Source organism: Camelus ferus, chromosome 29, assembly GCF_009834535.1.
Source record: "Camelus ferus isolate YT-003-E chromosome 29, BCGSAC_Cfer_1.0, whole genome shotgun sequence".
NCBI lineage: Eukaryota > Metazoa > Chordata > Mammalia > Artiodactyla > Camelidae > Camelus > Camelus ferus.
Window position 1 is genome coordinate 4,038,941 of NC_045724.1, and position 72,089 is coordinate 4,111,029.

The 72,089-nt window shown below is 40.2% G+C and overlaps 2 long non-coding RNA genes, 1 other non-coding gene and 2 pseudogenes across 3 annotated transcripts; 1 reads left to right on the forward strand and 4 right to left on the reverse strand.

The window, feature by feature from the left end:
- The first annotated feature begins 7,314 nt into the window (after positions 1-7,314).
- LOC116660453 lies at positions 7,315-8,045 on the forward strand (annotated as a pseudogene).
- A 170-nt stretch (positions 8,046-8,215) lies between these two features.
- Positions 8,216-10,753, reverse strand: LOC102512588 (annotated as a pseudogene).
- Positions 10,754-14,746: 3,993 nt separating this feature from the next.
- On the reverse strand, positions 14,747-33,415 carry LOC116660444. The gene is made up of 3 exons (XR_004315966.1): positions 33,299-33,415; positions 31,094-31,100; positions 14,747-14,756 (listed from the first exon to the last, which is right to left on the reverse strand). It is a non-coding gene; the product is annotated as an uncharacterized LOC116660444 (long non-coding RNA).
- On the reverse strand, positions 25,755-25,861 carry LOC116660549. Its single transcript, XR_004316146.1, has one exon. It is a non-coding gene; the product is annotated as a U6 spliceosomal RNA (small nuclear RNA).
- Positions 33,416-45,527: 12,112 nt separating the features above from the next.
- On the reverse strand, positions 45,528-52,487 carry LOC116660469. Its single transcript, XR_004316007.1, has 4 exons — positions 52,266-52,487; positions 51,334-51,418; positions 49,707-49,920; positions 45,528-45,735 (listed from the first exon to the last, which is right to left on the reverse strand). It is a non-coding gene; the product is annotated as an uncharacterized LOC116660469 (long non-coding RNA).
- Positions 52,488-72,089: the final 19,602 nt, after the last annotated feature.

Genomic DNA, 72,089 nt, shown 5'->3' on the forward strand with positions numbered 1-72,089 from the left:
ATAACTCAAGATATTTTGTATATATGAAAAAAAAACTTTGCTAAAACTTTCAGGAAGTTTGGATTGATTCTCAGGCTTTAATATTTGTGTCAAAATGCTTCTGGAGATCTTACATGAATATTCAGAGTGCTAAGAAGTTGTTCAACATCTCAAGAGTTATTTTGAAAAAGCACAACACACACAAATAATGAACTGCCCATGAACATCAATAAACCACAGAAGAGAAAGGAGGTCCCAGGACCTCTTAGCCTGGCTCCCTAAGTAGGGGATATAGGTTTTCCCCAAGGGCATGGCACATCTTTGTCAAGTTTTCATGACTCCTCTCTTTGACTTCTCAAAGGGGCCCTTGGTTAAAAGTCCCTGGTCTAGGACCTCCTACTGCTCTAAAAGTGATCAATCTTATTTTTACCATTAGCTTAGCACTTTGAACCACAAGCACTGTGTTGGTCCCTGGAGTGATCCAGGCTTATTTTACATACGGAAAATTGTAACCACAAAGGCAACTCCTTCCTTGTTTGTGTTTTGCTGCAACATCACTCATTAACTCCCAGGCTATGGAATTCCTTTGGTTCTTACATGGTCAGCACAGTGCAGTTGTCTGTGTGAACCAGAAACCCCATGGTCCTGACTCACCACCCCACTTCCTGGGTCAGTCTGGTCCCCTCAGAGTGCTGAGAGACACTCTGCCACATGCACTATGAACCAGAAAGGCTAAAAATTGTTGAGGGAAAAAAATACATTAACTGGCATAGTTTATTCTTGAAATAAGTTATTATTAGTTTGATCCAGTTAAATGTTAAATGAAGCAGGCATCTTTAACTACTAAATTACTTTTATTTTATTTTACTATTTTATTTTATTTTATTTTGTTTTATTTTATTTTATTTTATATCTCACCAGAATAGCATTCCTTGGACAACACTTTGTAAGACGTTACTGAAAGAAGAAACCAAGAATTACAGATTCATCACAATTGTTACATTCAATGACAGGTTGACTTGTATATATACAATAAGATGCCTGTGGACTAGTTTTACTTCTAATCAATGCCTTTACAGCTTTCCTAGAAAACAGGATCTTTTAAAAAGAAGAGTTCAACTAGAATAAAACTTCCCTATGGAAACTAAATTAGATAAACTTTGATTGAACCCTTGCCACATACGAGGTGCTGGAAACCAAGCAAAGATAAAAATCAGATGGTTTTGTTCTTCACAGACCCACATTTTGTGGCGTTCACAGACTTGTGTAATTTACACACATAATATAATTTTCATAAACTACTTTGGTGAACTAAGATGTCTGAGAGAAGGAAACAACTGTGACAGGAGGGGGCTTCATTAAAAAGAGGTGACTTTGGGACAAGTCTTAAGGACTAAGTAGTATGTGTGTGGTGTTTGTCCACCCCCTCCCCACTGGCCTGACCAGAAAAACAGGGGAAAGCAGGAGCAGAGACCAGAGGTGTGACCAGGCATGACGGGTTCAGAGCCCAGTGAGCAATCCCAGGTGACCGGAGTGCAGAGGACTGGAGAGTAGCGGGAAGTGAAGCGAGGAAGGTAAACTGTGACTGTCCTCCAGTGATGCAGGAAGGAATTTAGACTTTTCTCAACAGTGTATCCAAAGTAGAGTTGGAAAGGACAACTAGGGTCCTATTTATAATTTGGTTTTTGTCTCTTTTTAAATGTTTATTTTTAACGTGTTTTTTTCTTTCCAATTTACCTATTAGTGGAATAGTAAATGGATATGTTATATGTTAATGTTATATGTTATATGTTAGTAAATGTTATTTGTTAAATGGATATGGTGAGGTAAGACTCCGGCTTCTTTAAAGGTTGACAGCAAAGATGCTGATAGGAAAGAGGCAATGTTACCAAGCCCAAGTTCTGTTTGTGGTGCAAGAGGCCCATAAATTGGGAGACGAGGTGTTGGGACAAGGAATAATGACTTTATTCAGAGTACCAGCAGACCAAGAAGATGGCAAACTGTCTTGGAGAACCATCTTCCCCAAGTCAGAATTCAGGCACTTTTTATATTAAAAAGAGGAAGGGGTGAGGTTGGTTGTTGCAAACTTCTTGATGTCAGAATGCTTTGTTCTTGGAGCTGTCCACATAGGTCAGATCATGGTGTCCCTGTAAATCTCCAACAAGACAAATGTTATTTTCTCTTCTGCAACTTTTTTTTTATATGAATGGGAAAGTGTTATACTCTTAAAGGTCAGAGACTTGAGAATTGGCTGTCCTGTATATGTCAGACTATAGGCAAATTCTTTTACAAAAGGTGCAGAACCAGCATGACTGAGCCCAGTAAATGGAACACAGGGTAAGAGCTAAAGGGACAGATCTAATAAAGAGTCAGATTTGTTCTTCCCTATTACGGATATCTTATGTCTATTAATATGCATCCGTAATTAACCTTCTCCCTTGCAGATCACAGTCGAAAATCTTGAGGATGACTGATATGAATGACTGCATGTTCTCCAGTCTCAAGTAGGGAATAGGTTGGAACAGATTTAAAAAATGATCATTTTTCAATAAAGCATTTTAGGTTAAAGCTTTTTATCTGGAAAACTGTCACGTGATATAACTCCTTACTGCTAGATAGAACAGTGTCACTGTTCTGTGACACCAGGAAGGAGCCAGGCAGGCAGATAATCTGACTCTCAGGGCCCTAGACCATCCTCAAGTCTTTGACTCTAAGCTGAAATGCTCACACTATTACCTTGTTTTGAAAATTTCCACCTCCAGCCTTTTAAAAAGTAATTTTTAGGAAGAAATGACACCCAGGCATTGCAACATAGAATCTGCCTTGAGGTGGAAGATTCAAAAGTCTTTTATTTTCATTGAGTCCAGTTTCAGTGCAATTAGGTGGCCATTTTATTTATTTGTATGAACTCTTTCCTTAAGTGTTTCAGGTAAATCAATGATATTTTGAATCAGAGGCCATGGACTGGCAGCTCATGGGTAGGTTTTGACTTATAAACTGTTTTGTCTTTGTTTTTCCCCACAGACTTTGTTTTAGAATTTTTAAACTTTGGAAAATAATGTTTAGTTTTGAAAATGTGAACAAAGAACATCTATATATGCTTTACCTAGACTAACCAATTTTTGCACATTTTGCCTCATTTGATTTATCAGTCATTTTTTCCCCTGTGTATCTCTTTCTCTCCACAAACACACACACACCCACCCCATAGTTTTTTTGTCTATTATTTCCCAGTTTGTAAAAATTTTTTGAGAGTAGGTTGCATGTCATTTCTTTTATTCCTTAACGCATCCATGTGTATTTTCTATGAACAAGGATAACTCCTGTGCAATGTTAACTCTATACCCCAGTACAATGATCACATTTGGAAAATTTACCATTGATATATTTCTCTTATCTACTTTCCATATTCCTCTTTCATCCACTTGTTCCCGTGATGTTCCCCAAAGCAGTTTCCTCCAATATGAAAACCAGTCTAGTTTCACATTTTCTATTTAGTTGCCTTGTCTGTCTAGTTTCCTCGATCTGGAACAGTTCCTCAGCCTTTCTTTTGGGTTTGCTTGTTTGTTTGTTATGACACCCACAACATATTTGAAGAATTCAGGTCAGTTAATTTATAGAACGTCTCTCAGTTTTTCAAGTTTCCTCATGATCGGATTTAGGTTATGCATTTTTGGCTAGAATACTGCATAACAGATGTTGTGTCTTTCTCCATGAAATATGTCTGGCAGGTCAAAATGCCCATTCATCCCCATCCCCACACCTTGATTATATTAATTTTAATCACCTGGTCAAGGTTTTCTCTATTTTCTCCACAGTATTGTTATACTGTTTTCCCTTTTGTAATTAAGTAATTTGTGGGAAGATGCTTTGAGACTATGTATGTATCCTGTTCCTTATCCAACTCCCTTTCCCCACCTTGATTTAGCTTACATTAATGATTCTTGCTTAAAATAATTTTTTTCTTACGAGAGTTGTAAAGTGATGACTTTCTAACTCCATCATCTTTTCTGTATATTAGTCAGCATTGTACTGTAAGGAAGAAGTTGACTTTTTCTCTTTTTCTTTCTTTTCATTCCTCCTTTTCTCCTCTTCCCTTTTTATTTCTTATCAGCATGAACTCATGGATTATTTCTTACTCAATTTTGTCTTCATCTATTTTGATTCTGAAATTGTACCAGATCTGTCTCCTTCAAACTGTCTGCTTGTGTCCTTTTGACTTATTTATTTATTAGCACTTCTTTATTTTTCTGGCTCAAAGTGTTCTTGATTCATCTTGTGCTTTCCCTGCCTTAGCCCCAGAATCAGCCATTTCTAAAACAAACAAAAACCATTTTGTTTTGGTGGGAAGTGATGTTTAGAAAAATCTGGACACTGACCTGGGCACTGAGATCATTGCTTCTGAGATGTAGTGTTTTCCTGGTCTTTCAGCAGTTTTCAGCTATCTGTTGCTATATACCAAACCACCCTAAAATGTAGTGACTTGAAACAAAAATTTATTATTGTTTCTCACAGTTGTTGTGTTGCCTGGGCTCAGCCAGGCAGTTGCTTGGCTCTCTCATGCAGTTGCAGTTAAATAGTGCCTGGGACTGGGGTTGTCTGAAGGTTGGACTGGAATGGACATCCAAGGTGGCTCACTCACCAGGCTGGCAGTGACTGTTGGCAAGAGATCAGCTGGGGGTGTCAACTGGAGCACCTCTAACTGGCCTCTCTGTGTGGCTTCAACAGCCTGATGGCTGGGTTCTGAGAAGAGGTGGACAGGGGTGAGGGGAGGAAGCTGAAACTGCCAATCCTCTTTCAGGCAAAGTCTGGAACCAATACAGTGTCCTCTCCCACATTTTATTGGTATAAGTAGACACAGAAAGCCTGGATTTAAGCAGGTGGAGAAATAGATATCGTCTCTCTGTGGCAGTCTGGTGGGCATGTTCAGGGAGGGAAGATGTTGAGAGTAGCCATCTTTGGAGACAAGCTACTATTTATTTTAGAAATGATGAGTTTATACTGATAACCTCCAATTTCATCTCAGCCCCACAATGATCTCCTTGTATCTCTCTTTTCAGTTGTTCAATCTAACAACACTCAAAATAGTTGTGGGGTTGCTGTGTATATATCATGAAAAACAAATCTACCACAAAGAGATCAAGATTTGATTGCAGTTCTTATTTTTGTAGACTGAGGGTTTATAATTGAAATCTTCATACACCTTTACCACTTTCTTATTGCTTGTTCTTAATGATTTTATCTTTTTGTTGCTATCGTAAATAGGGTTTTATCTTCTGTAATATTGTTAAGTTGTATTTATTTGCCTACTCATTTTTAATAGCTTTATTGTGAATGATTTTAGTTAGAAATGCACTATATCAGTCTTCACCACTACCCATTTTCTTATAGTCTATTATTTGGTTAGCCCCTAATGGCATTTGAGATTTTTCAACCACTAAAAATATATTTCACTGTACACCAGAAATTGACACAACATTGTAAACTGACTATACTTCAGTAAATACATATAAAAATATATTTCAAATTATTTTATAAAAACTTCTGTGCAAATAGTTGAGTATGTGAAGAAATTATCCATAATGCGAATCTCATCCCAACAGAGGAATTTTACAAATTTTATTTTAGTATGCATTTTTTTATACAAGCACACTGACCTCATAATTCATTTGTTTTTATCTAAAGCATACATTTGGCTACCTGATATTGCCCCCTCACCCCGAGTTAAGCAATGGGTCTTTGTGTGTAATTTGAAAAGATTCTCTCAGCTAGTGCAATAATAATACATATTACACTTGTATTAGATATGACCTATTACAACAAACTGCATAAAATGTCTTCACATTGAATTGCATTTACAAATTCAATGGCCTTTAAGAGAGAAGGCTACATTGGAAATTTCCACCTGTCCCACTTTTAAGTCATTTAAAAAGTGAGCAAAATTCAGCCCTTGTATACAAAGTGCAAATGTAATAAATAACCCTTGAATAGTTCATTAATAAGCAAGGATCTAATCATCTCAGGCAGTTATCTAATCAGCTGTTGATTTTGAAGCATTTGTAGACTGGTGTTTTTCTAATACCAAACAATTCTTCAATTCTCCAACACCAGCTGGTGTCCAATAATTCAATTCTGTTCTGACATTATCTACTTGGAGTTGGCATCAGACCCCACAGATTAAAGGGTTCAGTCCCACAAAGATGCCCCAACTTTAGATACCAATTGCAAGTCTGGAGTCACTCATACTTCTGACTTGCGATAAATGGGTTTCCACAACCCCTCCTCAGGTTTGAGAATTTGCTGAAATGGCTCACAGAATTCAGGAAAACATTTCAGTTATGTTGACCAATTTATTATAAAGGATATAATTTCAAGAACAGCCAAATGGAAGTAATGTATAGGGTAAGGCGGGGGCAGGACACAGAGTCTCTATGCCCTCCTCAGCTGCCCCACACTCTCATAATCTCGGTCTGTGCACCAACCTGAATGTTATCTAAATCTTGTTTAAGAGTTTTCATAGAGCTCAGCCTCCAGCAGATCCTTCATTCCCAGGAGGTTGGTGGATGGCGATAGAAATTCCAACCTCTCATCTCCTGTTTTGGTGACCAGCCCCATCCTGGAGTTATCAAGGGGCCCCATCCTAAGTCATCTTATTATAAACTTGGGCATGGTTGAAAGGGGCTTGTAATGAATAACAAAAGACACTTCTACCACTCAGGGAATTCCAAGGGTGCCAGAATTGGAGACAAAGAACAAATATATTTTGTATTATACTATATGTAGATATTTTACATGTAAACTATAGCTTTTTTTTTTTTTTTTTTTTTTTTTTTTGGCTTTTCCATAGGGAATGGTGGAGAGAAGAAGAAATGTGAGGGACAAAAATGAGTGAATAGAATACTCCTCAGCCCCAAAATAAGAATGAAATAATACCATCTGCAGCAACGTGGATGGACGTAGAGATTATCATACTAAGTGAAATAAGTCAAAGACACCATATGTGGAATCCAAAAAAAAAAAAAAAAAAAAAAAAAAGACATAAGTGAACTTATTTGCAAAACAGAAACATACTCCCAGACACAGAAAACAAACCTAGTTACCCAAGGAGAAAATGAGAAGAGGAGAGGGACAAATTAAGGGTTTGGGATTAGCAGATACAAACTATTATATATAAAATACATAAACAACAAGGTCGTACTGTATAGCACAGGGAATTACATACAATAGCTTGTGTAATAACCTATAATAAAAAATATGAAAAATAATACATATGTATAAATGAATCAGTATGCTTCAACTTTAAAAAAAAAATGAGTGTATAAACTGAAAAAGAGGCCATGAGAAGTGAAAGGATGTAGAGATACAGGGCAAAAAGAGCGAAGTGGAGACAAGCGTTTCTGTGCTTCAGGCAACTTTGTAAACGTCTTACAACATTAGGGGAGGAGCTGGGGCTGCGGGGCATACTGGGGGCAGGCGCCGCGCGAGGGCTGCTGGGAAAGCAGCGGAGTCCCGCGCAGGCGCGTAGGGGAGAGCGGAAGCTGCCAGCAGGATGGACGTGTTTCTCATGATCCGGCGTAACAAGACCACCATCTTCACTGAGGTTAGGGAGTCCAACACCGTGTTGGAGCTGAAGCGCATCATGGAGGGCATCCTCAAGCAGCCCCGAGCAGCAGAGCCTGTACAAGGACGACCAGGTTCTCAATGACGGCAAGACCTCGGGCGAGTGCGGCTTCTCCAGCAGGACCGCAAGGCCGCACGTCCCCGCCACTGCGGGGCCAGCCTTCGGGGCGGGTGGAGCCTTCGAGGCCCTGCGCATCGAGCCTTTCTCCAGCCCACCTGGGCAGCGGGACGTGGTGGAGCCGCGGGCCTTGGGGGGCAGCGCCAGTGACCACGCTGGGCAGTGAGAGCCCCACCCGCCCAGTGCTTCATCCCTCCCCCCCCAATAAAAGAGATCTGGGTATGAAAAAAAGATCCATTTTCTTATGGATTTTCTTTTCACTTTTGCAATTCAATTTATTGCCTGCTTTACAACTTACAATTCCAAAGGCTTTACAATGCCACATTTTCTTCACTTTTGGGGGTGAGGTATAATGTTTGAATAATTCAATTAAGAGAGATCACGTGACGATGCACTATTTAGCTCTTCGTTGTAGCTGGAACTCAGTAATTTGTTCCCTTTTTCTTCCCCCTCTGGTTCTCCGCTTTTTGTTGGATCGGGAGGGATCCGAGGTCTTCCCTAGGCAGGCTGGTCCACCTCCATCAGGAAGTGCTCCAGTTCCAACATCTTAGAGGCTGTTGGAACTGGACAGGCCGAGGCCAGGGAGGACACTCCTTCGCACTGCAAGCCCTCCGGGTACACCCGGCATAGCCACAGCTCCAGCTTCACCAGGACCAAGTTTTCCTCCTTGGGCCTCCCCACGGATAGGTCCTGCCCAAAGCCTAGGTAGATGGTGGCGTGTGGGGAGACCCGCGCCGGCCAGCCCGGAATTCCCCCAGCTCTTGAAAGAAGGTGCCAAATCCAAGATGGGGGTGTCGCAGTTCCGGGGCATCAAGTGGCCAGGGTGCAGGGGCTGGCAGAGCTCAGGGTCAGGGGCCCACTCGCCTCCCAGTAGACCTTGCACTTGCCCCAGTGCCAGGCCCACAGCCTGTGCCCTGAGAATTCCAGCTCCAGGCTGGGGGCCATGTGCTGCAGCAGCTTATCGGGGTAGTGTAGCTGCTCTAGTTCGGGCAGCTCAATGGGGCTGGGGAAGGTTACACCCTGGGGCTCTGCAGCCTTGCTGGCTAAGCTAGGGGAACCATGCAGGAGCACACAGCTCGGGAGGGCCCCCCGCCCTCCACTGCAGCACCGTTCGGCCCTTGCACATGATGGTCAAGTCCAGGGCCCCAGGCCAGGCTCTGTGTGCAGACTGACTTGTGAACAGCTAGGACCAGCCGGCCCCGCTCACCTGCCATTAGGGTGCAGGCACTGGGGGAGGGTGTGGTGCAGGACTCCACCTCCTGGGGCTGCCACAGATTTTCACAGAATTAATTTGAAGTTAAAATTGGTATTAATTCTTAATATTAGCTATGATAAAAGTTGTCATTTCTAACTATTTTCATTTTAATGATGATAGAGATAAATTGAAAGATTATTGAAAGATAATGTCTTTTAAAGTTTGCTTATTGTTAAAATATATATATCAGACTTACCATAAACTTGGATGATTGAAAATTTTTATAAATATGTATTCATTTTCTTAACTGTGGAAAAAGTCACAGATGGTCTTGGATACTACAGGAAAACGTGATCAAATAAATGCCCTTGAGGCTTAATGACTCAGGAACCACTATAATGCAAGGCAATTATTTCAGTCTAGTTAAGTTATTAAAATTATTCATTAACCAGTTGTAGAATGGTTCAGTGATGTTTTCTGTTGGAAATATGTAGCCACCAGAGTCACATTACTAAGCTACATAAATACGAATAGCAAATTTGCTTAGGACAGGCTTGTCAAGTATTTAGTTCAATAAAGATATAACACCGTAACGAGTCTAAAATAGCTCCCAGAAGTAAATCCAGGGAATTTAGATTTACCAAATCCAAATAATAAAAATAAGAACAGCTCTTCTCGATGAAAGAAAACTTGATTAATTGCTCTTCTCGGCCAAAGTCTTAGAGACTCTGGACAAATGAATTAGGAGCAGTGTCTCTTGGCAGAAGTATCACTGGGAAAATTTCTGTGATTACCATAGTAATAGAAATAAGTTTCGGTCTCATTGACTTTCTAAATAATTTCATTTGTCTCCTTGACTGCCATACACTTCTATGAAGAGATATATAACAATTAATTGAAGTCTGAATGTATATTGATACTTATATTTGTTCTTGGATCAGTAGGAGGGTCAATAACAAGGGTCCAGGAAACAACATTGTGAAGAAAAGACACTACCACAACACCGTCTATTGCGTACTGACTGGTTGGAGGGTGTCAAGCACTGAGTTAAGTCATTAACATAAACTTTATCTTCTCCCTCTTTTGCAAACCTTTTGAGGTAGACAGAACCATACGTATGAGTGCGTATGATTTTCTGCTTATTCTGTTCTATTGAGCTGCAAAGAAATATGTCTCATCTTCTGCATTTATAAACCCAGTGATCTTTACCAAGGTCTCTCGAGTGAATTGTTTTTTTTCTTCAGAGGCCTTTCTTCTTCATAGCAAATCGTCTGATTTTTCTCTTCCTCTCTCTTCTTGATATTAAAATTTGCCAAACACCCTAAAGATGTGCTTCCCTGAAATGTACATAGAAATTCAATGATTTTCCAGTATGTATACAATTGTGGGGAAGAAAGACCTCTTCCTTTGTTCTGGCCTCTATAAAATGTGTGTAGCTTAGACCACATTACTTGTGGGCTCAGTTCCCTTGCATTAGTCACTGTTTTTAAGGTTTGAAGGCAACTGCAACACCAAAGTGACTCTTACACGTGAACTACTTAGCCATGAGCATCTATCCTGAACTTGTGATTACTGATGGGATGATGGATTTTCTATTTACACTTTATGTATTTCTTTTTATGTTACTGTATGAATATATAACATTTATTTAGTATTTACATATTATAGAAGCATATTGAATAAAATGTAGAAATGAGTTTTATTTTATATTTTGCTTACATATTTGTTTATGTATTTAGATACCATAAATATTTATCTACCTCATTAAATTTTGTCTTATTAGATCTGTTTATCATAACCTTAGTCAATTTCTCTAACATTTTCTTTCCTTCTACCTTCATGTCATCTCAGTGATTATTGGTTTAATAAATTTGTTAATTTGTCACACACATCCTCACCAAAGTCACTAACGGAAAAAGTTTATACACACACATAAAACCTGTCTTGGATAGAACACTGGGACTGTACCATTATAAAACATCACTCAAATTTGGATTTATTCATTAATCAGTCTTTTGTTGGTTTTATTGTATTTCTAACAATATACTTAACCAGACACCTTGCTGAAGCCCTCACCAACATGCATGGACCTAGACGGAATTATAAGATATAATTTAGTGATGGCTATCAAAAGAAATAGTTAAAGGAGTTAAAAACTGGTTGTCCCTGAGAGTGGGGAGGGGTTAGAAAGGGAATAGTGGTTTCTCATTATTAAGTACTTTATTATTTTTTTAACCAAGTGCATGTGAATCAGAATAGGCTAGCTTATGCTTCAGTAGTAATTGACCCCAAACCTCTGTGTGGCCATCTTTGGAGTCAAGCCACCATATGTACATATATATGTATCAGAAATGATGAGTTTATACTGACACCTCCAGTTTCATTTCCACCCCACGATGATCTCTCTTGTTTGTATCTCCCTTCTCAATTGCTCAGTCTAATAACACATATAAAGGTTTCAAGATCACTGCATATATGCCACTAGGGAAGAACAAACCTACTGAGAAGAAATCAAGACTTGTTTGCCGTTCTCAATTTCTAGGACTTAAGTTCTAAGCCATAAACTCAGAAAATTAATGAAAGGGTTAAAAAAAAAGGCTCTTCCAAATAGGTTCCACCTACTCTCCTAAAACAAGATTTTTCTGAAGTTCGAGATTAATTTGACATTTAGACTGTGGCAACTAGAAAAATGTACAATGCCCAATGCTTAATAAAAGAAGCACCAGACGTGTTCAGATCATGTCAGTAGGTGAAAGCAGCATGGAACACCTCCCGGGAAAACCACCGCGAGGGCTTACTGGTGCTCTTAAGCACCTCAGCGTTTTGCAACTTCTGAGTCACTCTGCCTGGGCTTTCTTTTCTCAAATGCTTTCTTCTTTATCAGACACTGACTTTTGGTTTCTATTTACCTGTATAAATGATTTTGTTGGCAGGGGCTGTTTAATTCTTTGCTCTATTTCTATCTCCACAATAGGCAAACCTGTAATAAGTAACTGTGTATTACAACAGAAATGAACCAACCATTCTTCTGGCTCCATTCTTGTGGTTGTTCATGGATCAGCTCTCTTTGCACAGAGCTCTTAGTCTGCAACCCTCCTATTGATTTTTGGTGGAGAAATTGCCCTTTGCCCTTTTAAGGAAGAAAGGGTGGAACAAAAGCATCTAGTCATGCTGGTCTTCAGCTTAACTGAAGTGAGAACTGCTTACCCACTGGAGCTAATGAAAATCAATGCTCCAAACAATGAAAGGCCAGGATCACTTGGGAATATGAGAAACTTGCCAAATTGAATACTGTACTGACACTCAGGAGCAAGCCAAACTCATCCTAAAAACATGGGGAAAAAATTCAATCCCCATCAAAATAGCGACTGCACTTTTCACAGAGCTAGAACTAAAATTTGTATGGAAACACGAAAGACTTCAAAAAGCCAAAGTAATCTTGAGAAAGAAGAACAAAGCTGGAGACATCATGCTCCTTGGCTTCAAACTATGCTGCAGAGCTACACTCATGAAAACAGTGTAGTTCTGGCACAAAAACAGACATCTAGATTAATGGAACAGAATAGAGTCCAGAAATAAACCATACTTACATGGGGAAGTAATCTACGACAAAAAAGACAAGAATATAAAATGAAGAAAAGACAGACTCTTCACTAATGGTGCTGGGAATACTGGGCAGCTACATACAAAAGAATCAAGCTGGACCACTCTCTCACACCAGGCACAAAAATAAATTCATAAGGGATTAAAGACTTAAATGTAAGACCTGACACCATAAAACTTGTAGAAGAAAACATAGGCAGTACTCTCTTTGACACTGGTCTTAGTAATCTTTTGTTGGAGGAGGGGTAAGGGAAACAAAAGCAAAAATAAACAAACGGGACTTACGTCAAACTAAAAAGCTTTTGCACAGTGAAGGAAACGATTGACAAAATGAAAAGGTCACCTACTGAATTGGAGAAGATAACTTGCAAACAATACATTCGATAAGGAGTTAATATCCAAAATATAAAAAAGAACTCATACAAATCAGCATCAAAAAACCCCAAACAATCCACTTAAAAAATGAGCAGAGGATCTGAACAGGTAATTTCCCAAAGAAGATATACAGAAGGCCAGCAGACACATGAAAAGTTGCTGAATGTCACTAATCATCAGGGAAATGCAAATCAAAACCATAATTCTACTCTTGGGTATTTGCCCAAAGAAAAGAAAAATACTAATTTGAAAAGATATATGCACCTCTACGATCGGTGCAGCATTATTTACAATAGCCAAGATATGAAAGTAACCCAAATGCCCACCAACAGATACATGGATTAAACAAACATATGGTGTATATACCCAATGGAATATTATGTGTAAAAAAGAATGAAATCTTGCCCTTTGCAGCAACATGGCTGGGCCCACAGTGTTTTATGCTAAGTGAAATAAGTCAAAGAAACACAGATACTGTATAATTTCATGTATATGTGGAATGTAAAAAACAAAACATATACAAACATAACAAAACAGAAATAGCTAGAGACACAGAACAAACAGGTGGTTACTGGAGGAGGGGGGTTGGAAGGAGGAAGGAAATAGGTCAGGGAGATTAAGAGGTACAAACTTCCAGTTGCAAAATAAATGTCACAGGTATGAAGTGTACAGTGGGGGGGATATAGTCAATAACTCAGTAATATCTTTGTGGTGATATATTATAGCTAGACTTATTATGGTGATCATTTTGAAATATATAGGAAAAAAATCACTATGTTGTAAAACAAAAACACAAAAATAGGGGGAAAAAAGTCTTGAATCTAGTGAAATCTGGCAAACTGTTCCTGTAAAATGTATCCCATAAATTCAGTTTTGACTGGAAGGAGAAAATCAGTCTATCTCATCTTTATTCTAATTAGCTGTAACCCATATGCTCAGGTTGAGAAATAGGAAAAGCAATTAAACATCTTGGAAAGTCCCATGAAATCTCAATCTTACCTCATCTATATCACATAGAAGCACACTTAGGAGCTTAGGGTTCAGTAGATTTTGAAAATGAATTTGAGAGTGATTAAACCACCTGTCCCTCACGCAATAAAGCAGTTATTAGGCCAAGAATTCAAATTTTGATTTGCACAGTTTGAACTGTACAGACACTCTAAGCTCCCACCCCTTCCCCAAAAGCATACCATTGTTTACAAGAGAACCTTCAAGCCAAACTGGGTCATCCAATGAGACGAGACCTCACTATCTTGGTCTTCAGTTACTAACTTGGCTGAGGACTCATTCTGATTCTTTTTCAGGTTGTTACCACCTTAAGCCTCTGAAATCAGAAATAAAAACCTTTAGCATTTTCCTGACACAATCCTCATTATTAGAAACAACATTATGAATGAAGTTTCCAGTGTTTTCCAGGATAAATGTCCTTTTCAGTAAATGGTCTCTTGATAATTGCTCTGCAAACATTTAAACATTATGATTACAGTTCTTAAAATGACCAGAAGTCATTACTCCAAAGCTTAATTACTGGGTCATATGCATCTCTTGTGTTTCTGTGCCACCATGATTCAACTTTTGTTTGGGCAAAAGAGACTTTGTGTCGGCAACAACAACAAAAAATCACTCTTTCATGGAAATCTCAAAACCAAAAACTTGCATTATTTTTATGAAATCAAGCACACCAAAATATGCATTAGGGGTATTATATTTCTAGTATCTTATTGAACATTTATTATGTGTCAAGTTTCACATGGTTACTGGGATTATCTCTTATAATTTAATCTGGACATCACCCGTCTGAAATGGATACTCAAATTAACCCAATTTTGAAGGGAAAGAAATTGATTAATAGAAATTCCTGTGTCACTCGACGTCAGTGAAGCTATTAAAGTAATTTTTGGAAAAGATAATGAAAATCCTAGTAGTGGTGGAGAGATTGGTGAGGCTGATCATGAGAGAGAGGTAGACACCAAAGAATCAAAGGAGACTCAAGCCATTTCTAAACTTTTATGAAACTAATCTTTGCTCATCAAAAGTCATGCTCTACCTCAAGGCTTCTGGGTATGGATTTAAACTTCTTTGAGGGGTTCAAAGGCACTGCAAGAGGTTTGGTGCTGATACCTCTGGCAAATCTCTTCTCTCCAAATCTCAACTGGATTCTAAGGTCTTCTGGGATCTGGGTACATAAGGCTCTTGTTTCTCATCTCTTCGGCCAAAGAAAGAACCAAATGAAGAAGGTTACCCTAGGAAAGATCACTAAACTCCCAAAGGGAGGTTACGAAATGGGTGATAGTGAGCATAAATGTGCAGAGGTAGACCAGATGACCAGGCTGGATGTCAGTCACCTCCCTGTAGACTGTTCCAAAGTTAAGACTCTGTCTGACAAAGGGGAATCAAATCAACAATCAACAGAGTTTTGGGGGTTTTGTTTTTCTTTATATCCCAAGTTAAACAAGGACTAGGTTCTTATGAGCTATAATTTTGCACTGTGTTCCCCAAACTAGAAATCACAATAGATATGTTTTCTTTTATTCCTTGTCAGTGTTGTCAGACTGTAGTCTGCACACTGGCATTAATGTTCGTGATCACTAAACTTTCCATATTTGGCTACAGAAGCTCCAGTGTGCATATGTATGAACCAAAGAACATCCAGGCAAGGACAAAAGTTCATTCATGAGACAGTGTCAGAGCTACAACAGAACAGAGAAACTGTTTTTTCCCTTTTAAATGAGGATGAAACACAGCCATAGATTATTCTCATTGTCTATTCTGTTACAGGGGTAGTTAGTGACAATTACGGTTCATAATTCTTTCCTTTCTTCCTGCTGATAAACATCTATTCTGACTATTCAGTGAGGAAGAGGTGGGAAAGATTTTCCTTGAATATAAATATTTATACAGGAGGTCAATTCCTACTTGATTTTGGAAATAGTTCCATTTAAAACATACCCTTTCTGACTTGTCTTTTAATATTTAATATTAATATCAAATTGACATTAACACTATAATATAATCAACACATTAATTAAATTAATATTTATTATTAAAGTTGCCCTTTGAATGTATTAACAACACAATAATGATGTCTTAATGACATTAATAAAAGAGAGATTTTGTATAGAAATTTTAGGCAGGTGAAGAGAGGCCACAAGCCAATTCTGATACAATGGGTAAATGGTTTAAACTCTCATTCTTGTTCTCTTAGAGCCAGCAAGTGGATTCTAGTAAGTTAAGAGTTTATTGTATGAAAAAAAGAATATCTCAGAAAGCTTCAGCACTCTGGTGTAAGGCCAGAGCTGTCTGCCTCAGAATGTGATTGACCTATTTAACCACTTCATTTTACCACCAGTTTTCAAATATATGTCTTACGTAAGTCTTCTCTGCAAACTGAACGATCATCCAAAATTTAGCCTTTCCTAATCCATTCCTTTATTAATCCATGTTCTGAACATCTACTATGTGCCAGGTACCATATTAGAGGCTGGAGATAGAGATGATTCAGTCCGTCTCTCTGACCTCAAGGAACTCACGTATGTTTTGGTAAGCTCGGTAACAGAGATAATCATAGTAGTAGCTAATGTTTATTGAGTGCTTTCCTGTGTTCCAAGTAGTCTTCTAAGAACTTTATAGGTATAAGCTCTTTTAACATATAGCAGTGTCCTTTTAGAAATAGATACTTTATTATTGCTATTTCACAGGTGCAGAGACTGGGGCAAAGAGAGACTTGCCCAAGACTGTTAGGTAGTTACATAAGTGGGGGCACTGGGCAGATAGGTGGGGGAGAGGGAGGTTGGTCTGGAAGATGGTGGTATGTCTGCCTTTGGCATAAAGGGGCTTTACTTCCTCTAAATGAGTGCCAGCAAGAAATCAGTTAGAACCCGGCAGCTGCAACTGTGCAGTAGTGACAAGGACCTAACCAGACGTGACCCAGTGCTAACTGATATAGTGAACATTGTGGTTTAGGCCCCACCATGGGTTTCCCTGTGTGCATCATGGGTAAGGACATGTGCAGAATGGGACGAGCATGACTAAGCACTCCAGGGACAAGAGTTGCCAAACAATCAAGAGACCCCCTCTAAGTGAGGATATAAGAGAAGGGGACAAACAGAGACCATTGCTATCCAGCCTTGAATCAACCTGCCTCCTGCTCTTGGAGGTGTGCTTTCCTTTTACTAGTAAATCCTTTAAAACCTTTCACTACACAACACTTCATCTTCTGTCTGAATTCTTATCTTTCGGCTAAGACCAGAACTGGGGTCTTTTCCCCTTTTGGGGTAACATGACCACACAGGACAATAAGGGGTTCAGACAGGATTCAAACACAGGCAGTTTGATTGTGTTCTCAAACACTGCAGAGAAGGTGCCCCATCTCGGCTGGTGATGGAGGCAGGTCAGGGGCAGACTTTCAGAATGGAACAGAGCTCAGGCTGAGCCTTAAAGACCAAGTAGGAGTTAACAAGCAAAGGGATGAAGAAACAAAAGCGAGGATGTCACAGAGATGGAATGAGTCAAGCCAAGTCTGGAGTGACGTACAGCATCAGGAAAGGCCCCCCGTGCTGCTTCTGCTGCTGGGTGGGGCCCCGGGGAAACTGATCTGAGTAGGGAGGGAGACAGGGGCCGGCAGTGAGGCTGGGCCCAGCGGAGGGCCCCATCAGAACTGGGCCTTGTGGACGTCCTTAGGAAACTTGGATCTCATCTTGTTCCTGATACGCAACTACATTTTGTGTGTTTTTTGTTTGTTTACTGTTAATTTACATTGCTTTGAACAAGAGTTTATAAATTGAGTCAATGTTGAGTCATTTTTCTGGACGGCTTCAGTCTCTTCCTTATAATTTGGGGAGTTTGGTTTAGATGACCGCTTGGATCCCTTCTAGTGTTGAGACTTTTCTCTGTTTATCTCATCTCTTTCGTTTCTTGTTTGTATGATTAACTTCTTTCTCAAGCCAAACTACCTCTGCCTCAGCTCAATATAGAAGCAAAGTCAGGTGAAACCCGGGGTAATTACAGTTTGAAGGAGTAATGCCCCTCTTTACTGACTTCAACACAGAAGATGGTGGTGATGTTAAGGAGTGACATAGCAATAGTAGAATTATAAGTTAGTGTACATGCGGGCAAACCCAAATTATATACTAGTGAGGCACGGTGCTCATAAAACGTTATTACTGCAAGCATGTAGTAATCCTTTGTTCTGTGACTCTCCTGGCTGCAGGGAACTCTGATTTAGAGACACTGCTTAGTCCTGTCACGTCTTTTATCAAATGCCTCATTCCCGTTTCTCCTGCCAATTAGGTCAGCTCTCCCTTCCCCGTCTCCTGGGCTAATCTGTGACCTTACTCTGTTTGGGACCCTTGATGCAGAATCCATCTTTGATCTGCCCTGTTGCAAAACTATCCTTTCCCTCTTATTACAATCAGTGAGCTTTGATTCCCACCTTTCTGTAATCTAATCTCTTTCAGGTTCCTTGGTACACTTGAAACAAATTTCCATTCCCCAGAAGTTTCTTGCAAGCTACCTGTTTGCAAAAACTTCTTCCTCACTTTTACTTTAAGATTGTGGTTACACGTGGGAAAGAGGAACCTGCAGGATTCATGAGGCATGTAACAGGGTAGGTGTCTCCTTCCTTTCCTCTCACTCCTTCCCCTTTGCCCCTTCCCTCCCCACCCAGAAAGGATGTAAACAGCCTAAAAAAAGACATACAACATGACTAAATCAAATCAAAGTAAAATCTTGGGATTGGGGAAATAAATCAGAGAGGAAATAAGAGAGAAGTCAGGAATGAGGTTAAGTTTAAAACAAATCATATGAGGTCCTTCCTGCGCATTTGTAAAAGGCAAGACACAAGTTTGGCTCTAAATAGTGTAGCAGCTAATGCTTAAGGGGAAAGCTGATCCACTGTATGCAGAGAATAAAGACAAGGGGCCCGAGGTCAGCATCTCTCAGGACAGAGAACTAAGAGGAACTTCTCCCACAAATCTTCCTAAAGAAGACTCAACTGTGTACAGTGTTCTCAGAGATACCTTTACAAAAAACAGCCACACGTCTAGGATTTTTTTTAAAGCTCTGTAATTTGGGCCTGCCAAAGCCAATTCAGTAAAAGTGGTTTTACAGGGCTGCCCTGATGTGCTGTGGTCCTGAACTTGGCCAGTTAGTGCAGGGATGGACCATAAAGGCTGGGAAGCAGCAGTGTGCCTTCTGTGGCTCCTTCGTCTGGAGAGATGCTGGGAAAGGGATAAAAGCTTCCATGGCCAAACTCATTTGGATTTACAAACTCTTTGAAGAGTGAAAATGTTCATTAGCATATAAGGGCTCTGAAAATTCTCTCAGTAAGGAAACATTCTCACCTTTGTTTAATCCACTTTTCTCCCAGACATGTTTAAACACAAAACTTGTTTCTGTTGTCATTGTGTTATTCTTGTCTCCTGGTTCATTACTTGGCCCACTTCACTGTTTAAGGAACAGATTAGTGGTTAATCAATTTAATTGGATGAATCAAATACCAATGTTTATCTTATTTTATTAATGTATTTTTTGGGTGCATTACAAATTATTCTAGCTTCTAGATTATTATAAAATCAAGGTGGAAATTAGGTGAAATTGAATTAAATCTTGCTCAGGACTTCAATGACATTTTACTTTGGGTCAAACAAAAGCTTTTCTGTTTGTAATACAAGAGAATGTCCATTTTGATATTTTTAAAATTTCCACCTAAAATGCTACTGACCTCAGTTTAACCATACTCATTTATAACTTTTCAAATATACTAAACATTGGCTTTAAAAAAAAAAACTGCTGGAGGTTGAGGTTTTTTGAGCAACGTTTTTTTCTGTTTTAACTGAACTAGTTAATCATTTTTATATATCATAGGGCTGCACCATGATTAAACTTATAAGGCAAACATTTCTTAGAAATACACCAAACACTCAGCCTTGCCTATTTAACCTCTAAGCAAAAATAAGCAATTAATAAATTACGCCTTAGTTTCCTGTTTCTGTGTAAAGAGACAGGAAATTAAAGAAAGATATTTAAAGAAGTACTGTTGCAAGTCTTTAGGCTCTATTATTAGATGTACAGAAGTCTCCCCAGGACTATTTTTTCCCCTAGGCAAACAAACAAATAAACAAGCATCAATGAACTGTGTATGAGCCAGAAGTTCTCCTCAAAATATTCTCCACGCAGCATGTTTGCCATAGTTCGTTCTTTTCCATTTTCAGTCCATTCTCTTCTCTTTAGTTATAAACAAACATGCTATTTGGGGATCACCATTTATCTGAGGTATAATGCAGACGCTAGCCTATCTTCATTTTTAGAACCCACATAACAATTAAATTCTCTTACTGAGAAAATTACTAGGCACAGAGAAGAAATCCCCCTTTACTAGTTAGATTTTGCTGGTTAGGAAGAGTCTTGCACACTGGACATTTTTAATGGGTTATAAACTATTGGTTGAAACTGATTGGTCCAGTGAGAGGTATACAGTACTTCCCTTTGAAAGTTATGGGCAATATAGAAATATTAAAACCAAAGAGGTCCCACCCCATCATTTTATAACTGCAGAGACTGAAGGTGAGGGATGGGAAGGGATTTCCCCGTGATCACATACAAGTAAGTGGCAAAAATTAGAACAAAGCCTGGATGTTCTAATTCCTAGACCAGTGGTTTTCTCATGACAACTTGCTGATAATTCACAGAAATCTCTAGAGATAAACAATGTTTTTTCTTCTGTTGATCAAACAGTTTTATAAAAGCATGAGGTCATGGAGTTTATAAATGTTTATTAAGCACTGACTATATTTGTAGACAGCCTGGTAGCAGGACACTGAGTCAGAATATCCAAAGATGAGAAGTGATGCTGGTGTTTGGGGAAAGCTCACCCACACTCAGGCCACTTATTGGACTGAGAAAACGCACATCACATATCACCATCACGTTAATCATCCCTAGTCCTTATTCTCTAAAGCCCAACCACCCTCTATATGCTGGTGACACTGAAATTCATCTCTCTTGCCCAGACCTCTGTCCTGAAGTCTCACATCACAAATCCAACAGTCTGTAGGGCATCTTCTAATTTCCTCAGGGACCTTCAACTTAGCATGGTGAGATTTAAACTCATCTTCTTGAGCCCTGGATTCCTCTCTCAGGAATGCCTGTACCAATCCTTCCCAACCTGAAAATCTGGGCACCACCCTGACTGCCTTCCTCTCCCTCAACCCTCACATCTGATCAGTCACCATGTCCTAGAGCCATGACTTCCATGGTACCTTTTGCATCTGTGTCCTTCTCTCCATCTGCCCTGCAGAGCTGCAGTCCAGGCTCTCCCCATTTCTGCTCTACGACAGCCTCCTGTTTAATTTCCTGAATCTCCTATCATTCTCTCTCATATAACTAACCAGTCCTTTCTATTGCTCTGGCAACAGAAAATGTCATATCATATTTACTTAGTTATCTGAACCCCTTCTAATTCGATATCATCTAGTAGTTACCATAGATCCTTGTTTAGGGAACCGGCTGATGCTAAAACCCAGATTATTTGGTACAAGCTGCCACTTGAGTTCACTATTATTAATGCGTTTTCTGTGTCTTGTCCTTGTTCCATCAAACACTGTGGGAGGAAGAGAAGGGGAAGATGGCAGGTGTAGATTAGCCTTTCTAGACATATAATTAAATAGGTTTTTAATGATTTCACAAAACATATTAGTAATCTCATCACTTGCTTGGGAACAACGTTTATGGGTAGATGTAAACTTAAAAATAGAGAAACGATATTATCTTCTGTCTGCCCCTTTTAAAATATGTATCCAGATATGAGAAAAGAATGAAGTTTGCAAAGTACATACATACTAAGCAAATAAAGGCTTACAGGCAAAGATGTATAAAAATGAGCTCATGTTACAGTCACTGGGAGCAGTCCTGAATGCACCAGCCTGCCATGTGCGGAGGTGCGCACAGGCACTCAAGTGTGTGACTGCGAGGGTGATTATCTCATTTTCCCCCATTCAGGACAAATACAGGTTTGAGCCACTGCTTCATAGACATCAACACCACAGCTGATAGCTCTGACTTCTGAAAAGTGGCACGTGTGCTGTCTGGAGGTTATACACCAGATACGTCGCTCACTCTCCTTCATTCTCTGTCCTGTGCTTTTCCTCCCAAGATCCCCGATTCTACCCTTTTTTGTGTTTTCTTTGGCACTATTTTAAAAGAACCCAGGAAAGTTGAAGAGTCTAATTAATGACACCCGCAATCGCTGGGCAGCCAAACAGACCACAGGCGTTTCATATCCCAATCGTATGAGACAAGCACCTGGGACTATAAAAGGTCACTGTGCTTCAATCAGTATGTTCTAAATCTTTCCAACCCCAATGCAATCTGATGAGTATTTTGTATGATTCTCATTCAAAAGAGGAGAAAAAAAAGTCCATCAGCTGTCCCCGTTGACTTAGCTACCTGGCATAGCTCAGAATGCTCCCTTTCCTTTCACTCCTCTCACCATTTCTCAAAGCTTCTAAATAGGTAACCTACCTGGGAATCCCCACAGCACTCACATTAGCTTGCGTGTAAGGAAGCACACAGGCAGATATGGGGAACCATCCAAAAGCAACACAGATGTTCAAATTCATAGGACTGCCAGACTTTGGCAAGAATGCACAATCCAACATCTTCATTTTATAGATTAAAAAAACCCAACAACTAACTAGTTTCATCCTAGAGAGGTAATTCAGACATAGGTGACAAAGTCAGTAAATTGGCAAATTGATATTAGTATCCAGGATTATTATTTCTTCAAGAGCACTGGGGACAGGAGGAATGATGGAAGCTGTTGCATTAAGGCCACCCACTCTGAGCTGGCATTAAAGCAATGTCTCTTCCCAAGCCCACAACATCAAATCATCTTTTTAGGATTAAGCATGTTGGAACTAAGGAAAATGCTTCTGTACAGGTCTGGAAATATGTCTAGGCACTGCAGATGGCCATTATTTGAGGGTGAATTGGAGAGGTTTTATTCCAAACTTCTGTTGCATTAGTCTGCCCATTGCTTACCACTTCTCACTAGAGGAGTCGCACCACCTGTCGTAATTAGTTCAAGTTGGCTACATATGGTTCCATACATTTGTACCAAGTAACCAGAGGGTCACTGCCTGCCTTCTTACCCCTCTCCTTCCTCTCTCTTTTCCTTCCCTCTCCCTTCCTTTGATTTATTTTATTTTTTTTCCTTTCTCTCTTCCCTTCTTCCTTCTTTCCTTTTGTGTTTATCAGTGACTGTCATGTACCAGGCACTGGAATGGGTATTGCAAATAGAAAGATTAGAAACTCCTGGTCTTTATCAGCAAGGAGCTCAAAGTCCAGCAGGGAGGGCAGATCTATAAACACATGATTACAAGGATTACAAGGACGATGCAATGTCTTAAGTGCTAAAATAGAGGTCTACACACAGTATTATTGGAACCCAGAGGAGGGAAAAACCTAACAATGGAGTTACGTTCAAAGGAAGAGATAGGGTGGAAGTGATCAGGAAAGGCTTCAAAGATTTCAGTAGAACCACCCATGTTCTGGTCTAGAGAGGCTCCTCATTTTAATCACTCAATTTATAAGCACGTGCTGGGGATTATTCTAGACATCAGAGATTAAAGTAATCGACCCTGTCAATTTGTCTAAGATTTTTCCTGGTTTTAAAATGGGAAGTCCCACGTCTCAGAACTTTATCAGTTCTAATAATGTATTTGAGGTGCTTGTAAGACATCCAGTGGGAGATGTCAAGCAGGCAGTTGGCTGTGTTTGTGTTCAGAATGCAAAAGAGAGCATGGATGTGGGTTGTAAGCCTAAAGACAGTATTTAAAGTCACGAGAGTGGATAATATTTCTAGAAGAGACTGTGAAGAATGATATGAGAGAAGAATTTAACAAGAGATTTTTTTTCCTAGGGAGATACAATAGAAAAGAGGAGAGCATTTTCAAGAGAATGAACATACCGTGGAATCTGAGCCAGTTAAGGAAGAGATTGGATATGAAGGGGATTCATGAATAAACAGAAGGGCGACTTCCTTGGAAAAAGGGATGATCAAGGCTTTACTTACTCCCAATATAGGAGGGAACACTGACAGTAATGAGAGGTTGAACAGGCCAGCTAGCTAGATGGTTAAGAGGAGCGTGATTTGCAGTTAGTGATTTAGGAAGTTGTACTGTTTCCTCTAGAAGATGAGGTCCTGGGTATAACCAGGGGAAGGAGCACCATGGCAGAAGTGAAGGTAAATATCCATATAAAAGTTAATCTCCTAGGAAGATAGCTGATGGTGGGATGGAGAAAAGGTGCTTCTCAGACACAGTCTTCAATGAAGGAGATGCTACTGGGAAGCCAGTGGATGACAACGATGAGGATGAGAGAGGGTGGTTGAGCTTGGAGGTAGAAGCCTTGATGCAGGTGTGCTGTGTTTCTTTTGCTTTTCCAGTTTTGTTGTGATATAATAGACCTACAACATTGGATTAGTCGGAAGTATACAACATAATCACTTGATACATGTGTACATTGCAAAATGATCACCACAATAAGTTTGGTTAATATCCATCACCTCACATAGTTTCACATATTTTTTTCTCGAGATGAGAACTTTTAAGATTTACTCTCAGCAGCTTTCAAATATACAATACAGTATTGTTAACTATAGTCACCATGCTGTACCTTACATCCCCAGAAATTATTTACCTTATAACTGGAAGTTATTATCTTTTGACAACCTTCATCCTTTTCCCTCATGCCCACCCACTGCCCCTGGCAACTACCAGTCAGTTCTGTATCTGAGTTGCTTTTTTAGATTCTACATATAAATGAGACTATAGGGATTTGTCTTGCTCTGCCTGACTTATCTCACTTAACATAATGCCCTCAACAGCCATCTATGTGGTAAAAAATGGTAGGATTTCCTTCTTTTTTTCTGGCTGTAATATTCAGTTATTGGAATTTGCCACATCTTCTTTATCCATTCATCCACGGATGGACACTTAGATTGCTCCCAAGTCTTAGGTATTGTCAGTAAAGCTGCAAAAACTATGGAATGCAGGTATATTTTCAAGATAGTGATTTTATTTACTTTGTATGTATACTCAGAATTGAAATTGGTGGATCCCATGGTAGTTTTGCTTTTAATTTTTTGAGGAACCTCCATACTGTTTTCCGTAAGTGGTTGCACCAATTTACATTCCTATCAGCTGTGCACAAGGGTTCCCTTTTCTCCAAATCCACACCAACAGTATTCTCTTTTTGATGACAGCCACTCAAACAGGTGCGAGCTGATAGCTCATTGAGGTTTTGATTTGCATCTCCCTGATGATTAGCGATGTTGAGCATCTTCTCATGTGCCTGTTGGCCATCTGTATGTCTTCTTTTGAAAAATCTCTGCTCAAATTCTCTGCATATTTTTTAATTGGATTCTCTTGGGGTTTTTTTTTTAACATTTTTTTATTGAGTTATAGTCATTTTACAATGTTGTGTCAAATTCCAGTGTGGAGCACAATTTTTCACTTATACATGAACATACATATATTCATTGTCATTTTTTCCGCTGTGAGCTGCCACAAAGATCTTGTATGTATTTCCCTGTGCTATACAGCATAATCTTGTTTATCTATTCTACATTTTGAAATCCCAGTCTGTCCCTTCCCACCCCCACCCCCTTGGCAACCACAAGTTTGTATTCTATGTCCGTGAGTCTGTTTCTGTTTTGTATTTATGTTCTTTTTTTTTTTTTTTTTTTAGATTCCACATATGAGCAATCTCATATGGTATTTTTCTTTCTCTTTCTGACTTACTTCACTTAGAATGACATTCTCCAGGGACATCCATATTGCTGCAAATGGCGTTATGTTGTCTTTTAGAAATACGGAATGCTTCACGAATTTGTGCGTCATCCTTGCACAGGGGCCATGCTAATCTTCTCTGTATTGTTCCAATTTTAGTGTATGTACTGCCGAAGTGAGCATGATTGTTCGGGTTTTTTAAATGTTGATTTGTATGAATTCTTTTTATATTTTGGATATTAACCCCTTATCAGATAAATAATTTTCAAATATTTTTCTCCCATTCTTTAGGCTGTCTTTTCATTTCATTGATGGTTTCCTTTACTGTGCAGAAGCTCTTTAGTTTGATGTAGTCACACTTGTTTGTTTTGCTTTTGGTGTCAAATCCAAAAAATTATTGCCAAGACAGGTGTCAAGAAACTCACTGCCTACATTTTATTCTAAGAGTTTTATGGTTTCAGTCTCTGTTCAAGTTGAATCCAGTCTGATTCGATTTCTGTGTATGGTGTAAAATAGGGATCCACTTTCACAGCTGGTGGCTGTCCAGTTTTCCCAACACGCTTCATTGAAGAGACGGTCCTTTCTCCATTATATGTTTTTGGCTCCTTTGTTGTAAATTAATTGACCATTATTTTTCTTTTTAAAAACGGGAGCAGGGGTGAGGGCCACTCTGTGGGGGAGGAGAAATGCTCTAAAAGTGGTACAGGGAAGCAAAGAAGACATTGTCCCCCTTCTCACATCTAAGTTACGTGAAAGGTAAGAAAGGAACATCTCTACTTGATAGCATTGTGGGAAATGTCAGGCCCTCTGAGAACAGCAGGCTTTCAGGTAAGGCAGGGAGACTGAGGAGGTTGAGAGCGTAGGGCTATATAATTATTAGGTTCCAAAGGTACCGTCAGAGTGTTTGGGAGGCAAGGAAGCAATAGGGGTTTGGGTTCAAACAGTCTGGAGATGGCAGGTTGGTTTAACGAAGGAGATTTTTCATGAGTAATAACTGGTAAAACCAGGAAAGAGTGTAAGGTGAATGGATTCCCTCTTAAGGAGGGTGGAGTGGGGTGGAGGGTAGGTTTTGGGTTTGGGAGCAATGCCAGTGGCTGTCATGTGGTACTAGGTATCATTTTCTGAGTGCTCTTCTCTTCCACCGAGTTGTCATGAGTGTGGCAGGGGTGACTGGGGGAGCACTAAGAGTGGTCCTAAATGGGGCGAGTTACTGAGCCACATGATCCCAGGGCATCTTCCAGAGGGTGTTCCACTTCCAGCATCCCTCTGGTCTTCTCATGATGAGTGTTGAGTGGCCCTCGAATTGGAAGGGACTGTGAACAATTATAAATAGCCCCATGTTCCCTTATATTTTATAATGTCCTTCTTGTTTCTTGGGAGTCGTTGATCTATAAAATAAAGGTATGAGAAAATGATCCATTGATTCTAGAATCTTCCATTTCCTGAGAGAAGATGGAAAACCCTTATGGGAGCTACATCATCTTTTCTAGTTTTCACGAAATTAATCTGGGCCTTTCAACATTTTTGGCTTCTACTAGGTCTTCAACTGAATTGTTCATGGGAGGGCTCTTAATTAACCATGCTTTGATCTTTGATTACCTATCTTTGACCTAACATTCAATAACTGCTTTGTTCCAATGGACACGGCTTCACCAGTTTTCTTCTGCTGGATGGTAACCATTGCTGTATTTGTATCCAGCTTTGTTTTATCCATCTATTTCCTTTAATATCAGCCTCAATATTTAGAAATGCTTATTTCCTTAGCTGAGTCTCTCAGGTCATGGATAATAAAATCTGGCCCAGTGATTAAATCTTCCACTGAACTGTCTCTCCATGTAACCTCTAGTAACCTCACTGCAATGTGAAAGTTGACCTTACAGAGTTTCCTGATACAGGACCTCAGAAAAAACAAGTGAACACCGGTGGGCTAAGAGTCAAAGATCACTTTTGATATTTCTGTGATTCAGTTCCATCCTCCAGCAAAATGGCCAGAGTGGGCCATTCTAGGATGTAGAAACCTTGAGAGCATGTCAGATTTTAGCCCTGGGCACTGAAAGTTAAAATTCACAAATGAAAGGCTAAGACTTTGAGCTTCCCTCTGCTCTGCAATCACTTTCTGCATATTGTGTTTAGCCCTGAGGGTGAAATGGTTCAGCCTGATTAGCTGAACACAAAGATGTCTAAACCCAAATCCCTCCCAGGCTTTTGTTTACGTAACATTCTGTCTCCTGTGCTGTCTCTTTAGATAGGTCAGAGGGTGGCCGTCCTTATCTGGAAACTATAACCAAGGGTTTCTGCCTTGGATACTTTTTTTTACTTTCAGGTCTAAAGACACTAGACAGGCTTCTATTTAGAGTTACCTGTGGCTGGTGTAAGCTGCCTCGTTCCTGTATTTATGGCACAGCTCCAAGAAAGGGAAAGCCTGGGCAGAGTTCGGTTCATATGTGATACCATCCTCATTTCCTGTTCTTGATTGGGTCTAGATTTATTTTATTATAAGTTGTGTTTGTTTGATTTATATACATCTTTACTATATATTTATTTATATATGTATAATTTTAAATATATTTATTATATAACTCATTACTGTTGGTGTAGTCTGTAAACCTCAAGTCTCACACTCTATTGTCTGTTTCAAAAGTAAACAACCAGTGCAGTTAGTGCTGTGGATACTTAGGGAAAGGTCAAGGCTGGACCACAGAATCAAGGTTCCTGGAACTAACTGTGATCCCCTCCACATTCTGTAAAAATAAACCGCTCCTTTAAAAGCATCCTATAGGAACACACATGTGTGCTTCTTTTAGACACGCTGACACTGCTCACCGAAATTTAGAACTAGTTTTCCAGCATCGTCTACAAAACCACTTCATAAGCCACCCAAGAAAATATGGTTCATTATCTGATAGTCAATGCCACAATTTTTAAAAATTTAGTTTTACATCTACATTGATGTATTGAGATACAGTGAATATGCAACACTGTGTAAGATTAAGGTGTACAGCATAGAGGTTTGACTTATACACATCATGAAACGGTTATTACAATAAGTTTAATGAGCATTCATCATCTCATACAGATAAAAAAAAATCAAAGAAATGGAAAAAAATTTGTGTGTGATAACTCTTAGAATTTACTCCCTCAGCAGCTTTTATATATGATACATCAGTGTGAATTATATTTATCATGTTGTACATTACATCCCTAGTGCTCATCCATTTTATTTCTGGAAGTCTGTACCTTTGACCTCTTTCATGCAATTCTCTTTCCCACCACCTGCTCACTTCTGGTAATCACAGATCCGATCTCTTTTTCTATGGGTTTGTTCATATGTTCATTTGTTGGCCTTTAAAATATAATTGACTTACGACACTATGTTAGTTCCTGTTATACAACATAGTGATTTTTTTCTAGGTGTTTCAAAGTGATCATGATAAGTCTAGTGACAATAATATATGTCACCACAAAGATATTGCTGAGTTATTGACTGCACTCCCCACACTGTACATTTCATACCCGTGACATTTATTTGGAACTGGGAGTTTGTACCTCTTAATCTCCCTTATCTATTTCTCTCCTCCCCTCCACCCACCTCTCTTCTGGCAGTCACCTGTTTGTCCTCTGTATCTATAACTCTGTCTCTGTTCTGTTATGTTTGTTCACTTGTTTTGCTTTTACATATAAGTGAAATCATACAGTATTTGTCTTTCTCTGTCTGACTTATTACACTTAACATAATACCCTCAAGGTCCACTTATGTTGTCACAAATGACAAGATTTCATTCTTTTTCATGGCTGAGTAATATACCATTGTGTATGTGTGTGTGTGTGTGTGTGTACGCACAAAACCTTCTTTATTCATTTATCTGTTAATAGACTATTAGTTTGCTTCCATATCTTGGCTATTGCAAATTTCCTTTCAAGTAGTGTTTTTTTTTTTTTTTCCTTCAGATAGATACCCAAAAGTGGAATTGTTGGATTGTATGGTAGTTCTAATTATAATTTTTTGAGAAACCTCCCTACTGTTTTTCACAGTGACTATATTGCATCCCCACCAACCGTACACCAGGGTTCCCCTTTCTCCACATCCTCTTCAGTACTTGTTGTTTGTTGTCTTTTTGATAACAGCCACTCTGACAGGTGTGAGCTGACATCTCATTGTAGTTTTGATTTGCATTTCCCTAATGATTACTGATGTTGAGCAACTTTTCATGTGTCTTTTGGCCATCTGTTCATCTTCTTTGGAAAAATGTCTATTCAGATCTTCTGCCCCATTTTTAATTGAGTTGTTTGCCTTTTTGATGTTTTCTATTTTGGATGTTAACCCCTTATTGGATGTACTGTTTGAAAATATCTTCTTCCATTCAGTAGGTGGCTTTTTCATTTTGTTAATATATTCCTTCACTGTGCAAAAGTTTTTTAGTTTGATGTAGCTTCATTTTTTTTATTTTTGCTTTTGTTTCCCTTGCCTGAGGAAACACATCCCAAACAAAAACTACTAAGACCAATGTCACAGAGAGTACTGCCTATGTTTTCTTCTAGAAGTTTTATGGTTTCCAGTTTACATTTAATTCTTTAATCCATTTTTAATTTGTTTTTGTGCCTGGCGTAAGAGAGTAGTCCAAGTTGGTTCTTTTGCATATCACTGTCCCATTTGCCCAACACCATTTACTGAAGAGGCTGTCTTTTCCCAATTGTATATTTCTGCCTCCTCTAATGACTCAGTTTTATTAAAAATAAAGCAAACAGAACAAACCCCTCACTATTAACCAGTTTGGTTTCCTAATGAGTTGTCACTGTTGAAGACTTTGATGAACTGAATTAAAAAAAAAAAACCTGAATTGAGGGTCAGAGGTTGAGAGTCTGGGTTTTCACACTTAGGATGTTGACTTTGTGAAAGTCGTTCACTTTTTCAAGTCCCCATGTCTTCACCTGTCAAGTGTGGTTAACAATGATCCTTTCAAGTATGTGCTGAGCTGCTGTTAGGTGTGCCCCCTTCACATATATCATGATGACACCCTGTTCTTATAAGGATTACACAGTGTTTGTGCACTGGGTCCATGAATACAAGGTATTATATAATTCATACACTTCAGGCCCTGAAAACAAATGAAAAAGGACTTCTGAAAATGTTTTGATCATTGGCACCTTCACCAGAGTAAATATTTGGCTTACCAAGTTTGCCTGAAACTCACTGACTATTTATCAAATGGATAAATTTACTGAGCTCTGGGATTTCAGGAGAAAATCAATAGCCTTACTCACAGCCTGGTGGAATTTGAGTAAATGAATGAATGCTAATACTTACTGGTAAAATATACATTTTAAAAATATGTTAAGGGAGGTAGCTGGCATTATTTAAACCTTACACATCATACCTTAAGAAGGATTATACCTGAGATTTAATTTCCTAAAGACAAAAATTCTGATTAATAATCTCTTAGAATAACTAAAAACGATATGTTTTTAATGATTCCCTTTCTTAGCCTATCACTGACTCTGAGCTCCATTTGAGGATAAAAAGCCATTCCCTTTACTTATCCTTTTGTTAATCACTTTGTCAAGCACGCTCTATCCTGTATGAGACTTTCCCTCAAACTTTGTGAAGCTCACATTTGTACTTCGCAACTTTCCTGAAGCCGGAGTCCCCGGGTGGGCAGATAATCACAGTGAACGGCAGTGCTGGACACCACCACACCAATTATTTCTGCAATAAGACCATCATCATACTGTCATGCTGCCTGGAAAGGGCTAAACAAAAAAGGAGTTACCTGGAAGATTGAGACCAGGTCAGAACAGCCCCTACAGAGGCTGTCATTTCTCGATGATAATAACAGTGATTTAATAGCAATAAGTTCGTATAGTGCTTTAAACATTATCTTCATTTCATATACAAAACTGGGGCTCAGAGAGCCAAATAAGCATAGTTTTGGGGTGACATGGCCAGGCTAAGATTTCACGTCTCCTAGTTCTCGGCCCAGAGCACTTTCAAGCATACTGTGATGTCTGTCCTCTGGCGACTCTTTTCCCCTTCATTTCTGTACTAAAAATCCACAAACTTCACTTTAGGATATGGTAGGAAAGAAAAATGTGATCATTTCATTAACTAAGATTTTGCTTGCAATTGAAGAAAGCCAATCCAAAGATTGCTTAATTGGCAGGTTCTTGATAGAAACAGTCATCATTATTGGCTGACTTATAGCCATATCCAGAAATGTTTTACCCATGTAAGGTTTCTTGATAATAACAACGAACCTCTTACATATGCAGGTGGTAAACATTTTCTTTATCAGAAAACATAAGAAATTTACAGAAGACACCTAAGAGAATAACTGTGATTTATTTGTTCTAAATGAACTAAGCAAGTATAATGAAGAATGGATTTACATAAAGTTTTTTTTAATCTCAGTGTTTTTATTTAATTAGTTTTAAGTTGGTGGAAACCCCACACAAGCCAGCATCTATAAGTGGGATGGTTTTTAGACCCAGATGTGGAGGTGTGGGATAGACCCAGGTGTGGAGGCACAGGATAGAGCCAGGTGTGGAATTTTGGAAAAGACAACACAGCAGGCTAATGCAGTCGTTACCTGCAGAGTGACTTTGTAAGGGGCTCTGAGCCATTCTGTTGAACCATATTGAATCCCAGGGCCATGAGGTCAGTCTAAACCTCCAGGGTTGCTCTGAAGATAAGTAAAGTAGGAAGCTTTTTATTTTAACAAGGGGCTTTGAAGATGGAGAGCCCATTGCAGACACATTTCCCTCCTCATCAGCTGTGTTCCTCACACAGATAATTCCCTCCTCATTCTGTCCTTCAGTGACTATCTGTAATATGAAAATAATGACACCTACATCAGGATTATTCAGAGGGTTAAATGAAGAATTATCTGCAAAGCAGTTAGCATACTATCTGGCACATGGTTGTCATTTAGTAAATCAAAACTTGGAGCTGTAGAAAGAAAAGCTATTACATACTGACCAGTGAATTCTCAATGTCTGTTAGTGGGAGAAAGAGAAATGTAGCTATTCTGGCCGTCTGTGTGCAGTGAAGCAGGAGAAAATCCAAACAAATGATCAGGCCTCCACCCGCAGGCTAAGTATGGGCAACAAATGGATGCTGTCTTACAGGCACTTCTCAGGCATTAAGTGTCACACATCCCTGGCAAAGAGAACAGGAACCATGTACACAGGATGTCATGCCTCAACCTAAGCCCAAGTGGAGTTAATTCTAGAGATCATGATGCAAACCTGCCAAAGCGTTTGGCCTAAGGGATTAAGCAGCCAGTCCCCTCCCTTGGGACTTCCTCAGAAGGGAGGAGGCAGGCAAGTTCGCACTTCTAGCCTAATCACAAAGCCTCCATCAGGAGGTCATGAGTGGGAGAGCACAGGATGGTGTTTGTCATTCGGTGCAGCTTGGATCAACTGGGTGTGAGAATGTCAAGCAATTTGAAGGAGCTGTTGACCCATATGACTTGGGTTTAAACTCCGGTTTTATTGCTTTCTCTCTGGCTTACCTTAGGCAACTTGCCACTGTTAATTTTCTGTGGTTGTGTTAGCAGATGGAGGGACCTCCTCCAAATGAGGAAGCCCAGCAAAGTGTGGGCTCTTGCCGCTGGCTGTGAAAACTCGCACGGCAGAGGCAGAAGGATGAAGCAAACAGCCGCTTTATTGCTCAGAAGGGGAAGTGGAAGGAAAGTGCTCGAGCTGGGAGAGGGAAAGAGAGGTGCTCAAGCGGGAAGCTGACAGCCAAGGTGGGCGGTAGGCACAGCTCCGGCCTGGGTCAGGCTGGGTGGACTTTTATGGGAGGCTTCTGCCATAATGTCCTCCTTCTGGGTGTGATGGGGCCCATCAGTCCTGGTTCGAGTTTTTCAGTCCTTGTGTGGGCTCTTCCAGTTGTTGTCATGGCAACGGTCAACTGTCATGGTGCTGGTGGGTATGTCATTTAGGAGCTAGTACATTAAGTTCTTGTTTCTTCTCTGCTGCGGCCTCCCGAGACTTAGACAAGAGTGATTGGTTTCTATTTGAGGGAGGGAGAGGAGTATGCCCCTGGGGGTGACAGCCTTGGTAACAAAAAGGAAAGTTGCTTTTAATCAGAATGCCTGCAATCTGGTGGACCCAGAATCCCCCTAAAAAAATCTCCAAAGGTTCTGTTCAGCCATGAAAATTTTAAAGAGAAATGAAGGAATAATCTCAGTTAATTGCTGAGATAGGTGGTCAGAGTCACTGCCATCCCCCAATACCAGCAGGCTTGTCCTGGTCAACTGCGTGAGCCTGCTCTTCTATGACTCAGGGAGGCTGGGAGACTTCAGCTTTTCTGTAAACAAGAGGCCAGGGCTTCAGGGCGGTGCAAGGGTCCTGCTCCCTTTCAGTTTTCTGCCAGATCACCAATTTTCTGTTGTATACCAGATCAGCAGACTTTATGCCTTAACGCAGCACCCATTTATCAGCTCATGGTGTGGAGGGCAGAAGTCCAGCCAGGCATGATTGGGTTCTCTGCTCTCTGGAGTCTCACAGGGCTGAGGTCACGGTGTCATGTGGGCTGGGCTCTTATCTTGGGGTTCTGGGGAAGAGAGCACCTTCCAGTTCATTCATCTTGGTAGAATTCTGTTTCTTGTGACTGTATGTCTAAGGTTCCACTTCATTGCTCTCAGCCTCTGGCCCCTGTCCCTTCTCAGAGGTCACCTGCATTCTTTGTCATGTACCCTTCTCCACATTCAAAGCCAGCATTTACATGCTGAGCCCTTCTCATGCTTCAAATCTCTCTGACTTCCTCTTCCACTGCCAGCTGGAGGAAACTCTCTCCTTTTTAAGGGGCTCCCTTGATGGGATCAGACGTACCTGGGTGGATCTCTGAACCTTAAGGGAAATTGATTTGACACTTAAAGTGTGTCTGCAAAATCCCGTCAAGGGCAGTATCCACATTTGTCTTTGAAAAACCAGGGGATGGAATCTTGGGGGTCTCTCTTAATGATTTTACCTCCAGATTACCAACCTCCCTGCACCTCAGTCTCCTCATCTATAAACTGGGACAATAAAAGTGCCTACTTCATAAGGTTGTTGTGAGAAGTAAATGATTTAACGTGAGGGTTAAATGATATAATAAATGTAAAGTGCCTAGAACAGTTCTGGCACTTAGGAAGAGTAAAGTATCTATTATAATTAGTGTTGAGGCCTGGTGGCCCTAATTCTGAAGATGGTACCTCATTGACTCCATGGTGGTTCCTGGGGTGAGTAGAAGTGATGTTGGTGACTGCGCAGGTGGTCATACCTGGTGGGAGAGAGCGGGGATGTGGCAACATCAAGCAGACAGGGAGATGCTCAACCAGACAAGGAAGGAAGTGGGGAAGGATAGAGCCCACTGGTGGCTAGCCAGACTTCATCCCAAGCATGCTGGACTCACAGACAGGCTCGATGGGGCAATTTTCCAGCTAAGCACCATCTGCATGTTAAAATCCCTTGGGAGCTTTCCAAAGACACTTAGCCTGAGCCTCACCTTAAATCAATTAGATTAAAATTTAAGGCCTGTGTCTAAATAGATTTTTAAAAGCTCCCTAAGTATTTACACATACTGGGAGGATTTAAAGCTACAGGGTTAAAGGGAAACACAGAATACTCCCAAAAGAGACCCAAGAACTGTCATTCCTTCAGGCCATGCTATCTAGGGTTGAAGATGAAACAATCCATTTGGAAGTAAAAATCTCTTTTTCTTTTGGGCAGAAAGGGCCTAAATTTCCAATGGGGCAAGTGGAGGCCAGTGCCTCCTACTGACCACAGGAGAGATGGGCAGTACCTGGTGGGGCTGATGGCCTGGGACATGGCAGTGAGGAGACACAGACCAGGTGTGGGAAGAGCAGCAGCAGCAGCACAGGGCACTTCCCCCGACACCCGTCAGTCCCATGCTCACCCCCCCGCCTCCCACAGTGCATGTCCAGGGCCAGCCAGGAGGCGTGGGGGTGTCTACGCTCCCAGTGACAAAGTTGCTGGGGCTAGAGCTGATCCCACTGTGGTTGTTACTGAAGACTGACTTTTCCCTGTGATCGTCCTGGTCTAGGGAAATAAGGGTTCCATGCAGGGGTTAAGTTTGTTGTTCTTCATTAGCAGACTTGTCCTGGCTGGCACTGAAGCCAAGTTATGGTCTTTAAACATATGAGCTGAATTAGTTAGAAATTGTAGCTGAAAGTAGGTTGAATATGGGTTGGCGATGAAGAAGTCCACTCAGGATTTCAGCTTGGACTTTGTTAATACACTGGGGAGTCAAACTATCTAACAGAGAGTTAGCAACATATGAAAATGTGTAGGTTCTTAAAAAAATTTTTTAATTGAAGTATATTTGATTTATAATGTTAGTTTCAGGTGTACAGCAAAGTGATTCAGTTATACACATACACACGCACATATATTTTTAAATGTCTCTCTTTTAGAAATGTTTTCAAGAGTTTTATGTAGCCTATTTGACAGTACTTATAATTAAAAATATATAGATATTTATTCATTTACATAACATTTTTCTTTCCCCAAGACAACTTAAGCTGATTATGATTTCATATATAAATTCCTACATCAATTTTTTTGAAATTTTATATCTTGATCATTCACACTTTAAAGCATTCGAGAGCATCTTTATTTATATAGTTTTCTAGTAAAAGCTGAACTTGTAAGCATCCCCTTGAGGGATAATAGTAAGGTCTCATAAAGTGTTTTTCCCCTTTATTTTCAAAGCACTATCCTGAAAAGTCCATTTCCTGGCAAAGTACACTGCCCTGCTTGATTTGGGGCCCTTGGCTGGCCAAGATATCGGTTGGAGAAGTTGCACGAATCCAGGACTTTGAACCCTTCCACTCCTCTTCACAGTGAACTCAAAACCCAAGGCAATCACTTAATGCTCTTTTCCATCTTTAAACTGGTTTTCTCATTTCGCCAGCTTGACAAGTCTTCCTGTCTTAGGGCTCAATGCCGATGTGAATTATTAAAGACGAAACTAGTAGACTGATCTAGTGGAAAAATAGATTATAGGCTGCAGAAAGCTTTTAGCCCAGAACACAAAGTAAAGGGAAGCTTGGGCCTGAGGGAAAGATCAAAGCACAATCCAGAGTTCTTGCTTTCTAGACATGCGGTAGCAAACAGAAAACAACAGTTTTTATTTCCTCTTTAAGCACTGGCTTTGCTACCTAAGGGCTAATCAAGACAATCCCCAAAGCAAGCAGATAGCAATATAATATGTAGGTCATTTTCACAGCTATAGTCTCAAATCCAAATTGGTTCCTTACTTGCACAACACGTGTATTTTCTAAATTCTGTGGAAATTTATTTTTAGATATTAAGCTACTCTTATCTGTTTTACAGAATTAACTTAGTGTGGTTAAATTCATCATTCTTTGGATTTTTAATATTATTCATTGAAAAAACATGTTAAAATGCTTTTAAAATAAACCTAGCAGGATAGGGGTATCATCTGCTCCAGAAACCAGCCCTGAGATGTTTCTCACGGCTGTTGACCCAGGGCTGGAGAGGAGAAGGTTCAAACCTAACTGCATTCTGAGCTCAAGCACCTTTCCATCAAGCATCTCTAGTTTTTAAATATAACCTATGGCTTTGGAGAAAATCAATCAGTGATCTGAATTGTTGGATATGCAATTTAGATATTCCAGATTCTTTTTTTTTTTTTTTCATTTTAAAAATCCAAAACTGCCTGAGAATATTTGAATCCCAGCAAGAAAAAGGCCAGTGCTATTTTGGGCTGTCTCTGAAGACTATCATAGAAAAGGGAGGGAGGAGAATGGAGGTAGACACATCTGGGATGCTATTTTTGGGCTCCTGGACTCCAGAAATACTCTGGAAAGCTGGAAAGAGACCAGAAGTGTGAAAGGAGATGATTAATGAGTCAAGTTGGGCAGAATTATAAGAATGACTGGGTATGACATGACTGAGAACTTGAAAACCAGGAGAACTGGGAAAGGCAAGAAAGAAACCCCTACTTTATTATTCAACAGAGGGGACTGAGACAGGCAGGAAGCAGGCAGAGCACAACCATTAAAAGAATGACACAGCAATTAGCACCGTGATGGCACAAGATTCAACTCCCAGTAGACCTTGACCTTCAATATAAGCTCATTGTAATGGCACTCCCACAGGCATCATGACAGTTTCAAGGCTGACCATAAAAGGTCAAATAGTGGATGGTGGCCCAGTTCCTGGGAATCCCAGCCCCTTCCCCAAAGTAGTTGAAATAATCTTCACACTTATTAGCGATATGAAGTCACCAAGACCATAAAAACTAACAATCCCACATCTCATGGCCTTTCTCTTCCCTTTTGAGACAGCCTGCACTCTGCCCATGGAGTGTGTATCTCTCTGAATAAATCTACCTTCACTCTACTATGGCTTGCTTTTGAATCCTTTCCTGAGAGGAAACAAGGACCCTCACTTGCTGGGACATGGAACATGGCCATCCTCTCACCCCCTTTTATCCTGTATCAGGACCACACATTTAAATGAACTAGAGCTAAAACTACATTTAAAAAAAAAGACTTTTATTGGGTCTGAATTCTGCAAGAACCTTGAGGCTGTGGAACAGACATTCTGGAGACATCAGTGGCTCTCAGTCCCAGCTGCATATGAGTTTCCCCAGGAAAGCTTTTAAAAATACCCAACCCTCATCTTCAGAAGCATTGGGGTTGCCCAAGAACAACTCTCCACACTGCGAACATCTGTAGAGATTACATGATACTTGTAGATTACATGAAAACACACTCTTTAAAGTAACACTCAAGTCACAGCCACTTTCAAATAGCTGCTATGATACATTATTGGAAGGGAAATCTTAAAGGTATTTAAATGGTTAAATATGGAAACTTTTTATTTTAACTTGAAAAATGGTAACAGTAATGATTTATTGTGCTGTCTTTTAACAATGATTATTTAAACAAAACTAAGAAGACGTTTGTACTCTATAGATCCGTGTTTCTCAAACGTTAATCTGCAAAGGGATCATCTGGTGGATTTTAGGATGAAGATGATCTGGTAGATCTGAGTGGGGCTTGAGATTCTGCTTTTCTAACAAGCTCTTAGGTGATGCTGCAAATGCTGAAACTCGTCCGGTGGAGCAGTGAGGCTGCCATATGTTAAACAGCCTCCTTTTCCGTGTCCTCTGACCTGAAAAGCCTCCAAAAATGATTTCTACATGAGATTTGGCACATTCATTCCCAATCCAAGAAGGTGGAGTTGGAGGAAGAAAGACTTCTTTTTTAATGCACCATGAATGTCTCAACATTTACCTTAAAGACGTATGGGTCATGGGGAAATTTCATCCCTGCCATTTCCAAAAGGAGTCAATTCATGTGTTCCCAAGTTGTGTCTTGACTTGAAGTAAAATGTTAAATGCCACAAATAATAAACTATGAGCATGCCAAAAAAGCAGCAATTTCTTTCTGGATGAGTCTGGAAACAACTCCAGCTGGGTTTTTTGTCATAAATGCAGTCCTGGTCTGCACTCTTCACTAATGTTGTTACCAAAGGCAAATTCATGTACTCAACACACTGCGAGGCCAAACAAACTGAAACATCGGAATTTGGAGCAAAGAAAGGTTTATCGCAGGGCCTAGCAAGGAGGATGGGGTGGCTCATGCCCGAGAAAACCCTGATCTCCCCGCAGAGTTTCTGCATATTTAAACATAAGGGGTGGGGGGGGTCGCAGGGTACACACTTAGCTATGCACAGTTCTCTGATGGGTTGATGTTGAGGTAAGAAGGTGGTCAACACCATCAACCCCTTGGTGCCAGATGGTCTGAGGGTCACGTGCTCTTGATCATCAGGTAGTTAATTTCTTCCCTGTGGTGGTGATTTTTAGCATCTGAAAATCTCAGGAAATATACATGAGATACTATGATCTGGGTACTTCAGAGAGGAGCTGCAGCAGACTATATGGGGGAGGGATCTGACCCTGGAGGCCCCACAGGGTCCTGCTCAGTTACAACATTTGGTGGTACCTGTGTGATAAAGCAGTAAATATGCCACAGGGAAGGCCAAGGGAGGCCAGGAAGCCAATGTACTTGGAGCTAACATTTAAAAAACTGATTCTGATCATACACCGTACCTAAAGATACTGCATGTAGCCCTTGGGAAATATTTTCTTTTTTCTTGACAGAAGTGAATTAAGTGAATTAAACAAACACAGATTCTCCCCTTTTCTATAAGAAATAGACTACTGCAGACAAATTTCTCCTCAAGAATTTGGCCCTAAACAAGACTTTCTTTAAAATTATAAATCCTTGTCAACTTTTAGTTTAGTGGGTTTTTTTCCCCTTTGGGACTGCATTTTTCGACCTGTAAAGTGTCTGGGTGTTACACTTTCAAATGCCTTTCATTTTTAGGGCAAGGAACAGACTAATTTAAAATGCAAAGTATTTCAAATTCATGATGACTATGCCAATGTGACATTAAGATGTTCTTAGAGTCCAATAGAATAAAAGAATAAGTGAACAATGTTTGATAAGCTAGTCAAAATTCAAGAGGAAGTAATGCGATTTTTCTATTGGGTATTTTTTTTTTTCTACTTGTGTTCCCAAGTGTTCACAGTCTTTCATATTTCAAAGGCCATATGAGAGTTATTTAAAGGGTAGTAGAAACTGTCCTGGACTTGTGTTCTTTCCAAAGTTCCCTACTAAAGGGATTAGAAAAAGATCTTCCTTCCCTGCATTTCTGTCCCAATGGCTTTCGCTTCCAACAATCTACAGAGAATGTCTGTATCTGTGTGTCCAGAACAGTAGCCACCTGAACACTTGAAATTCGGCTTGTCCAAATTGAGGTGTCCTGTGAAGTACAAAATATGTTCCCAATTTCCCAGACTTAGTATTAAAAAAGATAAAATATCCTATTAGTAATTTTTATATTGATTTCATGTTGAAATAATAATATTTTGGATATACAAGGTTAAGTAACATGATTAATTTTCTTCACTTAAAAATTTTTTAATGTATTTATTATTGTATTGTTTAATTATTTTATTTTGGAAGAGGGAGTAGGTAATTAGGTTTATCTATTTTTGGAAGAGGTACTGGGGATTGAATCCAGGACCTTCTGCATGCTAAACATGTGCTCTATCACTTGAGCTATACCCTCCCCCCTAATTTTTTTCACTTTTTGATTTTTACATTTTTAAAAGTGACTACTAGACAATGTGAAATCACATTTATGGTTTGCATTTAATTTCTCTTGGACAGAGCTCTTGTTTCATAATTATCTAAGTTACTCACTTTGGTTTTGGAAAAATAGTCTATTTACTGAACATTTGCTCTCCCTAAGCTAAGCACTTTGTCTGTATTAACTCAATTTAATTATCTCCACTTTACAAAGGAGGATATTGAGTTGACAGAAGTCAGGTAACTCGCTCACTCAAGTTACACTTCTAAGTAGAAGAGATGGGTTTAAACTGATGTGTGTCTGAAACTAAAGCTCATCTCTCAGCCAAGGTGTCACCAGGCCTGGATCAGGGTGAGGTGAGGGAGCAATTCACCTTGGGTGCAAAATGTAAGGGCCCTAAAAACTCAGTAAGTGAGATATATAATGTTGTAGTGGAATTTAAAAAAAAAATCAAAATTAGTGAAAAAATTCATAATGAACAAAAATATTAAAATTTTAAATAAAGACAGAATTTGTCTCTGGATTTGCATGATACAGCTTCCCCCTCATCACCCCAGGCTTGGCCCTGACAGTCAGCCCACCTTGCTGAATGACTGCTCACTTCTGTGTGAATTACACTCCCAAATGTACTGCCAGCTCATGGAGGGAGGGCCTAGACCTCACGTCTCAGAACTGCTCCTCCCAGGGCCCAGGCCTAGTGAAAACTAAGATCCAGGGGGCCTTTTATAAATACACGAATGGTAAAAAGACTAAAAGGAAACAGACTTAAACATTTGAGCTATTTTCCCTCTCTGTGTAGTGGGGCCGGGGTGATTTCCTCATCACTTACCTTATATGGACAACTTTTACAAGTGAAACCGAACTTTAACATTTCTGCTGAATAAGCTCTGAACTTGCTTTGAAACTGTGGGGCAAGCACATCTGGCTGAGAAAGGCGCTTAAAACAACCTTCCGCAATGAATGAAAAGCCATGACTTTCACAGCCAGACTCAACAAATCCAGTGTGCTGCTGGGAAATCCTAGCCTGTTCATTTTACTCCCATTGTTCAATGTGTGAATCACAGGGTAGACCTTTTACCAACAGGCCTTTCCAAACTGACTGTGTGACATGGGCCTGTAATTGTAACCGAGCAGGACTCGGAAGGGCCTCCAGGGTCAGATCCACCCCCAAATCCTCCACCGCAGCTCCCTTCTGAAGTACCCAGACAATAGTATCCTATGTTTATTTCCTGAGTTTCTCAGATATTAAAAACCACCACCAAGGGGAAGAAATTAACTACCTGATGATCCTCAGCATGTGACCCCCAGACCTTCTGGCACCGAGGTGTTGATAGTGTTGACCACCAGCTTACCTCAACATCAACCCATCAGAGAACTGTGCACAGCTGATCGTGTATGCTGTGACTCCCCCCACCACTGCCTCACCTGGCCTTTAAATATGCTTTGTTAAAACCTTTTGGGAAAGTTTGGGATTTTCTTGGGCATGAGCCACCCCATCCTCCTTACTTGGCCCTGCAATAAACGTTTCTCTGCTCCAAACTCTGACGTTTCAATTTCTTTGGTCTCATGGTGCAGCGGGCACACAAACTTGCCTTGGTGACATAATCAGGGCTAAAGGACCTCAATCATTTCTCTGTATTAGAGGTTCTCCATCAGCAAGGCGCAACAGAATTTCCAAGAGACCTTTCAGATCTCTCCTCCCATTCCTCCCCCATCAAATGTACACAACCTTCAATATCTTTCTCTTCCTTTTCCTAGCTAAGCTCCTGAATAAATAACCCTGATTCCACTTCTTTACCTCCTTTCCCCGTTCAATTCACTCCCTTCTGACTCCCACCCTCTCTCAACACAGAAGCTACTTTTGTGATGTTTCCTTTTTGTCAAATCTAATGGATAATTGACAGTTTGCATCTTTTATGATCTCTTAGTTGCTTTGACACAGTTGACCATTGTCTCCTTTAAATGCTCTTTTCTTGGCTTCTTTCATTCCATATTCTCCTGGTTTTCATCCACATTCTTGGGTTGCTGCTGAGTTTCCTTCAAAGGGTTCCATAAAAGAAACACCTCGCGATCTCCCTCCTGCCTCCCCTGTCATAACGTCCTCCTGTACAGTGTCCCCCCTAAGCTCCCTTGTATATTTCCTTCTCCTTTGCAAAACTCAACTCCTACTATGGGTTTGTATTGCTCCCCCAGAATCCATCCCCTTCCCTACTGGGGGCACATGGAGGGCCGGTGTCATGGGCAGTAAAATAATTTACCAAAGACAAAGGGTAAAAATAGGAAAGGAGTTTATTAGGTACACTGTCCCAGATGACAGCAGGCCACACAGACAACAGGTGCCTGTGTGAGCATCAAGGGTGAATGTGCAGGGTCATTGAGGAAGGGGCTATGAACACAAAGGGACAAGGGAACAGATTTTTGCTTGGCTATAAGTGAGGTAAGAGAGTTAGGGTCCATGAAGAGACAGTAGATTTATAATTCCGATAAGGACAAGACACGGCCTGAGACGAGTCAGCCTGAGCTACAGTGAGGTTAGCCATTTCCCGGGGCTGTTCATTCTGTTAGGGCAAATGCAAGCCAGAAAAGGGTGTATCTTTTTTTTTTTTTTTTTTTTTGACGGTTTGCAGGTGAACATCTGAGAGCCCAGGAATGGGGATCATAGTGCCTTGGCAGGCACCAGCTGGCACCACATTCCTTAAATTCAAATTACTCAACCAAGGGTAGCATCAACAGGATGACCAGAACTGGGGGGTCCAATAGCCATAATAGATTATTCTACTGAAGTCATCTTTCTTTGTTTGCTCTTCCAATCACTATTAGCCTTTGTCCAGCCCATTCTCACCACTGTCGCCTCAGTGTCTGGAGGAGAACCTGGCACCTATCAGAATACATCGGGATGATTTTGGTAGGAAGTAAGACAAATTCCAACTCCTAAGACCTAAACAGAAGAGAAATGTAGCCTCTCACAGGGCTGGAAATCCAGCAGACAGTGTACCAGCTGCTCCACGTTGCCGGCAAGAACTAAGGTTCCTTCAGATTCATTACTCACCTATCCTCCAGGGCATCTTCACCGCAAGGCCAGTTCCATTCATCAACACGGCAGCCGATGGAAAGCAAGGGAAATGACATTGCTCCCTCATTCAAGAAGAAGTGCCTGTGTCTCTAACTAACAGTGGATAATCCCCAATAAATGGCCCACTCATTTTATGTGCAGGGGGAAAGGAGCACCTATTCGGGGTACTTTTAAATTTGGGGAGGTATTTTTAAAATTGTGGCAACATACATATAACATTCAATTTACCATTTCAATCATCTTTAAATGAGAAGCTCACTGGCATTACTGCGCATTCACATTGTGCAGCCGTCATCACGAGCCATCTTATCTGGAGTGCTTTACCCACGTGTGACAATATATAAAGCCAGTCAGCTGTCACATATGTAACATAATTACAGAAACTGTAGTGCCCAGTTTAAGAAAAAAATATCATTGAGATTTTTCTGGGTGTGAATCTCTCTTTTTATTTCCTTTAAGCCAAGCCCTTCTAGGAGCAAGTTTTCAAACTTCTCCAAGTAACGCTCTCTGTCTTACAAATTCCATTCTGCTTGTCTGCTCCCCAATACCTGGTACTATTCACCTCCCAGCCCCTGAGGAATCAAGGTCTTTTCTGTGTGATTCTCAAAGTCTTGTCCTGAATGTCAGGGAGAAAAAAGAATAGAATTTCAGAAGCCTTCTGAAAACTGTTTATTGAATGCATGGCTCTTCCAAGCGCCTACAATTTTCTTCTGACTGATTCAAGTGGCCCAAACTCCAAATACTAATCCAAAAACCGTTAAAGGCAAAAGCTAGTTTTCGTCCCTTTGTGGTGCAAGCTTCTAGATGCTTCCTAGCTCTGCTGTTACCCTTCCTCTTGCTGATTCAAATCTGTGTTTCCGTCCCCTTGGCTTATCTGCTATTTTTAGCCCAGTGCCTGTCCTTTGGATTTGTCAGTCACATTTATCCCAGATTAAACCCTCAGCATTTTCTCAAAGCTTTGCTTAAACTCTGACCTAGCAGGTCCTGCCCTCAACTGCCTTGGGCTGCCAGACTCTTGAGGACCAAATCCCTTTCCTTGCCCTACACGTGGATACTTCTTCCCTTTCCGTATGCCCCTTTCTGTTTAAATTCCTTCTTTTAAGCTATACTGATCAGTATGAGACAGTCTAAACACTACCCACCCCCTGTTCATCACCTATTATGGAATCATCTACACAAGGAAGCATTTGCATTCACATGATATAAAACTCTCTTGGCCCTCCCAGTCTGGAGGGACAGGCTCGGCTCAGGCTAACCAAGCTGGTTCATAGTAACTGGCCCAGTCCCTATTGGGTTCCCCTTGAGTTAGGTGAATCTCCCTAAATGAAGATCTGGCTCACTCCATAGAAATCAGTATATGAGCTGATAACCAACTGAATGGGCTGAATTCAGGCTTGCCTGGTTTTTAACATCTAAAGGGCTTCTTTACATAGAAAGTTGGGAAAGTAATAACATCAATTATTAAGAAAGAACAACACAGCCATTTAGACCAGAGGAGGGTGAACTATTTCTGCACTGAGCCAGACAGGAGATAATTTTGGCTTTGTGAGCTTTTGAGCCTCCCATTGAAGCTACTCAACTCTGCCTTTGTCGTGTGAGAGCAGCCCCAGGCAATACTGAATGAGTGGCATGGCTGTGCTCCAAGAAACCTTTTATTTACAGAAACAGGTGGTGGGCCAGACTTGGCTGATGGGCAGTTGTTTGCCAACCACTAATCCAGATGACCAACAGACAGGCTGATAGAGCCCCCCACCCCTGCCCACAAGCTGACCAGGCCCCCTCCCCTTGGGCCATAAGATGTGTCTGGAGGATGAGAAGGCACGAGGTCCCATTTGATGGAAGGTCAGTTTCTCTGGTGGTAAACAATATGAAACACTTATATTAAAACAAACCTGGCTATTTTATGGGATAGAATATAACACTGGACCTTGCTGAAACAGTTTCTCAGAAATATGTTTTTTTTTTAATTGAAGTACAGTTGATTTACAATATTGTGTTAGTTTCAAGTTTACAGCACAGAGATTCTGTATTATGCTCAACTATATGTTATTACACACATATATACCACCCATACCACAGCAGAATTCAGATTATACCCCATTATAGGCTATTACAAGATAATGGCTATAATCCCCTGTGCTATGCTGTATATTCTTGTTGTTTATCTATTTTATACACACTAGTCTGTAACTTTTAATCCCATACTCTTAATTTATCCTTCCCCTTTCCCTCTCCCCTTTGGTAACCACAAGTTCATTTCTATATCTGTGAGTTTATTTCTATTTGGCATATACATTCATTAGTATTATGTTTTTAAATTCCACATATAAGCAATTTCATATAGTATTTGTGTTTGACATTTCACTAAGCATAATATTCTCTAGGTCCATCCACGTTGCTGCAAATGGCAGTATTTCCTTCTTTTTCATGGCAGTGTAATATTCCACTCATTCCATATATATATATATGTATATATGTCACATCTTCTTAATTGGAAACCCGTTTTTGACTCTACTCTGCTATTAGAGGAACCTGGGTGGGAAGGTTTGAGAACTGCAGACTGGGAGACATTTCTATAACTAATGACTATGTGGGAACACCGATGTGGGCTTGCCTGATCGCAGTGCCTTCATTTCCCCCATGATGTCTGAAACATGGCTAGTACTGCACCTGTTGCCTTGTCCTGAGACTCACAAGCTTTGTGCTCTTTTGGGATTTCACACTGGTCCCTGCCCGCTGGCCAGTGAGACTCACAGACTCTCTTTGTACTTTCCCAGAAGTATCCAATGACTTCAGCATGGTGTCCTGAAGTTTCCTGCTGTTGTTCTGCAGAAGCTGCTGCCATTATCAGGTCTTTTTGGGCTTATCACTCACCTGAATATTATACAGTCTATCCTCACTATTCGGAGTCTATATCTGTGATTTCACCTACTCACTACAATTTATTTGTAACCCCCAAATCAATACTCATAACATTTTCACGATGGTAGCAGACATGTGCAGAGAGGTGAAACATTTGAGTTGTTGGGTTTGCAAGTTCCCAGCTGAGGTCAAACAAGGTGACCTGTGCCTTCTTACTTCAGTTCTCACACTGTAAACATGTGGCTTTTGACAGTGTATTTAATGTCACATTTCTCACATTTTTGTGCCTTTTTGGGTGATTGTGCTGTTTATAATGGCCTCCAAGCATAGTATTGGCTGTCTAAAGTGTTCCTGAGGGAATGAAGGTGGTGACATGCCTGATGGGAAAGTACATGTGTTAGATAAACCACTCAGACATGAATTACAGCACTGATGCTCATGAGTTTAATGCCAATGAATCAATAATATATATTAAATAAAATGCCTTAAACAGAAAAACACATTAAAAAAAGGTTATGTATTGATTGGTTGTCCAAAATGCCATGAGCTGAAGCTCACAGAGACCTAGTTCTGCATTTCCCCCAGGGCCAGTGGCTCAGTATTTGCTAATTCAGTGTTCAGTGACTTTGTAGAATGAAGCTACCACAAAGAACAAGAACCCACTGTAATTCTACCCCAGGACCCTGTTAGCCTTGGGCTCAGTGTTGGCCACACCCAAGGCTGTCCCATCATTTTGGCTCCAGCTTGTCTAAGGCAGGTCCTGGAAGTCTTGGGACATCACCTTAGAGGTTGTTAAAAATACAAAAAACCAGGCCCCAACCCAGATGTAATGAGTCAAAATCTGTATTTAACAAAATTCCAGGGTGATTCACATTTACATTGAAGTTTGAGAAGCACTGCTTTAAGGCACCTCCATCAGGGCCACAGTTACCTCACTGTTTTTTGTTTTTTTGGGTTTTTTTTTCCTGGTTACACTAGAAGCACCTTTAGTTTTCATATGTCAAACACCTGATCAATTACATATTTGTAGTCTGGTACATCCATCCACCCACTCACTCACCAATTCATTAATTCAATTAGTAGCTTTTTTTCCTTTTTTTGAGGTTCCATCTATTTAAAATAGCTAAGACATGGAAACAACCTAAATGTCCATCAACAGATGACTGGATAAAGAAGCTGTGGCATATTTATACAATGGAATACTATTCAGCCATAAAAAATAATAAAAATAATGCCATTTGCAGCAACATGGATGTCCCTGGAGAATGTCATTCTAAGCGAAGTAAGCCAGAAAGAGAAAAAAAAAATCATATGATATTGCTTATATGTGGAATCTTAAAAAAAGAAAAAGAAAAAGATAAACAAACTTATTTATGAAACAGAAACAGACTCACAGACATAGAAAACAAATTTATGGTTACGGAGGCAGGGCGGGGAAGAGGGTGGGAAGGGATAAATTGGAAGTTTGAGATTTTCAGACACTAAGTAATATATATAAAATAAGTAAACTGTACAGCACAGGGAACTATATTCAATATCTTGTAGTAACTTATGATAAAAAAGAATTTGAAAATGTATATATGTATGTTCTTATATGACTAAAGCATTGTGCCGTACACCAGAAATTGACACAACATTGTAAACTGACAATAAGTAAAAAAAATACATCAAAGTCAAAAAAAATAAAAGACCCCCACTCTTTATGGGAGACAGCCTGCAAACCAACACCATAAACTACCAAGGAATGATGGGAACAGATCCACGAAAGAGGCACAAAGGTAGCACAGAGAGTAACATGAGATGGACATGGCCTGTGACCACTTCCTGGAGGAATTATTTTGAACACAAAACACCTTTAATCCCTGTCAACATGATTTACCAAAGAAGAAGGCAGTTAAAAAAATTCATTAATCCTTTCAAATCTAATATGTAACATTCTCTGCCCATAAACACCGCAACTAGATTATAATCATTTCCTACACGGAAGCAAAACATAACAGTAATAAAAGGTGTGTGCCTTAGGAATAACAGACGATGTATGCAGAGAGAAGTGAAGTTTTGTCATATCTCCATCTTTCAAGTGACTTTTGGTCCAGCAAAATAATCTCATTTTCCTTTCCTTTCCTTAGAGATTCTGAGGATTCTGCACAATGTGAACATTTGGATCACTTTTCTGATCTACTCTGAGCTAGTGGGATTCTCATCAGGTCAGAACTCAGCAAAGGAAATTAACTTTTTTTTCTCTATGTCTTTCCAGAAGTCATGTTTATTTCCTCTCTTGTGTTAAATTCTATGATAGAATTGTAAAAAAAATATTGAATCAAATGAGCTACTGAATTGCTGGCCCCCACAATCACTTAGACCTTTGAGCAAAGCCTTCTCCTTGGAGTACAAGAAAGCTTCAATGTAGCTTGCCCTCATTTTTCACTGCTTGTCACGAAAAATGCCTCAAAGCTGGTCTGTATTAGCCTCTCGCGCTTACAAATGAGAAACCTGAGGCACTGGAAGGTAAAGTGATTTTCTGTTATGAGTCAGCAGAGCCCTGGAAAGCCAGGAGGGAATATGAGCTGCAGGCAATTTGGGGTAAGACGGTTGTTAAGTCAGTGAGTGACCTTATGAAGAGGTAAATTTGAAATTAAAAGCTATAATTAACTCTCTAAGCTGAAGTTTTGTTCTGTCCTATTCATTTTTGGAAGAATGAAAACGTTCTTATAGTTTCCAGAAATAAGGAAAGGAAGGCTGAGGGGAAATGTGGAATGTCTGTGAGTCAGGCACGTGTTATGAAGCCTTGCTAATACCCCGACAGGCATTATGACATGGATGTGCATTGCAATATATGTATGTTGAGGTAGGAGTGAATGCTATGGCTAGCAATATGAGTGATTATATACATATACTCCTGGGTAAACGAGCCTGATTCATCCGAAAGATATATATAAATAAAGACTCCTTGCAACTTACTTCTCTCATTGTAGGAAGCAGGCACATTATCAACTGATGGATTTTGAAGTGTGGACTAAGACTGACAACCCAAGATGGCAATTCAAGAAGATAGAGAGTGCGAGAAGCTGGAGTGGCTGGGAGCTGGGAGAGCAGGACTGCAGACTCAGCTCGCCTTCTGACTCGCTGTAGGCGAATCTTCCTGGGCAAGTCCTTTCCTGTCTGTTTCCTCCATCTGCAATGAAGAAAGGGAACTGGACTCAGTGGGATCCAGCGGCCCATACAGCTTGGTGCTCTCTGACCATACATTTGCATGACCCAGTCCCACTGGAGTCCCAAGAAAGACCACTGTAGCCGCCACCTGCAGACCGCCCCTGGGCAAACATATTAATGGGCTGCCAGTGACACCCTACACACTCAGTCCTCTTGCTCCTTTCCCTTCCCATGTAGTAGTGATCTCTGCTTCCCAGAGATGCTGTTTGCTAATGGAAAACTGCTCTGAGATTCCTCCCAGCCTGTAAGTCATTTGAGGTCTGGCAGATTGGAGTTCAAGTCCTGTTTTCCCCTAATGACTGACGGTGAGCTAATGGTAGTTCCACGCTTATTAGCTGTGTGACTTGGGCTCTTGTTAGGCCTCAGTTTTGTCATCAATTAAATGGGCATAATAACATCGATTTCACAGTTTTCTTGTATAGATTAAACATATAAGATAATGATACATGGTTCTGCCTGAAAGAATACCGGGTACATAATAGATTTAAAAAATGCTAATTCCTTCCCACTGTCTCCACACTGTGCTTAAAGATAAAAGGACAGTGCTCTCAAAGTTGAATCTTAGACAGCTTCGGGTGATGAGGGACAGATTCGGCTTCTCATCCTTGAAACCTCATTATGTAGGCAGTTATACATTCTGCTTCAACAGCAGGTCTAGACCTTAAGAACACAGCCAAGTCTCTCTAACAGACAGGAGACTTGGGCCTGTGCCAGCCACCTCTGAAGACAGAGTGAGAGCAGACAGCCACGGGCAGGCACGTTGCCCGTCTGATGGTCCATATTTATGCCATACCTGTGGTGCAAAAGAGCTAATATAGAACACAGAGATCCTTCCAATGTGGGCAGGAGGATCATGCAATGATGCTGATGTAATGCTTGGATGATCCAAAAGGAGCTGGTGTGGCCAAATCACCCAGAGAAAATGAGAACACATAGGCAGGATCACCACCCAGGAGAAAGGAGTAGGGTGTTGATGATGCCTACCTTAAGATATACAGAACCTTAAATATATGTGTTTTTTCTTTTTTGTATATTTAAGCCATTTACAGCAAGTGGAAGATAAGAAATGGACTGTCTGAGCTCAGATTTTTGATAAACAACATTCATGTGAAAGTTCCTAGGTAGCCATTAAATCTGATGATGGCACAAAGAACACTTAAGACAAGCTATCTGGGCAGTGTTTCTCTGCTGGGAGAACCTCTCATAGACAGCAAAAGCCCTGAGGTCAGATGGTGTTGCTCCAGTCTCCTAGGCTGAGTCTCCTCACTCCCCTCCCCCAACACACTTTTCTTTAGTTCTTGGTTTAAATGCTAAGAAAATCAATCATAGTAAGAACATGGCAAGAAAAGCTTAAAACGCTTTCTACAGCACTTACTTAAGTCTGAGCCTTCATTTTTTGAGAAGAAATCTACAACATAGAATGGCTGTGAACTTCCAGAAGCCACACACTGAAGTCATCACTGCAAAGAGAAACCAAGTTACCAGTCAGAGTGTTACCCCAAAATGGGAAGGGAAAAGACCCCAGTTCTTGTCTTATCCAAAAGATAAAAATTCAGATGGGAGATGGAGAGTTGTGTAGTGGAAGATTTTAAGGAATTTACTAGCAAAAGGAAAATACACCTCCAAGAATGAGAAGCAGGATGATCCAAGGGAGGAAAAGGTGACATCTTTGTTTGCCCCCTTCTCTTACACCCTTGCTTAGAGGTGGTCTTTTAATTGATTGACAGCTGTTGTCCCTGCAATGCTTAGTCATGTTCGGCCCCTTTTGTGCATGTCCTTACCCTTGATGCACACAGAAAACCCCACTGGGGGCCTAAGCCACAATGCTAATTATATTACAGTGAGCATTGAGTCATGTCCGGTTAGGTCCTTGTCACTGCCACGCAGTTGTGGCCATCAGGTTCCCACCAGTTTCTTGCTGGTGCTCATTTAGAGGAAGTATAGCCCCCTTATGTTGAAGGCAGCCATACTGCCATCTTCTGGACCATCCTCTCTCTCCTCCACCTATCTCCCCAGTGCTCCCACCTATCTAACTACCTAAAGAGAATTGGAGATGATTCTAAATGTGTTGCCAGTTTATTCTGTGCTGGGCACAAAGCTGGGACTGGACTACCATTTGCCAAGGTAGGTGCCCAAGGAGCCTAGCGGGCAAGACGTCTCAGACAGTACAAAACGTGGGGCAGAATGGTGCTACCCTGGCCATCACATTCACAGCACGCCCTTCCCTTCATCCTTTCTGAGCCTGAGGTGTGCAGAGTAACAGGTGACAACAGGATTTATCTTGGGACCTGTGAGCAAATTTCATACCTGGGAGCAGTCTTCTAACATCCCATTTCCATAGACTTCTGGCTCACACACCGTAGTTTGAGCATGGTGATGTATAAATGCTGCTACTGCTGCCACCAACATTTTCAGACCACTTGATGCTTTCTAAAAATGCCTACAATTAGGCAGAAGTGTTCCCTTCAAAACAAAGGAAATCAAAGCATCCTGCTAATTTTGTTCATTGTTCTAAAGTCTTGAGAAATTGACCAGGTAAAGGACTAATTCCTCCTGTTCTTAGGCAGAAATGGCCAGTCTTTAAAGCACAGTGATTGTCAATCACTTCTTTCTTTTTTTTAAGATTTCAATTCAAACAAAACATAGTTCTTGCCATGAATCAAGGTGACTTGGGCTTTCAAAGTCAGTGTTAGGCGTAAGGATTCTTGACTTGACTCTTATAAAGGACGGGATTATCGTTTGCAAATACACAGTGTGTAAGAACTACAGGATGAGTCTGGGACTGCATAGTTAGGTGATGTCATCCTAATGAATCATTGTAATTATTGCTATTTCTTAAGCCACACTTCTGTTCTCACACTAGTAACCGTGTGCTTCTGCATCGCTGCCAAGGTGTCCAGGTTCTATTGATGATCAGCCAGAATTCCAGCTCTTATTCTGACCAGCTCAACACAATGGGCCTGAAGGGGCAATAAACATGTCAGTAGTCAGGCTTCAGCATGCACAAGGAAGACATTAAGCATGGCCAACTCAGCAATGAATTTCAAAAGATTGGAAAGAAAATGATGAAATCTTTCATAGAAAATGGTGGATGTTGGCGGACCTACTTAAATACAGAATCTTGATCTATTTTCCCTCTAAGAAAATAGATACTCAGTTAGAGATCTTCCTGGGAAGTGCAAGGGTCTGAAAGAACCATTCTCCCACATAGCATCTTTTACTCAAGCAAAACCAGTTAATATAGGGACAAAGAAGAACCAAGTGTAGCAGCAGAGGAAAGAATGCTTTCACTTTAAGGTAAACATTTGAAAGCCAAATGCTTGAGATATTCAGCCTGGATGCAATGACTCAAGAATGATCCTAGTAGCCCCTAATCACTTCATCTGTTTGATATTCTTTTCAAATTGCTCAAGTTTTGGTAAAATGAGAGAGTAGGGTTTTCCTATTCTAGATGCCTTTTCACCTGATATACTTCCACAAATCCTATGAAGAAGTACATGAGAATTTTGTGAAAGGAAAGTACATGACCTTGAAGTAGTTTGCAGGGGCCGGACATGCTGCAGGAGATGGTGGCCCACACCCCTGATCCCCAGTCCAGCCCCCAACTCCTAAGGGCACTGTTAAAGCATAGACAGTATACTTGTATTAGGGTGCTCTCTTTTAAAATGAATGTACTGAAAAAAATAAAGCCATGAGTTCTGAAAAAAAAAAAAAGTAATAATGGAACATTAGCCTGACCAAATATAAAAATGTGTGTATAAAATAGTGAGGCAGCATTGTATGAATAGAAAGAATAAAGGAACAGTAAACAAAGTATAGAAGGAAGTAGAAAGTCCAGACATACATAGAAAGTCAGATACAAGAAGGGACTTAGTGTATGATAAAGGTGACATCTTGATTAAATGTAGGAAGATGGATATTTTAATATATGGGTTGGACATTAGGGTGACCATATGAGAAACACAAGGTTAGATCTATAAGTCACATTACACTAATGGAATAAATTCTACATCTATCAAAAATTAAAATGTTAAAAAAGGAGAAATCCTAAAAACATTAGAAGAAAAATGTGGGAGAATTTCTTTATAACTTAAACCAAAAATCATTAAGGAAAAATTGTTAGACTAACTGAAAATGTATTCTAAAAGCCTGTGTAGGAAAAAAAAATATGCTGTAAGCAACATTGCAAAACAATTGACATACTGGAAAAAATATTTACAACTCATATCACAAAAGGTCAATCTCCAATATGTAAAGAGCTTCTAGAAATTCACAAGAAAAAATCAACAACTTGAAAGAAAAATGATTAAGGGATGAACAGAAGGTTCACAGGAAGGTAAATTAAAATGACTTGAACACATGAGGAGACACTCAACCTCATCAACAATAAGATGTGTGCAGATTAAAACAACACTGAAACACAATTTTCCACCGATCAGTAAAAATCCAAAGTGGAGGCACCCTGCTGGCTTTGCTACAGAGAAACATGTGCTACCATGTATTGCTGGTGGGAGGGTGAATTATTATAAGTCCTATGGAGAACAATTATGCACTATCTATCAAAATTGTAAATGCACATCATATTTGACCATGTGATCCCACTTGATTAGTACACAATTTTTTCACTATAGCACTTTTAAAAAATAATAGTACAAGTAGCCTTCCGTGAAAGAATGGTTAAATAAATTATGATATGTTTATATGATGGAATACTATATAGCCATTTACAAAAAAGAGAAAATTTTGCATAGACTGATATGGAAAGAACTCTCTGATTCATTAAGGAAGAAAGCGTTCAGCAGAATATACCCCCCCCCCTTTGGGGTAAATAGATGGGAAATAAGGACTTATACTCACGTGTTAGTATAGTCAAAAAGAGACTGTGGAAGGGCACCCAAAATATTTCTAACAATAGTTCCCTGGGTGGTGGAGGATCAGAGGGTGAGGACAGGCAGGAGAATTTGTCCTCCAAAAGCATGAGTTTCCAAAACTACAGCTGCATAGGGTTAGAGGCACAGTCTGGGGTCGTGGAGTTGACCGAGTTTGGCACCCAACCCAGGATTGGACAAATGGCTTTGGCTTCATTAGCCAAAGCTCTTGCCAGCAGCACTGGCCAGCTCCCAGACTGTAATGCATAGCACGCTCCAGAATCAAAGATTGGAGTGAGAAGATACCTCAAGGAGCCGCTGGACTAAGACTTGACTCAAGCCTTCTGCTGCCTTCTCCTTTCTTCATTTTGTCCTCCATGAAATCAACAGTTCTCAGCTAGTGGGAATTTTGCCCTACAATGGCATTTTTGGTTGCCACCAATGGGAACGTATATACTCAGCATAAAAAATATCAATAGTGTGGAAGGTGAGACACTTTGCACCAGTGTAAGATACCAGGGAAAGGGTGAAACCTGCGAGGCAAAGCAAAGGGAAGATGAGGAACCTTGCAACATAAAGATGATTGAGACCTTTAAACCCACCCATGTGTCCGAGGCAACACAGAGACAAGAAAGGGAAGATTTTTCTATGCCCTCATATGACAAACACAGTGATACTCAATCTTGAATAAAACATAAAGCAGGTCTAAAAACATGGCATTCTAATTGAAGAATAAGAATTCTTTAAATCCCTGCACGTATGAGAAATCTGTGTGCAGTGTCGCCATGCTCATTATTGTCCCTTCCTCTCACTGTCACAAGGACATCCGACTTACACAAGACCGTGTGTTTGGAAACCCTGCAGAGACAGTAAAAACAGGGCTCCCACCAGAGAAGGGCTGGTGTCTCTCCAAGGTAATTCAGCAGCTGTTAAGGAGTCTCCTTTTACTTCAGAGCAGTTAGAAGAAGGAAGAACCATGTGCTGACTCACTAATCACAAGATCCGTGGGGGCAGGGGTGCAGAGAAGGGAGGAGAGGGTCAGCCTGAGGAGATGTGACAAGTCACTGGATAGTGGCAGCTGCCTGGACTGGGGCCAGCATTCCAGACCATAAGTTGATGTTTGAAAGAGCAAGGAATCAATTATAATGGCAGAAATAGCAAAAAAAAAAAAAAAAAAAAGGACCTAGCCTGGTGCTCTGCCCTGTGGAACTCTGCCTGCCTGGAGATTTGACTTAGTGGGAGTTTTCCTGGGTTCCTTGCAGAGCTGGTCCAGCACTCTCAAAGAATTAAATAGCAGCCTTCGTGTCACTTCCCACTCTGCGGCTCTCCTTCAATGGGTTGTCACTGAGTCATCAAGTCAGAGTCTCTTTTTAACTATTCTTTCTTCTGCTGGTTTCAATGATCCCCTCCCCACCCGACTGTGAAACTCTTCCTGGTGCTGAGGAAGGAGGTACAATTCCTGCACCCACAGCAGGAGTATTCTGTGTGGGGGACAGGAGAGTCAGTCAGACTCACGGGTCATAGCCACTCAAACAACATTTATCAGTTATTCTTGGCCACTATCTTATGTCCTGATGGGGAAATAGCAGCAACAAAAATCCGTGAAGAATCACAAAACATAACCTGCTCCTCAAGAAATGAAGACCCCCGGGATACACCTCTCATCTTTCTCTCCTTTGAAGACTCACTGGGAAAAACTTCCATGCAGAGATCAAGATTCCAGATTCGTTATTACAAATTTCTAGTTAATAAACCAGATTTCTATTTCCTTGGAATAATTCTAAAAATCAGAAGAGCTTCCATTTGCATCACCCTTAGTATGTTACTCTGTTGCTGCATACCTTACCTTGTAGAATACTTGTGTTGCCAAAACTTGGTCTCTGTACCCCATTTACTGAATTGGGACTCAAGGACGGAGTTTTTGATGAAGCAGAAAAGGCAGCTTTATTTCTTTGCCTCTAAGACTGTGAGCCTGCTGGGGACAGAAGGCAGGGGGTTTTATAGTAAAAGTTCAAGAGTTCAAGGGCTGGAGCTAGTTTCCATAGAGATCCCATAGACGGTAACAAATTGTTGCAAAGTTGTTCTTATTTTTTCAGATGCAGTGGTCCCCTTCCTTCTGCTGGGTATGAAGTCTACTTCTGGCTTTGGGACTCTCCATATTCTTGTATCTAGAACAAAGGTTGCATAGGAGAGGGCACCATGGAAAAGAATTCTAGAGAAAAACATGTGCAGTTTAAAGCCAGGTTGATAAGTGCTTTTAGGCTTTTAAGCAGGCTGAGCCCTGGGGTCTCCTGCTGCAGGTTTTGCCTGCAGCTCGAACAACAGGATACAAGGAAACCACAAGGGGTCAAGAGGAGGGCACTGGGGCCAAGAGCAGGTCACTGAGCATGATCCCTGCACACAGCACCATGAAGGGTGTTGGAGTGGACCACCCAAGCCTCCCTCTTCTCCAGCCCAAACCTGGTCAGCAAGAGTATGAGGAAAATCCATTAAACTGCTATACAGTTAAACCGTTACAAACACCATTATGCATATCAGATGGTCACCAATGATGACAACAGTGCCCTGCTTGGTTACCCTTGTGGCTCCCTGTGAGAGATTGCTACCGTATCCTCATTTTAAAGAGCAAGAAGTTAAGGTCTAGAGGGATGACTGCAAGTTGCTTAAGATAATAGAACCAATAACATAGATGGCTTTTCCATGCCCCATTGCTACAGGAACTTTGGAACTACCAGAAGGAAACTGGGGGAGCAGCAGCAGAAAAGATTTATTTAGCATCCACCCTGTGTTAGCACTGTGTTAAACATTTGTGCTCTCTACTCTCTTTAATGCAAATAACAGTTCTGTACTGTGGGTACCGTCATTTTGACATTGACTAATAAGAAAATGTATATATGGCAGGAAGGTGGGAGCTCATTCATGAAAATCGGTACAACCTGCTTTGCTAGCTGAAATGTAATCATACTTATTTTTTCTATTAGCTGCTTAGGAATTCACATGCACTCATTAATAAAAAGTCTAGGAATGCACTCGTAGGGACGAGTCTCACCAAAACTGCAAGAACCGCACAAACCTACTCAATTCAAAAGAATTAATCCTCCCCCTGAATGCCAGGCAGAGAGAAAGCTGCAGCGTCTGGCTGGTCCACTCGTGTCATTGATTCTGTTCCTCTCCCACCAGTGTCCTATTGAACACTTGGGTGTTTCCAAGGCCTCAAGGTCCAAAGGACAAGTGTTCTCCCTGTCAGTGAAGCCTGTGCTGGTCCTGATTTTTGCAGAGACCGCTGGAAAACCCATCCAGTTGGGCTGTTTCATCTACTTTCACATCCTCAACCACTGATCCCAAAGCAGGACCAACATGCCTGAGGAACCTGGGACTACAGACACCAGCCTCATCCATCCTCTGCACCCGAATCAGCTCTTGGTTGTGAGTCTCTTAGACCCAAATTACAATCTTCCACCCAGCCTCATGTCAGCTTCCCCTGAAGCCTGTGCTGTCCTTTCCTAACAGAGGATGCCTGTCACTTATGTTCCAGCATAAGAAGGGGGAGGCTTTTCTAAAGCTGAAATTCAGAGAGGAAAGGAATCTTGGTCTCTTTACTTCCAAGCAGTCCCTTGGTGCGTGGGTAAATTTTCCTACCCTCTCTTCAGGACCAGTTCCCATTCAGGTGATATTTAGAGGGCCACTTTCAGGGGACTACCCATGGTTCTATAGTTTTTCCCTCCAGTATAAAGATACATATTGGCTTTATGTTGGCGTAATTAATGTAGCCACTGCCCCGCCAGGTAATTTCTCCCAAAATAATACTTAAAATTTTTTTTTTGCTTCAAGGTGACTCTGCCTCTAGGCATAGAAGAAACTGGCACAATTTTCAGAGTTCCATCTCACCAGATACCCCTTTACTTCCTGTGTGGATCCATCAGTTGGGCGATACTGTAAATCACACCAGTGTTATCTGTTCCCCCCAAAATCTACTCAGCAAAACAGTTTATTTTTCTGTCTCAGTTACATCATTTCTCAGATGACTGGCATAAAATAGAAACAAAACATCTAAGTAATTCCAGAACATCTTAATAACTAAACCATCACTGTAGAAGTCACAGCTCATAAACAGCTTGGTTCTATCAAAATATCGTATGTGATATTAGATGGTGCTACAGATGGTATATATCCTGGTGACACTTTATGAGCAAGCTAAAAATGCACAAATACCTCCAAAACAATGACAGAAAAAGGGAAACAAATTCTAAACCACAGAAAGCAGGTGGTAACCTTGTTTTGGGAAGCTGTGAGCCATTTCAAATAATACAAAGTAACTTCTGCTACTCTAGGAGGAACATTGAAGACATAAAAAACAAGTTACCTTACCAGACTGGATTGAAAACACAAGCTATTTTTTTTATGCTCTCCCAACTCCCCACTCAAACAAAAGACAATGGATTCTGTATAAACCCCATAGGGATGAAGAAATGTGAAAGGGTTTGACAGCATCAGAATTTTGAAAACTGGCAAGATGGAAAAGGCAGCAGACCCGAGGAAGGTGACTTTATAACTGGAAGTGGGAAAAGCTGAAAACTGATCTGATTTATATGGTGACACCCCAAAATTTCTGGAGTTGACAATGCCAGGATCCCCTGGATGGGGGTAAAGAGGGGTGCACTGGTTAAAATAGGGAGAATGAATTGAAAACTCTAACAAAGAAGCAGCTAGAGCATTAGATTCTTTCCTTCCACAATCTGTGTGACCCAGCCTCCCCACTCTGGTGGAAAATTGGAAGTTTATTCTCTGTAGAAGGTAAAGTCTCCAAACTGAGAGACATTTAAACACAGTTAAGGGCAGAAATTCTGCTGGACAATAACTACTAATGTGGAACTCATGCATATTCATAACCAGTTCCACCTCTAGGAATGCACGCAAGAGGCAGGTGCACAGAGCACACAGAAGCCGTTATTTGTAGTAGAAAATTAGAATCAACCCAGAGGTACTTCAACAATAGGATGGATAACTTAATTGTGGCATATTCTTCCAGTAGAAACTCACAAAAATAATGTTCAATGAAAGAAGTCAGACACAAAATGGTACCTATCCTGAGTTTCTAAGTATAAAAATATTCCCCAAAAAGAGGCCAACCTAATCTATGATCTTAAAAATCGGGGTTAATCTGGGGGAGGGAGGAGGCCACAGAGCCTGGCAGAGGACATTGGAGATCCCCTGTATTTTCTGTTTCTTGAGCTGAGTGTGTTTATATGGGTATGCGCATTTTGTGATTAATTGTTGAGCTGTATACTAATGATCCTGTTGCTTTTTTATATGACTGTAATACTTCAATAATCAAGCTTACTTTTTAGAACTGGGCCCACTAATGGATCTATAATTGCGTATCAATTTCAGAAGACTTGAAGACCCCTATTTTCATTATAAGTAGAGGTTTCTTTGTAAATTTGCCATCAATGGAAGGGAAATGGGTGAGACTGTTGGAGAGGAAATTCCCTTGGCCCAGAAACCTCCACTGAAAAACAGCTTGCACCTGGACTAGACTGACTTCATCACTTACATCCGCTGCTCAGAACGAATAAATTCATGCTCTGTATATATTCAATGTCTAGAATTTAAAAAAAAAGCAACTCTATCTCTTCTGGGTGATTCTGATAAGCAGAATTCTAAGGTGTCCCCACAACTCCAGGCCCCTGGGATCCTCACCAGCATTTCTTCTAGTTACTCAATGAAACACCAATTTACATACTGAAGTGAAGAGATTTTTCAGATGTAATTGAAGTTCCCAGACTGTTTAATTTTAATATCGGGAGATTGTCCTGGGTGACCCTGACCTAATGAGTTGAACCCTTTAAAAGCAGAGCTTATCTGGCTGGTCACAGAAGAAAAAATCAGAGAGATGTGTTCCTGCTGGCCTGGAAGAAAGCAGAGCAAACCGCTGTGTGTAAACTGCCGATGGGGGCCAGGTGGCCAAGAACTGCTGGTGGCTTCTAGAAACTGAGAATGGTCCCCAGGTGACCGCTAGCAGGAAAATCAGGGTCTCAGTCCTACAGCCACAAGGAACTGAAGTTTTCCAATAACCAGTGAGCTTGCCAGAGGACCTCAAGCCCCACATGAAAACCATAATTCTGGCTGACACCTTGATTTCAGCCTGAAAGTCCTGAGCATTTGTCTGGCCATGCCATGACTGGACATATACCTACAGAAACAGTTAGATAAGAAATCTGTGTTGCTTTAAGTCACTAAGTTTGTGATGATTTGTTTGATTTGTTTTAAACAAATATAACTGTCTCCCAATACTATCGGTCACCATCTCACTTTCTATGTTATATAAAAACTACTAATAACTATTTACAGTGCTCTTTCTAAACTTTCTAAAATTCTCTAACATAAGAGTTGCCATGATTCCTCTTCACAGTTGATCAGTGATGCCCATATTACTTCACCCTTACTCAAGTTTAGAACTCAGCCTGTAACCTCAAAGATTAAGACAGGTCAAAGTTGAAATCTAGACAACAAAAACTAGTATGAAATAAAGTCAGCACAAATTTGTTGACCAGCTCCTGAAACATTGACATGAATGAGTAATCTTTGAGAGATGAGTGAGGCAAACAGAATAAGTAAGTGAGTAAATTTTAAGTATGGTGTCACATAAAATCTGTTTCAGTTAAGGAACTAATCATAGAACTTGCTCCAATTGAGGAATGGAGATAATTTAGATTTTTTAATGCTTTGAACTAATTTATGTGTGACAGAGGCAATAAATGGCAAAGGAGAGAAGGTGGAATCCACTCGGTCTCTGGGAATGACACCAGGGGGGAATCATCACATCCTCCCTCAGCTCACTGTAGGGATTTCTTTTGGCACCAAATCGTTGTCTTAGATGCAGTGTGGGTGGGATCCTATGGCAAGTCCTTTATCTGCCATGCTGATTGTGTAACTTGTACACTTAATGCTTCCTTGTCGTGGGATCTGGCAGGCCAATGCATGGGCAGTAAAAGAATTTACCAAAGACAAAAGGAGTTTATTGGGTACACTGTCACAGACAATAGTGGGTCACACAGATGAGAGGTCTGTGTGGGTACTGACGGTGAAAGTTTAGGGTCTTTTATGGGAAGGGTTTGGTGAACACAGGGGGCTGTATGATCAGCTTGGGCACAAGTTTCTGATTGGTCGTAGGTGAAGTAAGAAAGTTAGAGTCCATGAAAGTGCAGAGGGACTTATGACTCCAGGAGGGAGGAATCTTGGGCTGAGACAAGTCAGCTGGTCTGGGTTTTAGCCATTGTGAGATTAGGCATTACCTAGGGCTATTAATTCTACGAGGGCAAACACACTTCAGAAAAGAATATACTTTATTTTTTGGGGGATTGCAGGTGGGCCTCGGGAGCCCAGGAAAGGGGGTCATTGGACTTTAAAGGGCACCAATTGCTCCCACATTCCTGTCTTCTTTGAATCTGCACCTTTTTCCTACCACCTGTAGGGTCTTTGTACTTCTGCCTCACTGTTATGATCAACATGATGCCATCCTTCAAAGAAAGTTGTAGATAATACTTGAGAACAAACTTTCTAACTGCAATTAAAATATTTTTCAGGGCTTCAAGCATATATATCCTCTTTATGAAAATGGGGATTAAGTTGAGAAAAGCTGTATTTTGTAAAAGTTTGCCCACACAGGTGCTGGCTGAATGCTTGTGGATTTATGGAGGTAGAGAATTCCATAGTCCTTTGTGGGCTCAGCCTAGAATCTCAGGGGACTCTGAGAAATGGTCTAATTCAATCAACACATAAAGAGAGCAGAGCAAAGTGCCTCCAGGCCTAAAGACACAATGTGCCTTTGACCAGTGCAGACTTTGACTGCACCTAAAGAAGGTGACCACATCTGAAGACAGAAGGAGCGGTCAGTAGGAAAGACAGTCTATTGATAGACAAGGGCCACAAAGCTCACACATCACTAGTTGAGTGAGAGAGAATGCATCTGGGAGGGGAAAACAGTCTTCTCACTGCAAAGATGGAACTTCATGGATGGCAGAGTTATTTCATCTAATTTCCCTAGACTTGAGAAGAGCTATTTTCCCAGTTGAAATCCTCTTCTTGGTTTTATACTCAATTCTCATTTTAAAAATTTAGATTTACAGGTGCAATTTTATGAAGAAGGAGTCACTGTGGATAGTTGGACCATTGCAGGTTTTATGTCTAATTGTGACTTTGGTTGTCAATGGTGCTTTAAATACCTTACTTTTACAAATTTACAAAACCCGCAAGGCCACTGTATCAGGTCCATGATAACTTTGCTTCAGCTGAAAGTAGTTTATATTACTGGCCCATTTCACCGATGAGGAAACTGACACAGACGTTAACTTGACCATGTTTACCTAGCTAGCCAGTCAACGGTGCAAGAGCTGGAAGAGCTTTTGGGGGGGGCGGTTGTTGTTGTTGTTGTTGTTTTTAGCAGGATTGTATTGAGTTCATAGATTAATTTGGGAGGAATCAAACCTTCATAATATTGAAACTTCTAATCCATAAACATGATATATGCCTCCATTTAGTCTACCTTCTTTAATTTCTCAATCATGTTTTATAGTTTTCTTTATAGAGATTTTACACATCTTTAATTCATACATATAGATTTGATGGGATTAGTATTTTTCATTTTGTGATTTAAAACATTTTAATGTCTAATTGTTGTTATGTAAAAATACAATTGCTTTTATACGGAGACGTTATATCAAACAATGTTGCTATATTCCCTTACTACTTCTAACGACCTATTGGTAGAGTCATTTGGGTTTTTTACATACACAAGTGTGTCATTTGAGACAAGTCAGATAAATCAGAAGGACTAGGTTTTGCAAGACCCAATATTTACACAACTTTGAAGACTATTCTAGATATGTAAGGGAGGGGCAGCAGATTCTCTTAAAACTACAGAATCTCAATGTCTTTAGCTTGAAATAATCCTCATGTGAAAGTGATAAATTGGGGGGGGGAGCATTCTGAACCCCTGCACCACAAAGCATTTTATTCTGTCATAATAATAGCTAACATTTACAGAGTACTTACTATGTGCCAAACATTGTTCTATGTGCTTTAATAAATTAACAAACTTAATCCTCAAAGTGATCCTATGAGATACATGTTAATATTTATCCCATTTTATGAAGGACAAAATTAAAGCTTAGAGAGATTAAATAACTTGTCTGCTGTCACAGAACTTGCCAGAAGCAAAGCCAAGAAATCTGGCTCCAGTGTTCACTCTGGTAACATCTGGGTATGATGTCTGATCAAAGAAATGCTGAATAATTTGTATTAATTTACAAAAACTAGCCTATTTAATGTATTTATCCTATACCATGTATTCACAGACTTTTCCATGGTGGTTAATTATGATTCCATCATATTTTATGAGCTTGATTTTTTGACTTCAAAATGAGAAACACCAATAAAAAATACTGAGAAAACAAAATTAGAATTTAAAATACTTGAGCTGTAGGGTTTATCTTATAGTATTAGAATAATTTTAAAAAAGGGAGTTTCAGTAGAATTAAAACTATTTTTTAGATGAATGACTAAGAGAAAAATACTGTACCATGACTATTCTATTGATGCTGTATATTGTATCTTTACTGCTTCTGTTAGGTAGTTAGATAAGTGGGGGCACCGGGCAGATAGGTGGAGGAGAAGGAGGATGGTCTGGAAGATGGTGCCATCAGCATAAAGGGGCTTTTATTTCTCTAAATGAGTGCCAGCAAGAAATCAGTTAGAAAATGCATGGCTGAGACTGAGCAGTAGCAGCAAGGACTTAACTGGACATGACCCAATGTTCATTGTACTATAATTAGCATCGTGGTTTAGCCCCTTCCCCCGCCCCCCGACCAATGGGTTTTCCTGTGTGCATCATGGGTAAGGACATGTGCAAAGGTGGACGAGCATGACTAGCCCTCCAGGGGCAAGAGCCGTCCATCAATCAGGAGACCACCTCTAAGCGAGGGTGTAAGAGAAGGGGGCAAACAAAGAACATTGCTATCCATCCTGAGAGCAGCCCACCTCCCCCATTCTTGGAGGTGCACTTTCTTTGCTAAATAAAACCTTTAAAACCTTTCTCTACCAGCACTTCCATCTCCCGTCTGAAGTCTTCTCTTTCTGGTAAGACAAGAACTGGGGTCTTTTCCCTTCCCCTCTTGGGGTAGCATTTCCATTTTTCTTGCAAAACACATTTGTACCAAAAACTGCCTTTTCACTGTAAGAGTACAAGTATGAACAGCTGATTTCAGAAGTCATAAGGCTAGGTGTTATTTCTGGAAAATTAAGGACATTACCTTTTGCACTGTGATTAATTGCATTCTGTATCTAGGGACCTATAATCAAAATCTGAAATGAGAACGGACAAGATCAGATTAATTGTAAAGTACAGGTAGAAAATAAAACTCCTTAAAATTAAATGATTTGAGGAAACAACAACAACAACAATCATTTTCCTAGGTTTTTGAGGCATATCAATAAAGGATAATGGGGTTTAAAGGTCCTCAAACTAAAGACTCAAACGTTTGGTTTTTGTTTTTTTACCATTTCCCAAATCAACTTACAAAACAAATGCAGTTTCTGACAGACAACTTTGAAAATGTAAAGGCAGCAAAGAAGAAAAAAAGTGTTTCGTTCTTTATTTCGTTACTGACTGCAACCATCACCTCCACTGGTGCTCGTCCTAGCCCGGCTCCCACACGGACAGCAGCCTTTCTGGCTACTTGAGGGAGAGCAGTAAGGAGTTGTGGGATTCAGCAATTGGTCACACTCCCCCATGCATCCTATCCCCTTCATCACTTTGTCTGCAGAAGAACAGAAGGTAGAGTAGGCAGAAATCATGTGCTAAACTACCATTACGTAGATTTTGAGGCAGGAAAGTGTCTGGCTCCAGCAGTTACTAAGAATTTCCCTTAAATGGGTGCAAAAGACAGGGTAAAGCTTTTCATGATTTATTAGCTGAGTCCTTTGAGCAAACCACATAGACCTACCGCATTTTGGTTTTCTCCTACATTCAAATGAAGATAAAAGTATCTTCCTTATCTACCTAATTTTCTTCTTGTAAAACACAAACCATTATATATCATATATATGCATATATTATATATTTACTTATATATTACATACCTCATATATTGTATACAAAAGTGTTTTGGAAAAGGAGAAAGCATTATACAAATTTTGGCAACTGTAGCAATAAAAGACTTTTAAAGTTATATACCATTATGTGAAGAGAGAGCTAAGGCCTGTAAATTCTTCTTCATTGTGTGCCACTATATGATTATTTATAAGTTACTTAGATCTTCTTTTTCCTCATTTACATGAAAGAATAATGATAATGACAGCTACCACCTAACAATCTCCTGGCAACACCATGTGTTTTACATGCATCACCTAAGGCTCACAGAGACCCTTGAGATGAACAATTCAAGGCCAGGGTCTAGGGTGAGCAAAAAGTCACTCTCTTCAAGAACAAACTTTAAGAGGATACCAGAATATTCAATTATCAAGGTAAATAATATCTTAATGCAATGTTTTAAGAAATCAGAAGTAACAAAAAATTTGTAGTGAAGAAAATATCAACATTTGAAATAAAGATGAGATAGTTATCCTGTATAACCCTGAGTATATTAGCTTCTTTGCACCTCCATTTCTCTATCTAAAGTGGGTTAAAAAAAAAATATGTACTTCCTAGGGCTATGGTGAGGATTAAGTGACCTAATGTATGTAAAGTGATTAGAACAGTGTCTGACACATGTTAAATGCTTGGAACATATCAGTTAAAATCATCTAAGATTACCATAGTTACTGGTTTTTCAACTTTAAATATGAGAAAATTAAGACTCAAAGAATGTAACTGGCTTGCCCAAGGTTACAAAGTTGGTCACAGGGCTCACCATCGGGAACCAGGTATTCCAAACTATATGATTTTCATGAGGATGCTATGGAAACCACATGCTCTTGAAGGACAAGGAGCCCATGTACATGTGTACATCACTGGTAGGTGAGTGAGCCGTACAGTGAGGGGCTGTTAAATTTCTCAAACTTCTACCTGAAGTTAATGCATTGACTGAGAAGAGCTCAATTAGATAGGTGTTGCTTAGCAAAGGAGCACAAGAGGAAACAGAAGAAACACTGTACAGACTGACTGTGGGATTGCGACAGTATGTTCTGTCTACTTTTCATTCCAGAGGTTAAAGCAAATTATGTAACCGATTGAGGAGCAATCTACCTTCGTGAGGAGAAATAGCAAGCATTAGGATGCAAGTAGTGCATGGCTTTACTTTGTTTCATTTGTTCATCTGAATTGAGCTGTAGACAGATTTTAAAATATTTATATATCTGGAGCTATTTGTTAATATAGGTGAGAAACAAGACACATATGTGGGTACAACTGTACCCACAACACACAGCTCATGTTGTAAATCGTGGCACAGAAAACAGCACTCCATTGTTTAAAGAGTTTATGACTTTAATTATATCTCATTGTAAGGTGAGCCAGGGATTATTTGTGCTGATTTCTAGTTGCTCACTGTCATGCTTTCTAAGAATAAAACTTGGTTGTTTAAACTTGCAACAGCACTATCTATCATGACCAAATCCGTGTTACTGCCTCTTATATGTTATCCTTCATCCAGATTTTAGAAGACGATTCAATTTCCTTCAAGAATGAACACAGGCAAATTAGAGGGTTAATTTCTGTGCCACTTCTCTTGAATATTTCCTCCCTGAATACTAGAATGATTTGAGGTACAAAGCCCTGGCTTCTAGTCTTACGTGTAATCCTCTATAATGAAATGTGATACACACACTGGTGCATAAATATGACAAAACAGGCAGGAATAGATTTATATGGTATGTGAGAAGAGAACCTCTCTTTTATAAAATACTGATGTGTACTTGATAACTTTTTCACAACTTGCATATATTTCACAACATATTGATGAGCAACTGGTTCAACAAATTGATAATATGCCTTTTATTTACCACCCTGTTATCTGGGCTCCACCACTACCTAACCCTGTAACTTCCTGTGTCTGTACCCTGATTCCTTACCTGCAAATGTAATTAAAAATGGCATCCTTCTAATAAGCTTGTTGTGAGGATTAAAGATAAAAGGTACAAAGAGCTTAGACGAGGGCATAACACTTAGTAATTGCTCAAAAAATCTACTTCTTCCAATATCAGGCTTATCTTGGAAATAGTCTTGTAACAGATTGTCAACTGAAATAAAGTGCACAACAGAAAAGCTGAGAATTATGTTTTACTTGGTGGATTTTCTCAGGGCTTGAGCCCGGGACACGAATCTCAGATCACTCTAAGAGGCTGTTCCAAAGTGGCAAGATAGAAGCCAGGATATATGAGGTTTTGCAACAAAGACCAGGTAGTCAGACTATCAAAGGATTACTGTTAATTAAAGAAAACCAGATATCTCAAGATTAGGAATTTAGCATTTTTCTTTGTATGGGAAGGTGCAAATGTTTGGGTTCATTGAAATTGTTCCTTTGATGTGCACCTTAGCTCTCTAGGGCCAGTATACTGTCCTTTCACATCCTGAGTTCCCTTGGAGGATGGGGCACCATTGGGGGTGCTGCAGAGGTCAGGCTGCCTGCTTGTCTCCATCCTGAGTTCCCTCCACTCACTGTCAGGGGTGACAGTAGTGGCTGATGACTTGATAGCCACAGCATTCTTTGTTTACTGACATGGCTGGCAATATTTTTTGTTCACAAGATGAACATAATTATGAAACCCCTACTAATGAGTGTGGAGATTTACCTTCTTGGACCCAAAGATCCTCATTTCCCTTGGCTTCCTAAGACACTCTTACATCACATAACACAATGAACATTCCTCTTTCCTTTCTCTTTTTTTCCAACAGCTGCCATGTCTTTGATTCTCTGTAAAGGGCATCAGAAGGAAATGCAATAAAGTTTTTGGCAATATGCATTACCAGCAAAACTATTCTGTGATTATTTTCTCATACTGTGTTTATTGACCATTTCTTTTCTTGCCTCATTGTAAAAAGTGGGATAAAATCAACATATTTTCTATTTTCACTAAGATAGAGCTCTATTTTCCATTTTTTGTTCCATTAGTTCTCAAAAGAAGTGTTCCTTAGAGCTGTTCTGTGAGCTCAGAGACACAGCTACGGCACAGCTCTGTCTTGCCCTCCTACACAGTCGAGTGTAACATTAAACTGGCCACTGTGTGTAAAGGACCTAAGGCATATATTGAATCTGAAAAGAAAACAGATCTGGTGTACAGTCATGATTAAGCCATAGGAGCTTTTACCTCTTAAAAAAATCAAATTTCAGCCCAAGGATTTTCCTAACCAAGTAGAGAAGCCACTGGTTACAGTGGTTTTATTTGTTTGTTTCTTTTTCAATCTCTTTCTTTAATTTAAGTATAGTTGATTTACAATGTGTTATTTTCCTGAGTACAGCAAAGTGATTCAGTTCATGCATGCATGTATATATATGTATTCTTTTCTATATTCTTGTCCATTATGGTTTATCAAAAGATACCAAATACAGTTTCCTGTGCTATACAGTAGGACCCTGTTGTTTATCTATATTACATACAGTAGTTAGTATCTGCTAATCCAAAACTCCTAATTTATCCTTCCCTGCTACCTTTGGTAACCATAAGTTTATTTCCTATGTCTATGAGTCAAGGATACAATTATTTTGATTAAAAATTGCATCATGAAAGGTAAGCACAGCGCTTTTACAAACTGAAGGTGGTTTTCAAAAGCAATAACCTTTATCCAACAGTCAATGGAGTATATTATATAATAGAATCAATGTCATGGCTTCTCTCGGCCAACGCAGCACATCTCACCATGTTCTAACTGGGGGGAAAAAAGCAGAAAGGAAGACTTCCTTTGTCGGGGGGGGGAACATTGTGGGGAGAAAAAAATCAGAAACTTAAGTGAATCTTTTCAAAATGCATCAACGTTTCTTTTTCTTACAGGACTATATGTCATTTAAATGGATACTTAAGGAGTTCCGGTGCACAATTGATTTTTGAAAGCTTTGAAACTGAGTAATTAGTCATTTCTTAGTGCTCTCTAAGCAAATACATATATTCCCCTGAGTTTTCACAGCAGCTAGAAACAGAAAATACCTTTCCAACTAGAAGACAGAGAATGAGACAGAAATGGGGGTCGGGGGGAGAGAAACAGGTATATAGATATAAAGAAAATGGATGTGGAAAGTGGGTGATGATAACTTTAATTTTGTTAGTTGACAAAATTCCCCAATATAAAAGTATTTTTAAAAAGTGAAAAAGTGCCTTCAAATTATTTAAGACAGCTAAGTCACAATATATAGGACACAGAAATTTTATTGGCAATAAATTTAAAGTTCTCAACATTTTATTTTTAATTTTGGTGTGCTGTTCATTTTAAAATACAAATGTATTTCAGTATTATTGGATCCAACGAGCACTAAACTGATCTATGTATATGAGAGGTGAAGGTTTTAACTAACCACCTGCCCTTACGAGAAGGTTCCAGAGTTCAGAGAGAAGGAGGTATAAACATGGTGTTGGGCACAGTGGTTGTTCTCCACAGGAGCCTGAAAAGCAAACTCGGGGTCTGCCTTTTCATGTCTGCACCACCACACTTTGCTCTGTTTCTTGGACACAGATGATGCACTTAAGACTGTGCTTCAGACTATTTCTAGATCCACATAAGAACACGACAAACGAGGGTTTCATCAGCACAAATGCCCTCCCACTGCCAGAAAAGGACTTACTGCACACTCTGTAGTGAGGCGTGGCCGACGGCCCTTTTACTCCTCGGTGAGAAACACCAGTGTTGGTGCTTCAGGAGAGATTATATAAATCCTCATGATTTTGCCTCATGAATGTTCCCGTCCACTTTTCCCTGTCTTCACTGCTATGTCTCTATTCCTGAGTGTTCTATTCTCTCATCTACCTGGGAGTAGCTTCCTAACTGATCCACCTGCCTCCACTCTGCATCCTCTCCCCTTGTCTCTTTACCCCAGAGATAGCATTGACCTTGTAGAATGCACACCTTCCCTTATTCAGGTCAGTCTGCACTGCCCCCACTACCACCTCCAGCCTACGGTTACCCATGGCTCTGAGGATAAGTTACAATAATCAGCAGCACGGCTTACCTGTAGATCTGAGCCATCCCCACCTCTCTGGCCTCACCTGGAACACCTTTCTTCTTGCTTTCTTTGTTCCACTGTCAAAAGCCTTTCTCTCGTACTTGCTGTGCTCCCTCCCACCACAGGGCCTTTTCACATGCTGCTCCTTTTTGCCCAACAGGCACCTCGCCCTCCCTTCCTCCTTCCTACTTGTGCTTTACACCATACAGTTCCACTTCCTCAGAGAAGCCTTCCTTGACCTCTACGAGTCTGGCTGCTCATCAGAGCACTTTTAAGAGTGGCAATTTTACCCTTTTTGTGTGATAATTTAATTAAAAAAGCACTGAGAGAACAAGTACCACCTCTCACAGCTGGGATAGCTCACATTTAATAATGAAAGCCTTGGCTCCAAGCTAAAAATAAACAGTAATCAGAGCACCTGGGTCAGAAAACAGCAAGTACCAAATACCATTTAATGAATTTAATATTTTAAATCCTTTTAAATTCAATTTTTGGAAAGACCGTCTTTGAATTTTAAAGAGTCAGAGAAGCTGTGTTATCAGTGTTGATTTCTCCGCTTCCTGTATTTGAACAGAGCTGCCTAGAGTTTCCCTCATCACACTTAATCCATATTCTTTGCAGACATTTCTGGTGATAGTTCTGTTCTGAGAACAGGCCCTTTATCTAAATTCTTTTTTTTTTTTTTTTGAGTTTTTTTTTAAAGTTTATAATTATTTTTAATTGTTACTTTTATTGAGGTGTAGTTGATTTACAGCATTGTGTTAGTTTCAGGTGTCTTAGGCATCTAAAGGGAAGGTAAAAAGAAAGACTTCCTGAGTCTTCTGTTTCTTAATTGTTTTCAGCTGGAAATAATCCATGGCCCAAAGATACATTCTGGGGGGATAAATTTTGCTCCCCTACAACACCAAAAGCATATATAATAGTAAAGTGTAAAATAGTTAGGAATTGATGAGTTGGGAGCATTTATTGCCTTTGTTTTTAAGATAACATTTAATTTTATGTAGTTTGTTTTTAATGTAACATGTGATTTTATATAATTTTATTTTGAGCAATGGCCGTTTAACAAATGGCTCAGAAAATTCGTGGAAATTGAACAACTGACTGTCAGAAGCCAG